At 38.4% G+C, this 70,451-nt stretch overlaps 7 protein-coding genes across 20 annotated transcripts; 6 read left to right on the forward strand and 1 right to left on the reverse strand.

Moving 5' to 3' along the window:
* Positions 1–1,031: 1,031 nt before the first annotated feature.
* Positions 1,032–4,569, forward strand: LOC131011380 (nucleolar protein 56-like). The gene is made up of 8 exons (XM_057939179.1): positions 1,032–1,423; positions 2,098–2,312; positions 2,413–2,570; positions 2,772–2,959; positions 3,034–3,286; positions 3,401–3,549; positions 3,634–3,768; positions 4,103–4,569. Exons 1-8 carry the CDS (start codon positions 1,219–1,221, stop codon positions 4,342–4,344), a joined length of 1,545 nt encoding a protein of 514 aa, XP_057795162.1. The 5' UTR covers positions 1,032–1,218; the 3' UTR covers positions 4,345–4,569.
* A 15,829-nt stretch (positions 4,570–20,398) lies between these two features.
* LOC131011381 (CASP-like protein 2B1) lies at positions 20,399–22,048 on the forward strand. Its single transcript, XM_057939180.1, has 3 exons — positions 20,399–20,636; positions 20,731–20,863; positions 21,806–22,048. The coding sequence occupies exons 1-3, from the start codon at positions 20,419–20,421 to the stop codon at positions 22,043–22,045; spliced, it is 591 nt and encodes a 196-aa protein (XP_057795163.1). The 5' UTR covers positions 20,399–20,418; the 3' UTR covers positions 22,046–22,048.
* A 604-nt stretch (positions 22,049–22,652) lies between these two features.
* On the forward strand, positions 22,653–24,875 carry LOC131011383 (pumilio homolog 4-like). Its single transcript, XM_057939181.1, has 4 exons — positions 22,653–23,207; positions 23,949–24,122; positions 24,220–24,394; positions 24,491–24,875. Exons 2-4 carry the CDS (start codon positions 24,000–24,002, stop codon positions 24,532–24,534), a joined length of 342 nt encoding a protein of 113 aa, XP_057795164.1. The 5' UTR covers positions 22,653–23,207; positions 23,949–23,999; the 3' UTR covers positions 24,535–24,875.
* Positions 24,876–31,678: 6,803 nt separating this feature from the next.
* LOC131011384 (transcriptional adapter ADA2b) lies at positions 31,679–37,225 on the forward strand. Of its 8 annotated transcripts, none has more exons than XM_057939182.1 (14): positions 31,679–31,842; positions 32,024–32,078; positions 32,462–32,517; positions 32,907–33,085; positions 33,540–33,605; positions 33,721–33,846; positions 33,931–34,006; positions 34,655–34,703; positions 34,791–34,849; positions 35,355–35,426; positions 35,517–35,739; positions 35,946–36,153; positions 36,533–36,778; positions 36,850–37,225. In XM_057939182.1, exons 2-14 carry the CDS (start codon positions 32,029–32,031, stop codon positions 37,039–37,041), a joined length of 1,602 nt encoding a protein of 533 aa, XP_057795165.1. In that variant the 5' UTR covers positions 31,679–31,842; positions 32,024–32,028; the 3' UTR covers positions 37,042–37,225. The 8 variants fall into 8 exon arrangements, with proteins under 8 accessions (XP_057795165.1, XP_057795168.1, XP_057795170.1 ...); XM_057939185.1 differs by having other exon boundaries at positions 31,687–31,842; positions 35,529–35,739; XM_057939187.1 differs by having other exon boundaries at positions 31,687–31,842; positions 35,355–35,405.
* Positions 37,226–37,892: 667 nt separating this feature from the next.
* LOC131011385 (uncharacterized) lies at positions 37,893–41,428 on the reverse strand. Of its 2 annotated transcripts, none has more exons than XM_057939192.1 (5): positions 41,208–41,428; positions 40,543–40,835; positions 38,968–39,386; positions 38,646–38,862; positions 37,893–38,511 (listed from the first exon to the last, which is right to left on the reverse strand). In XM_057939192.1, the coding sequence occupies exons 2-5, from the start codon at positions 40,832–40,834 to the stop codon at positions 38,189–38,191; spliced, it is 1,251 nt and encodes a 416-aa protein (XP_057795175.1). In that variant the 5' UTR covers position 40,835; positions 41,208–41,428; the 3' UTR covers positions 37,893–38,188. The 2 variants fall into 2 exon arrangements, with proteins under 2 accessions (XP_057795175.1, XP_057795174.1); XM_057939191.1 differs by having other exon boundaries at positions 41,063–41,401.
* A 1,348-nt stretch (positions 41,429–42,776) lies between these two features.
* LOC131011386 (uncharacterized) lies at positions 42,777–53,601 on the forward strand. 6 transcript variants are annotated; one of them, XR_009096882.1, is made up of 6 exons: positions 42,777–43,634; positions 51,428–51,473; positions 51,742–52,269; positions 52,376–52,601; positions 52,754–53,196; positions 53,339–53,601. XR_009096882.1 is itself a non-coding variant. In XM_057939195.1 (5 exons), the coding sequence occupies exons 1-5, from the start codon at positions 43,566–43,568 to the stop codon at positions 53,392–53,394; spliced, it is 486 nt and encodes a 161-aa protein (XP_057795178.1). In that variant the 5' UTR covers positions 42,777–43,565; the 3' UTR covers positions 53,395–53,601. The 6 variants fall into 6 exon arrangements, 3 of the variants coding, with proteins under 3 accessions (XP_057795178.1, XP_057795177.1, XP_057795176.1); XR_009096881.1 differs by having other exon boundaries at positions 51,428–52,269; XR_009096880.1 differs by lacking the exon at positions 52,754–53,196.
* Positions 53,602–55,827: 2,226 nt separating this feature from the next.
* On the forward strand, positions 55,828–56,756 carry LOC131011388 (nonsense-mediated mRNA decay protein 2-like). Its single transcript, XM_057939196.1, has one exon. The coding sequence runs from the start codon at positions 56,022–56,024 to the stop codon at positions 56,619–56,621; it is 600 nt and encodes a 199-aa protein (XP_057795179.1). The 5' UTR covers positions 55,828–56,021; the 3' UTR covers positions 56,622–56,756.
* Positions 56,757–70,451: the final 13,695 nt, after the last annotated feature.

Here is a 70,451-nt window from a genome sequence, read left to right on the forward strand (position 1 = left end):
GTCAAAAAAGTGAGAAAAATGTTAAATGAAGAAAGAAACTACATACTTAAAAGAAAGAAACTACAAGTATTAGAAAAAAGAAAAACACTACATACTTAAAAGAAAGAAACTACAAGTATTAAAAGATAAAAAAACTACATACTTAAAAGAAAGAAACTATAGAAACTTATAAAAGAAAGAAACTATATACTCCCTCCGTCCGCCAAAAGTGGACCACTTTGGCTGGGCACGAGATTTAATAAAATTGGTGATGATTTTTGATGTAGTGGAGAAAGGGGCCCACTACTTTATGAAATGTGTGGTTGAGATTGAATTTGGGGTGGTTTTTTTTGTAAATAAAGAGTGTTTGTAAGGATAAAAGATTAAAGTGGATGGTGGGACCATTTCTATAAAAGGAAAGTGGTACACTCATTGCGGACACCCGATATAGTAAAAGTGGTCCACTTTTGGCGGACGGAGGGAGTACTTAAAAGAAAGAAACTATAGAAATAAAATAAAAAAATAATAATTAAAAAATTGAAACGAAAAAGAAAAAAGAAGAAGACACTATATTTATATCTAAAGGACACTTTTAATATATCTAAATGATACTATTTTTCTTGGTAAATGACACCATTAATATGTAAAAAATACTTTAAACACAAAGAATAAAAATATTAAAAATCATGTTTGTCGAAAAGAAATTACACTATAACATTGACACTATTTTTGTTAATAAAAAACACTTTAAAAATACTATAACATTGACACTATTTTTATTAGTAAAAAACACTTCAAAACAAAGAATGAAAATATTAAAAATAATGTGTAGGGAGCTGGGATTCAAACCCACAACCCATGGGTACACATAGGCCCAGCCGCCCAAACCACTGCGCTACCTCTTCAATTGTTAATAATTTCATTCACATTTTATAAAATTAGTAATAAAGTCATTGCAATTTTTTTTTTAAAATATAAATTGGAGCCGGATCTCGGGTCCGACCCGACCCAGACCCGCGCTGCGCGCAGAAATAATCATGTAAGTGCTTCTCTTTTTTGAAAGGAATGTGGAGTAATAAATAATGAAAGAGTGAGGCCCGGCCCGGTCCCATGTCACATTCTGTCTTCTAAAACGAAAAACCCTAAACCTAAACTCCACACATAAACCTCTCCGCCCCATTCCTCTTGTCTCACACACACAGAGAGGCGAAAAAATCCCTTAACCTAAAATTCACAGCGATGACGCTGTACGTGCTATACGAGTCCGCGTCGGGATACGGTCTCTTCTCAGCCGACGGAATTGATGAAATCGGCCAGAACACGGAGGCCGTCCGGAGCTCCGTCGTCGACCTGAACCGCTTCGGTAAGGTGGTCAAGCTCGCCGCCTTTACTCCGTATGACTCCGCGCTTGATGCGCTCAACCAGTGCAACGCCATCTCTGAAGGTATAAACCACACGAGTCGAACAGAAACTAGCAGGAGACATGTATTAATTGTTTGTTTTTAACTTCTGGAGGTTGAATGATAATATTGATTTGCGGCATTGAAATAGATGAAAATGGATTTTCAAATGATAGTTTTATTCATTCCTGTTTCCAAGGAATATTGATATATGTGTAGCTGTTATTTTTGGGTCTGTTTCGAAGGAGTTTTGTTTATTCGTTTTTCGCATGGTTTTGAATGTGCTATTCGAGCATGTGGGTTATTGGTATGACTGGAGAGGGAAATGAAGTGAGAGGAGTTTGCTGTCTATGCAGTTACATGAATTTATCCCATCCTTGGCGTTGTGAAAAACTGTGGTTTTTTTTTTCTGTTCTTTTCTATTTTTTGCACTCTCAGCTTGAATAAATGTAAAAATACTTAGTTTGTGTGAAGAGACTGTTTGACATGTAACTGAAGGAGCTGGAGACCGGATAACTCAAAATATACATACCTTGATGATTTTTTATTTGATTTTTTCCCCTTGTTGTTTTGGCCAGAGTAACTTAAAACCAAATCAGCCGACCATTTTACAAAATATTCTGTTTGCTGATATTTGTTTTGAATTTTGATTTAACTTATCTAATGTGCTTTTGGAATATCTGTTAACTTTTTTGCCGGTGTCCATTGTTGAATGAAGGTCAAATGACTGATGAGCTGAGGAACTTTTTGGAGCTAACTTTACCCAAGGTCAAAGAGGGTAAGAAGCCAAAGTTTAGTTTGGGAGTGGGAGAGCCAAAACTGGGATCACATATTTTTGAAGTAACTAAGATTCCCTGCCAAAGTAATGAGTTTGTTCTTGAGCTCATTCGTGGCATCCGTTTGCATTTCGTTAGGTTCATTGAAAACCTAAAGGTTGGCAATTTTCTCATCCTCATTCCTTCTGATAATGTGCTGTATGAAGATGATAAATGATGTGTGTAAATTTCTCATTTGTCAATCTATATTTGAACAGCCTGGAGATTTGGAAAAAGCTCAACTTGGTCTGGGTCACAGTTACAGCAGAGCCAAGGTGAAGTTCAATGTGAACCGTGTGGACAACATGGTTATTCAAGCCATCTTTCTCCTGGATACCCTTGATAAAGATGTCAATTCCTTTTCCATGAGAGTGAGGTAGTATATTCCTTCCATTTAGTTTAGTCCCTGTCACTACTGCTTTCCAATGCTATTTGCAGCTGTTTACTCCAGTCCTAATTATATATTACCTTTGAATGTTTGCTTACTAGTATTAATAGTTCACATATGTTTTCCAGAAGGTGAAGTTACACTCATACCCTGAGCATATATTTTATATTTCAATCATGTTTGATGCAGAGAATGGTACTCATGGCATTTCCCCGAATTGGTGAAGATTGTTAATGACAACTATCTGTATGCTAAAGTTGCAAAATACATAGAAGACAAAGCACAGTTATCTGAGGACAAATTATCTGGCCTTACTGACATAGTAGGAGATGAAGATAAAGCAAAGGAGATTATCGAGGCTGCCAAAGCATCTATGGGTAGGATTTCTAGCATTCATTTGTGTGTGAGCATTCTTAATCCTTTATTAATGTACGGTTCTTGAATTTTACAGGTCAGGATTTGTCACCAATAGATTTAATTAATGTCAAGCAATTTGCACAAAGAGTTATGGACCTTGCTGAGTACAGGAAGAAGCTCTATGATTATCTTGTTGCCAAAATGAATGACATTGCGCCTAATTTGGCTGCATTGATTGGTGAGGTTGTTGGAGCACGTTTGATTTCCCATGCTGGCAGTCTTACGAACTTGGCAAAGTGTCCTTCTTCTACTCTTCAGATCCTTGGTGCTGAAAAGGCTCTATTCAGGTACTAATAGTAAAGCTATGTGCATCTATTTGAAGCACTATTAACATGCCTCAACTGATTTTCTTATGTAACCACTTGACATGCTCTCTGATTTTGCTTATACTATGTCATCAGGGCATTGAAAACCCATGGAAACACTCCAAAGTATGGTCTTATATTTCATTCCTCATTCATCGGCCGTGCGTCTGCTAGAAATAAAGGCCGTATGGCTCGCTATCTTGCTAACAAGTGTTCAATTGCCTCTCGCCTTGATTGTTTCTTAGGTAACTTCTTGGTTTTTTGCTATTGGTTCACCTCATCTTTTGGATAATTATTTATGGGTGAATCATGCTATCCTTTTGGCGCAGAGACAAGTACTTCTGCATTCGGGGAGAAACTTCGTGAACAGGTTGAAGAACGGCTAGACTTTTATGATAAGGGTGTTGCTCCTCGTAAAAACATCGATGTCATGAAGTCTGTCATTGACACAGTTGAAAGCAAAGGTTTGGTCCCTCCCATTTTGTTTTCTAAATTATTAAAAATAAATAAACAGTCCATTTAGAACCCGATCTATGAGTATGGAAGATAGGTCTTTTGCCTGGTTGTCACATGATTCTTATTCAGCATGGCATGAGCTTTGGTGCTTCGCGTACTTCATTTGCAAATCCCTTTTGTTAGTTGCACTTGGAAATAGGTCATGTTAAATTAATAGTCACTGCATGTTAAATGCTAAATTATTGTCACATAGCTTTTATTGAACCAAATGATGTCTCTTTTTGATATGTTGTCTTTATTGTTTTCTAGTTCATATATTTGATGTTTACGACTCCTTTGTAGAGGATGAGCCTATGGCAACAGAAAATGGAGATTCGCACGAGGTGCCTAAATCAGAAAAGAAGAAGAAGAAGAAAGAAAAGCGGAAACAACAAGAGGATGAAGACCAGGAGATGCCCGATGTGAATGGAGGTGATGTAGAAGATGGAACTGCGAAAAAGAAGAAAAAGAAGAGCAAAGATAAGGACTCGGAGGATACCCCAGTGGCTACAGATGGGAAAAAGAAGAAGAAGTCTAGAGCTTGAAAGGTAAAGAGCAATTTTGGAACAAGAGATGGCTATTTGTTGTCTCTAGCCTCGAGCAGGAATAGATTCAAAGATCTATTAAGCATTTTAGTTATCTGTAATGATATGTTTTGCTATTACGGTGTGACTTTATCCTCGTTAGAAAAATGTTAAAAACTCTGAAACCATGTACGATGCTAGTTTTGAATATTTTATTAGCAAAGTAATTTAGTTCTACTGTTTAAAGGGTTTGGCCGTATTCTAGGCTTTAATTTTAGTTCTAGTCAAAATAATTTGAATATATTAGAAACGTGGGCTAAGCTATTCAAAGGTTCGGGTGGTTGCCTGTTATCCAAGAGGTCATAGGTTCGAGTACTCTCGGCCATAATAATCACTAGGTGGGGTGTGTGTGTGGTTTGTATTATTTATAATGTAATTTCATCAAAAAAAAAAGATAGACATAAATCATAATATAGGGCTATTATCGCAACATTTTTTCATTTACAAATGTAATGGTATCAGTTCAATGTATGACGCATTTTAGTAAATATCAATATGATTCATATGTAAAGCTATTACTATCCTACTGTAATCCTTGGAAGTGGGAAAGGTATAAGTTTCATTTACCACCTCATATTTTTATTAATTTTGATGTAAGTAAATTTGAGTAGATCGTATAAAATTATTCATAATACTTTTTTTTCTTGAGAAATGTATAATTTTATAGTTATACCATTTACGCTATTTGGTCAAGGCTAATAAGCCTAATATGATATGATCCATGCTTATACAGTTATACTGTAATTCAAGCATAAACTTAATGTTATTAAATATACTAGTGCTACCCCTGTGCTAGGGATGTTTTAACTGCCTCGGATCCGGTATCCTACCTGAATTTTGCGGGTCCCAATTCCAATTTTTCCACAATTGTTCTACTCGATACCCGACCTGACGGCAATGTTGGGTACCCTAATACCGGACGTGGGTATTAGGGTATCCGGCTATCTGCATAACCGCATTTTAGTGAATTTTTTTCCCTCTTTTATTTATTTATTTTCCTTTTAATTCTGCGACCGACGCATTTGGTTGAGAGTGTCCACCTACTGTCCTTTTTATCTTCAGCATGATACTCTACATCAAAAATCACATACAGCTGACACCGAAAATTGGAGAACACAAATTTTCCCAAAGCACCACAAAACCACATTGACAGTATGTTACTGTAAATCTGTACGAATACAAAAATCCATCCCAGTCAGACTACCAGTTACACATTATTTCAACAAGTAATAGAAAGTGGTAATATACAATACTACACAACTCTCTCAACCTATATTCACACTATACCCACTTTTTTCAAACAATTCACCTCATATCTATTTCAATATTTAACTATTTCTTTTGGTACTTGCATATGAAGTTACTTTTGACCGAATTTAATTGTAAAAGGGGTGGGTAACTAGCTTTGTCTTGTTTATGTTTTATTTTGAATTTGTCCCACCTTTCTCTCCACAAAACTTCCGCAAAGTTCCTCTCTGCGTGAATTCTCCTAATTCGCCATCTCTGCGTACACATATTTTCTCCAGATCTAGCTCGCCGCCGGAGAAGATGGACCCACCGAGAGAGGTTTGGTTTTTACGGTTTTTATTAACTAATTTTTTTCAAAATTTTTATAAATTTAGCCTATTTTTTTAGGCGTGTTTCCTGTATTTTTGTATTCTGTAATTTTGTGGTTCTGTAATTTTTTTAGGCTTTGCGCACTAAATTTATTAACTAATTTTTTTTAGGCTTTGCGCACTTTAGGCTTTGTGGTTCTCTAATTTGATTAACTAAATTGTATTCTTTAAATTTAACCAATTAAAATTGTATTGCGCATTTTAAATTGAATTTGAAGGATAAATCTAGGATATTTTAAACAATGCGCACTTTATTAAAATTGAATTTAAAGGATAAATATTTGAATAAAAATGCGCATAGTTGTTGAATTGATTTGTGCATATAATTACATTAATAATTTCATTTGCATTGTAGAACTATGCGCACTTTATTAATTTAAATTGCGCATATTAATTTGATTTCAGCATACATTATTAATATGCGCATAATAGAATTATGCGCCAATAATATGCGCATAGTTCTACTACTATGCGTATATTAATTGATTTCAGCATACATTATTAATTTGATTTCAGCATATATTATATTTTATTTATTTGTATTGACTTTATTTTGATTTAATTTATTTATTGCGCATATATTATTTCTTCTATATTTGCATTTTTTTGGACGAATATTTGCATTGTTTTAGTTTTTTTTCTTTTAATTTTATGTTCTGACTTTCTTAATTAATTATTTACCTGTTGTAACAGGGTGCTCCTATTCTATTGAGACCGGAGACAATTAATTCTACCTGGGACGTTGGCACTTATTACAAAATTAAGTATCTAAGCATGGTAAAGAGAATATTAAAGGAAAAATGTGGGCAACAATTGTTGGATAGATTTTTAGGCGGTTGTTTTGGACATTTTTTGGATTGGAATCCTGGTCCAAAATGTGCAATGGCCGTGCATCATGTAGTATCCCACCAAATAGAATCAGATCATAATGATCTATGTTTTTTTATTGAATAATACTAAGGTTCATTTTTCGAAGAGAGATTATGCTCTAGTGACCGGTCTTCAATTTGGTGATTTTAATTTTGATATGTCACGTAATCATAATTTGAGTGAAGTGGTAGTGTTTCAGAGATTTAGTGGTGGTCAGTCTCATGTGAAAGTGTCGTTTCTCGTTGATCTTTTTGATAATTTTAGAATTAATGATGAGGATGGAAGTTTGTACTTGAAGATTGCCTACATTATAGTCCTGTACGGAATGCTCGTAGGCTATGAGACTGATAAAACTGTTGAGCATTGGGTTTGGGCATTAGTGGATGATCTCGATGCATTTAACCGATTTTCGTGGGGGAAGTATACTTATAATGTGTTATGTCATCATGCCAGAAAAATTTTCACATCTAAGAAACAGTATAAATTTTATGGACCTGTTTGGACATTGCATGTGTGGTCGCTTGAGATCATGCCCGATTTTGGGCAGGTGGTCGGTAATTGTGTTGCCGAGTATGCGCACTCCCGATGTTTAATGTGGAAGTTTCGGAGTAGACCTGCTACCAAGGATTTTTGCCCCTTCTTCGAAAAAGAGGTACTTATATTATTGTGTGAATAGAAATTACGATTTTAATTGAAATTATTTGTACATCTGAATTAGTAGTACACTAATTTGTTTGACTTTCTTAATTAATTATGCGCAAATTCAATACTATGCGCATAGATTAATTTAAATTGTGAAATTATTGAATTGCTAGTACACCTAATGCACATTTTGTCCAAATTTATATGTAATTTGTGGATTTCTTTTGGTGTAATTTAGGTGAAGTAATTGTAATTTAATTTTGGTGTAATTTGGGTAAAATAATTGTAATTTAATGTAATTAGCATGTCATTGTTTTAAATAATGTTACAATGATCTTTTAATTTTATTTATTTTTAGGAGCAACAAATATTGGAACTTGTCCCAGATGAATTTGAACTCACGACCATGTACTACTTATCTACAATTGGATTTGATATGGACCGACAATATGAAGAAGGTCATAACCAGGAAGAAGAGCCTCATCCATCTGGCTCTTTAAATGACATCTATATTCGTTGGTCTAGGCTGCAGTATAGATGGAAATAGTTTGTCTTGACTACTTGTCTATTTAGGTACGTCATAACGTATTGATAGGATCACAATGAGATGTATTCTTTTATCTGACATAAGTGAAGAATCAAGATCTCGGTGACTTAATAAAATCTTAATATTAATAAGATTTCAGATATATATGTTGATTCGTGTATCACTTTGATTTACTATGGGTGAGAGTTATATATTAACTTGAGTACTCTGTATCTTGGGTGATAGCGGTCAATATATGATATTTGGTTATCTGTATTAGTACCCGTATCCGGTATAGGATAATGACATCCCCTTAAGGAGCTCAATAAGGTTTATTGCGTTAAACCCTGCAGGTTGATTAAGTTCAGGCGCAATAATAAGGTTTGAGGGGTACTGCTTAAGGATTACAAAGAGATTAATTAATTTAAGCTGTCAGAGCTTTAATTAATTAATGGGTGTCGGATATTTTAAATACGAAGATTTAATAAGTCTAAATACAAGCCCCGACTCATCATCGGCAATAAAGGGGTAAGTCAGTATTGATTCTCTAGTGGAATGAATTAATACTTATGAATTAATTATGATCTGGGCTGATCATAAGAATTAATTCATTAGAGGCCCATCTTTATTCCTTGTATCTGATCCCTGGACTGGCCCAAAGTCTCCTAAGTCCAGTAATGAGTAAGGGACGTCTATTACAGTTGTTGGAGCCCTAGGACTGTGTTTTGTCTATAAATACAGCTATCTGCTCTCAGAATATGAGACACATAAAATTAGGGTTTTAGAGAGAGCAGGGGGCGCCGATTTCAAGGTGGTCGAATTTTGTGTGGGAGTTCTCATAGTTCGTTGTCCATTCAACATTGAGAATTGAGCGGGATACAGTTCAGAAGGTTAGAACTGGAGTCATTCGATTCAGCCGTTAACAATCTCTGCATCCAATGCACAAGTAAGTGATTCTAACTCCAATGTGCAACGCTTAAATTCATAGGAGCATGTTAGAAATTAATCGTTGTATGGTGAATTATGATATCTAAGAAACGATCCACGTGGGGATACATCCTTCACCTTCGCTCTTGTAACTCCTATATAAATCTCATGTAATCCTCTTTAGAAAGGGGGTCAGATAATTCAATAGAAAGACCTAATACTCTCCAAGTGTTCTGGAGTTCAAGTTCATATTAGGAATTCTCGAGCGCACAGGTCGATTCTTTACTTCATTCTTACATGTTTAGCTTAGGTGTTGGTTTCGTGCTTTACCAACTGGCGCCGTCAGTGGTAAATTCTGTGCTAAGGCGTGAGTTTAGATAGAGTTCTTTGTTTCGTTCTTCTTATTATTGACTGGGAATTTGTGATGTTTAAACATGTCTATGGGGTGGGTTTCTTGATATATGTCCAGATTCATGTTTTTAGGGTTTTTTACGTTTTAGTTCACACACGTCGTGCTGGGATCTTTTTACCTGCTTGGTTCATAAGATGGTGGGTTCGTGAGATATGGGATGTTTAACATGTTTTTGGGGTGGATTTTGTGATATGCATTTTGTCCATGCTTTCTGGGTTCTATGTTTGAGTTTGTGCATACTCTGTTAAGATTTTCCTACATACTCTGTTTCCGAAATCATGTGTTCATGGGATGTGTTGAAAATGAAGGTAATATATGTGCTTCATGCTTTTTTTTGGAGAAAATATAAGAGTAATGATACGATTTGTGGTGTGTATTTAGTTGAAAGTGTTGATGCGCAGAATCTTTGATGATCTTTTTACTAATGTTTGTTCTTTTTGGAGGATGATTTGTTCATGCATAATATGTAATTATGGTTATGATCACTTGGTTGGATTGAGAAAATTGGTTAATCTTCATAAATGGTGCGGGCATTTTCGGAGGTTACGGGTGACTTTGTTGTGGAATCGCAAGGTTTTTCTGGGTTTATTTCCCAGAAAGACCCACTGTTTCTCATGAACATTCATAAAAATGGATTTCTACATATCTTTTCTTATTGGCAAATCCATACTATTGATTCGAAATCTTATTATGTTATGGGCCGGAGTTCGTGGGTTTTCTGTGGGGCCTTATTATTCTGAGGATTCTATATGGGTTTGGTGGGCTTCGAGATCGCGGAGATTAAATATTAGAGAAGACAAAGCATTTCAGCGCAAGAATGCTGCGCATACTTCCTTCTTAGCCCGGTTAACGTTATTTTTCTGTTTATTGTTTCTGCACAGGTACTAAGCATGGGGACTAATGATCCTCATCGAGATCTTACCAAAAATTTTGAGGCAGTTGCAGATAATCTAGGCAGTAAGAAAGCATGGATCTCTTCAACCAAATGATTTGATTTTTATGAACTAACACCACCAGGTTTTGCCACGACCAACAACCTCGTCCCAGGAACAGCACAGTCTCTTATTAGATCGACAGCCCAGACTAATATGGTAACTATGCCTACACCAGAACTTCTCAACGTTACTATAAAGAGCAAGTGATGGCAATGTTGAACTATGCCGCCATGCGTCAATTCATGGGAACGCCACCCACCCCCATCACACCAACAACTCCACCGGAAGAAGGATCGATCGCCCATAAAAAGACCACCATCACGCCGGCGCAGGAAAAAGGGGTTGAAGATCCCAATATTTCAAAACTAGTCACTGAAAGAGGGGCAGAAAATACCAAGGAAGGGAAGGGAAAAAGTAAGAGAAAATTCGTTGCTGGCAGTGTTCAACTAGAGGATGTGGGCGACTCTACCAGCCGAACCACTCCACAGTGTGGTTTGGGAACTCAAAAGGAGAACTCTAAGTTGAAAGAGAAAGCATAATTTCTCAATAGCCAGTTGAAAACCATGGAAACTGAATTAAAGGGGCATGATCAAGAGACTGAATTAAATGAATATTCCGACCAAGAGAAAGGGACGTTTGAGGAATGAAGACGGGAACCCTGCAAGAAAATCCGGCGCAGACCGAAAAAGACCTTCACTGTAAGGGGAAGTGAAGGATGTAAGGACACCCATCGCATGATACCACAGCTTAATGCCAGCCCCTTTTCTGATGAGATTTTACTGGAACCTCTGCCCATCAACTATAGGCCGATCACATTGGATTACGATGGAACTACAGATCCTGAAGTACACATGGCACGCTTTGAAGGCTTAGCCACTCTACACCAATACGGAGAGAGAATTAAGTGCAGAATCTTCGCATCCACCTTGTCAGGAATGACTCAAAGATGGTTTCATAACCTCAAAAGTGATTCTATCCACTCGTTTGGTGATCTCTACCTCATTTTTATTAGACAATTTGTCAGTTCAAGGCAAGTAGGAAAGACAACTATATCTCTGATAGATATCAAGCAAGAGCCACAAGAAACACTGAGAGAATATGTCGCCAGGTTTAACATGGCCGCGCTGGACATACCGGAGGTGGAGTCGCAAATCAAATGGTATGCGTTCGTTCGGGGATTGAAATAGGAGCCTCTTTTCGAGGCATTACAGATAAAACCACCAAGGGATTTTGACGACATTATGGCAATACTACCTGGATACTTACAGTTAAAGAAAGCGAAAGCTGCAAGAAGAGCAGAATCAGAAAAACATAAGTCGAAGAAAAATGAGGGCAACATAGACCGCAGTGACAAATATCCACAGAAGACACTATACAGGGGGTTACCACCAAGAATACCGTCCATGGCTGTGGAGACGAGAACACCCTCACCAATTTCCGCAAGAGGGGAGAAACAAGGGGACCAAGAAAATGATCATTGGCACCGTACTCCTTTGAATAGGCCTGTGGAGAAGATATTCCACCGTATTAAGAACGAGGGATGGTTCTGAGCCCCAAGGGATTATGTGAAGGGTGATCCTAAACCAGGGAAAAATAACTTGTTGTGTGAATATCACAACGTCTTCGGACACCTGACAGAGCAATGTGGACATCTGAAACACCAGTTGGAAATCTTAGCGAGAAAAGGATTCCTAGATAAATTCATTGACAAGCCTCGTGGGGAGGAACCCAGGGACCAACGTAATGACAACAATCGCCACGATCGCAATGACCGTGATGAGCGAGAACGCCGGGAAAGATAAGGTTTGTGGCGCGAAGGGGTGGCACAGGCGATTGGCAGGGAGAAGAACAAAGACAGGAACCTCCACATCGACCCCCAGTTAACAGAGAAGTCCATATGATAATAGAGGAGAATAACATGCCCATATCCAATAGGGCGAAGAAACAAATAACGAGAGCGGTGAAGACAGGATACTATGATCAGACCTTGATGGCGGTCAACACTGCACCTGATGAACCTATCATAACTTTTGATCCAAAGGATGCTAGACCTCTTTTGTACCCGCACGATGATGCACTGGTATTTTCAGCGGAGGTGGCGAGCTGCTTGATTCATCAGATTTTTGTGGATTCTGGCAACGCAGTCAATATTCTATACCTGGAATGCTAGCGGGCTATGGGACTCGAAGCTACCTTGGAACCAGTGTTTCCTCCTCTGTATGGTTTTGCAGGAGAGTCAGTAATGCCAGTGGGCACAATAGAGCTTCCGATGACGATGGGGCGCACGGGTGAAATTAAAATGAGGATGGTCAGATTTCTTATTATTGATGCCCCAAAGCCTTCGTACAATATTATCTTTGGGCGCCCCGTGTTGAATACGTTCAAAGCGGTCATCTCAACTCTATATTTGAAAGTGAAATTTCCTTTGGAGGGTGAGCGAATTGGAGAGATATGGGGTGACCAAGCTATTTCCAAGAAATGCCACGTCCAAGTCTTGACTCAACATACAGGACAGAAAAAGGGAAGAGCTGCGCAGCCGAGCAACATGAAGAAAAAATGAAAGACATGAGCAGTTACAGCGACAGAACCAAAAAGAAGAGAAATATTAGTCTTACGACAGGGAACGGAAAAACAACCATTGGTTACCACCAATGATGCTTGCATTATCATTGAACTGCTTACGGATAAAGAAGGGTATACCACGAAAATCAGGGCTGGGATGGAGCCTGCGTTGCAAAAGGAGGTAATTGCATGCCTGCGCAGAAACGCTGATGTTTTCGCATTCAGCACTGCTGATTTAAAAGGGATTGATCGACAATTAGCTGAGCATCGTTTGAATGTGGACCCCGTGGCTAAACCAGTCAGGCAGAAAATAAGACACTTTGGCGCTGAAAAAGATGCGGCCATTTGAGAACAAGTTCAAGGGTTGTTAGATGCAAGACACATCACAATGGTACAATACCCAGAGTGGGTATCTAATGCAGTGATGGTGGAAAAAAAATTAGGATATGGAAGATGTGCTTGGATTATAGAGATCTCAATGCAGCTTGCCCAAAGGATTGCTACCCTCTCCCACGAATAGACCAACTTGTGGATGCTACGTCGGGTCGTGAACTATTGTCTATCATGGATGCCTACCAAGGGTATCATCAATTAAAGATGCATCCGAGTGACGTTATTAAAACAGCCTTTGCGGTATGTGCAGGAGTTTTCACTTGGTTAAGCATGCATTTTGGTCTAAAAAATGTCGGAGCCACGTATCAAAGAATGATGGATCGAATTTTTAAGGACCAACTGAAAAAGAACGTCTCAGTTTACGTGGATGACATGCTAGTGCGCAGCATCAAGGCTGACACACATGTAGCCGATTTGGAAAAAATCTTTTCAATTGTTCGAAAAAACAGGCTCAAACTCAACCCGGCAAAATGCGCCTTCAGGGTGCAATCAGGAAAATTTCTGGGATACAAAGTCACACCAGAAGGGATTGAAGTTAATGCAAACAAAGTTAGAGCCATCTTAGACATGACCGCGCCGTGAAACATCAAGGAAATCCAGACGCTAAATAGGCGGATAACAGCACTGAGCCGGTTCATCTCGCGATCGGTAGAAAGAAGTCTCAATTTGTTCAGGATCTTGAGAAAATGAAGCCATTTTGAGTGGACTAACGAGTGCCAATGAGGCTTCGAAGATCTTAAGGCTTATTTAACGGAGCTACCGACCTTGACAAAGCCAATAGTGAGGGAGCCACTGTACTTATATATCTCCGTGGGAGTGGAGTCTCTGAGTTCTGTGCTGGTGAGAGAGGATAATGGGCACCAGAAACCGGTATATTTTGTAAGCAAGATAATTCAAGGAGCAGAGCTGAGATACACGGTTACGGAGAAGATGGCATATGCCATCATGATCACAGCGCGGAAGCTACAGCCTTATTTTTTGTCACACAAGATTGTGGTACGAACTATGTTGCCTTTCAAGCAGATTTTGGGAAGGCCGGACTTGGATGGGAAAATGGTAAAGTGGGCAATCAAACTGGGAGAATACGAAGTAGAATTTGAGCCACGCACAACAATTAAAGCACAAGCCTTAGCAGACTTCATTCAGGAAACAACCCGATGGCCTTTAAGAGGCCCTTGGACAGCGCAGGTGGATGGTTCGGTAACAAAGGAAGGGTGTGGAGTGGGCATATATATCAATTCGCCTAAGGATGGAATATACCAGTTTGCCATTAAGTTCGAAGACAAGTTATCAAACAATGAAGCCGAGTATGAGGCGGTATTGAGGGCAACTCACATCTTGAGTGAACTCAGAGTTGACCGAGCGATAATTCAGACCGACTCCCAACTAGTGGCACAACAACTCAGGGGAGAATGTGGAGTAAGAGATGAAAAAATGAGATCATACTATGAAAAGGTGCAGGAGATAAGGAAAAAATTTGAGGAGTTAGAAATACAACAAGTACCAAGGGGAGTCAATCAGAAAGCCGACCTTCTTGCAAGAGTCGCTAGCGCAGTCGAACAAACATGGAGCGAGGATATAACACTGGTCTTCGAACCAAAGAGGAAAAACAGAGCGCATGTCTATACGATTGAAGGTCGGGATGACTGGAGAACTCTGATAATTTTTTACCTAAAGTCAGAGGAACGCATAAGGAGGATACATCTCGATATGCTAAGTATGTGAATTATTGCCTTGTCGTTAATCAGTTGTACAGAAGGTCATTCACACACCCTTTGCTGAAATGTTTATCACGCGAAGAAGCTCAGTTTGCATTAACAGAAGTACATCAAGGATGTTGTGGAAATCACGCAGGGTATCGGGACCTTATAAGAAAAATCATTAGAGCTGGGTTTTACTGGCCAGGGCTCAACAAAGACGCTAAGGCATTCGTACAAAAATGCGAGGCTTGTCAGAGACATGCCCCGAAGATCAATTTACCGGGAGAAGATATGGGAATCATGTACGCAGCACATCCCTTCGACAAGTGGGGAATCGATATAGTAGGGAAACTACCGACTGCACCGGGCGAAAAGTGCTATATCATTATGGCCGTTGATTATTTTTCCAAATGGGTGGAAGCCGAGGCCGTTGCAAAGATTGACGACTGCGCAGTTGAACGATTCATTTGGAAAAATATATGTTGCAGATATGGGGTGCCCAGAATTATTATTTCCGATAATGGGACTCAATTTACAAGTAAGAGAATAGAGGACTTCTGCTCCTGGATGGATATTACTCAGAAATTTGTATCAGTTGCGCATCCCCAAGCCAACGGACAGGTCGAACTGGCGAATCAGACAATATGTGATGGGATCAAGAAGAGATTGGAAAGAAGCAAAGGACGCTGGGCAGAGGAGTTGGATACGGTATTATGGGCTCTTCGAACAAGTTCGAAGACAGCTACTGGGGAAGCCCTTTTTACACTAGTATATAGGTCAGACGCAGTCATCCCCACAGAAATCAGATTGGAATCGCATCGGATCACAGCTTATGACCCTGCGCAGAATGAGGGGTTACACCGCTTAGATTTGGATTTGGCTGAATTGCAGAGGGAAGAAGCCCGAGTAATAACCGCTAAGTACAAGAGTATAATTAAAGCAAGGTACGATAAGAAGGTCAAGCAGCGCAGGTTTCAGAAGGGAGAGTTGGTGCTAAAGAAAGCTGATGCCCTGAAGCCAACGGGAAAGTTCGAGGCCAACTGGGAAGGACCTTATATCATAACAGAAGTGTTGGGAGGTGGAGCTTATCATTTGTTGGTTTAAGAAGGGAGGCCTCTCACTAGGCCATGGAATATCAATCATCTGAAGAAATTCTATGTATAAGCTATCAGCGCAGGTAACACTCCCATTGGGTTTTAACGAGGTCTGAGACCATGGTCATTTTAATAAAAGATCTATGGTTTTAGGGAAGCTCACCTTGTCTGTTTATTTACTCTGAATGCACACTCATGCATATTTGAGCCTTAAGTGACAACTCAGCCGCTCTACGAATATTTGAGCCTTAAGTGCAACTCAGCCGCGCTGCGGATATTTGTGCCTTAAGTGGCAACTCAGCCGCGCTATGGATATTTGAGCCATAAGTGGCAACTCAGCCGCAATGCGGATATTTGAGCCATAATTGGGAACTCAGCCACGATGCAGATATTTGAGCCTTAAATGGCAACTCAGCCGCGCTACAAATATTTGAGCCTTAAGTGGCAACTCAGCCGCAATGTGGATATTTGAGCCTTAAGTGGCAACTCAGCCGCAGGGCGGATATTTGAACAAGACATGAAACTATTTTAGACACTAAAAATCAGCGCAAATTGACCAAGCCATTCTCAGCATAGAACCTTGCCCAAGCAAAAACCTTTTTCAAAGAAAACGTAAGTATTCAGAAGTTTCAACGACGTTAGATAGATGAAATAATTTAGGCATATTGTTCACAAACAAATCGGAGAATTATTAAGAGCATGGTGATCCCGAATTAAACGAAGCGAGAAAGGAAAAAGAGAAGGGAATCTCAAAAACATCACAAGTCAAATTAACTCATACTAGAGGCTTTCAATAGATACTTATTATAATTTCATAAACTATTACATAGAAATTTCAATAGACACATAGATAAGCACCATTCATAGTACGAAGAAAAACATCCAAAAAACGCCCATTACAAAACCACTTAAAATTCCAACAACACTTGATCGAAATACAAATTTTCATTTTAAGAGGGAAATGAAGAGGGATCCTCCAGAGGCGTCTCCTCATTGGCAGGAGCAGAGACCGGCACCGCTTGAGTAGGAGCAGCGGAAGGCTGCACAACCTCAGAGGAGTCACCAGGGAGCACGGGAGGCTGAGGCGGAGGATAAAAGATACTCCCCCCAGGGTAGTTTCCCTTAGGAGAGCGGATAGCAGTCTGGCGAATACGATCTAGGAAAGGAGTGCGGAACAAGGGGCCGCACATGCTTGGGGTCATCGCACACGCCGTCTATGAACAAACAGAGGGCTTTGTCTAGCACCGGCACCCACCATACATGCGTTTTTAGGGCCTCGAAATTGATGCCGAGCAACTGGTCAAGTTCCTTGTCGTTGATTTGGTCAACAACCATTTGGGGAGTATACCGGCTGCGCTGTTAAGGGGAAGCGTCAATAAGATCTAGCAAAATGAAACAAACATCCCCCCACCAAGAACTGCATACTCGGGCCCAGCACCCAAAGCACCTCGGGGGTCTTACAGAAAGCCTCCAACGTTTGAATCAAGACAATTTGCAGAAATCTTGCAATGGTTTTACAAATTCTAGGAGATGATGGCGGTGGGGGGTGGGCGGTGAAAGGGATTTTACATTTTTTTTAAAATTATAGAAGATTAATAAAATTGGATTAATTCAGTAATATTCTTAAGGATATTTTAGACATTTTATTATTATTTCATGAAGATAACCTGTGTTATCAAACAACTTTACTACCTTTTTGTGCTTATAACATGATGTTATCAAACACGGAGCCTATTTAGCTTTGCTGGCCAAACCCAGCAACCTTTCCTTGAGTTTGGGAAAATGTCATTAACTCAACCAGGTTTTCAAACGTACCCTTAGACGGTAAACTAACTTATCCTACTAAAAATGACAAAGTGTTTTTTTGTGATTCTCTATCCACCATATATCTCCAATATAGAATATTGGATACAATTTGCAATATAATTTAACAAATAAATTAAATATGCAAAATATATATAACAAAATAATAATTCTCATAAATGAATAAGATTTTGCAATATTAAAGAACTCTAAAACAACTTTGCAGTACAAATTGAACAATATTCCAGTTATACTCTGATCATGTTTTTGTGTTTATCTAATCTAACGGTTCACGAACTTTAGCCTTTAGGGATTTTTTGTGTGGGGTTTATTATTATGCTTTGGCTTTATTTAATTTTTTGGGAATTATTTTTCAAAAACTCGAATATTATCCGTCTTTAATGGCAATGTAAGGTCCAACATTCATGCAAGTGATGATCATATCCCCCTCGCTCGCAACACTTTGGTAGTTCTTGAGCAGCGAATCCATCCACAACAAGGACGTCCGGCGACTGACGAAAGAGAGGGGAGGGAGGTTGAGGAAAATTAGAGAATTTTATTTTTTAATGATGGACATTTATATTAAAATAATTTTAAAAAATCTTAATACACCATGGTAATCTAATCTAGCAAATCACTTCCAACTTTTTCGAATCTAAAAACATGCGGGCACAATTGATACAAAATTTATAATTTAAAGTCTAAAAAATATTTTTAATAGTTCAAGATAAAATTAATAATAGTACGAAATAATTTAGGGTCTAAAGTGATATTTACCTATATAGTAATGATCATTTAAATTCAAATCGAGATTCTTTATCTGAATTTTAGTTTTGGCATGAATTTTACAATATACTCCATCCGTCCCACTTCAAATGATCCAATTTCTATTTTAGATTGCCCCACTTCAAATGATCCAACCCGAATTTAGAAATAATAATACTACTACTTTTTGGGTTGTCTTACCACCACTTTACACCTTTATTACACACTTCTTAATTTGCGTACTCAATTTTTTTGGATCATTTAAAGTGGGGCGGAGGGAGTACTTTGGATCTGAAAAAATATAGATAACAACAATTGTTCAATCGGACAAGCTCAAGTGTTCATATTTCTATTGGATTCAAATATTATATATCGAAACCATTGTTATCTCTACACTTCTACTTGATTTTCTTGAAAGCAGAAACCATTGCTCCTTCCCAGAAAAGCAGTCATGAATCTAATTAGGCATTCGATTTATAAATGCTATTCCAGATATCCGAAAATGACTCTTCCTTGGATATCATATTGGGCTCCATTAATGTCTCCAAAGATTGTCTGCCCTAGCCTACATGCACACCATCATTATATAATCATATACTATTTGATTGCCTAAAATAATTAATAACAATGTTTTTCTCCATTCTTTAATATGACGAGCAAACTCCATCATCATCTAAAATTCAAAATTCGTGGCAAGAAAATTAAATAATACTACTATATATTTTTATACATTTAAGAATTATAGCCCGAATTCCAATCATGATGATTCTTCGTTCAAATTTATATATATATATATATATATATATATATATATATATATATATATATATAGAAAGGTTAAACGGAGAATGCTAAATATTTAGAGAATAGAGAAATCAGAAACAAAAACGAACAGATCTACAAATTTAACGAACAGATCAATGTACCGCATGAACAGCAATTTGCCCAGGGTTCGAATCCTGTTGGTGGCGAGATTTTCTTTTTTTTTACTAAATACGTCTGTTCAAATTGCTGTTCATGCGGTACATTGATCTGTTCGTTAAATTTGTAGATCTGTTCGTTTTTGTTTCACGATTTCTCTATTCTCTAAATATTTAACATTCTCTGTTTAACTTGACCCTATATATATATATATATATATATATATATATATATATATATATTATAAATATGACATATACTTATCTTTATCGTTTACTTAATAATTCGAATCACAATTTTCGAACAACTAAATTAAGAGAGTTTATTGTTGGTTTTTCAACATCCAAGAAAGCAGTTTAAATTATTTATAGACGTATCATTGGTTGTGATGCGTATTTTTTAAATACACATCAACTTAATTTGATCGAAAATTTTGATTTAGACAGTCAAATAAACAAGTACAAATTATAGAGGTGGTCTCATGTACACTCGGGTGTACCGTACACTCGAGTGTAAAGGACACTAAGACTAACACTATTTTGTTTTACAAATGACACTATCATGTTATATAAATAACACTATCTCGAAATGACACTATAACTATATTGAAATGACACTATCACTATATCGAAATGACAACTAATACCCCATATGTGTACAGTACACTCGGGTGTACAGGAGATTTTGTGCAAATTATATTTGTAATATTTTTATGTTTGAGGTAAAAGATTATCATGGGTCAAAATTTTGGGGTATAATTTAATAAGACTTATTTAAAATAAGGGGTTGTTGAAGGTCTATATAAGGTGGTAGAAAGTAGGTGTAGTTGACACAGGAGTTAGTGTGTGTTGTGTGTGAAATTAATTAAGATGAGCTATGTTGGCGTGGGTGTGAGTCCTGGCAACGTGCCAGTATACAGCAATTTGAAGGTGATTGAGAAAAGAGTGAGGTTTGGTGAATTAGTATTGAGGTTTATGATCTGTGCTTTCGCCACTGTTTCCGCTCTTCTTGTTGGCACCGACTCCCAAGTTAAGGAGATCTTCACAATTAGGAAGGAGGCTAAGTTTACAGACATGAAAGCCCTTGTGTAACTTCATCTTAATTACATTTTAAATTATTAATCTTGTGATTTTCGCAAATTTAATTATATTTTAATTGATTTTTGTGAATTTGTTTTGCAGTTTTATGGTGATAGTTAATGGGATAGCTGCAGCCTACTCAGTGGCTCAAGTTGTTAGATGTGTTTTGAGTGTGGTGAGAGGGAATGTGCTGCTCAACAAGCCCTTGGCTTGGGCCATTTTCTCCGGTGACCAAGTGTGCAATTCTCCTAATCAATAAATTTAATATGCATGCTTTAAAATTTTGTCAATCATCTTTTCCCTATCCATTAGAATGATTTTCTAATATTCTAGAGTTGAAAAGAAATACTCCCTTCGTCCATGAAATAAGTTCATATTTGGGAACGGCACATGTTTTAATGAAAAATTGTAAAGTGTATTGATAATGGAGAAAAATGTGTTATAATTAGAATTGAAAGTGGTGAAAAGGTGAAAAAGTGTTATAATTAGTATTGAGAGTGGTGAAAAATAAAAAAGTAAGAATAAATAAAGTATTATTAGTGGTGGAGTAGTTGTCCAAAAATGAAAAGAAAGAAAGATGAACTTATTTGGAGGACGTCCCAAAAAGGAAAAAGATGAACTTATTTCAGGGACGGAGGAAGTAAATCATATTGTATGTGACTAAGTCGACGTTGATCGAGTGCTTTCAACGTTTCTAATTCAAACGAACATGAGGTGCATTTTAATGGTTGATAAATTTATTGTGAAAAAATGAAGGATAACGAAAGATTCTTTCTTTGAATTTCTTTTCTTCCCCTCATTTTTAAGCACTAATATTATCAATTCTTACAATGAAAAGAAGGAATAAGAAATTGTTATTAATTTTTATATATATATAAAATGAAAGAAAAGAAAGAAGATATTTAAAGAGAGATGTTTTTATTATCTCTCATTTTCCCCAAAAAAAAACACCCTTATATTTCAAGAGGTGAACAAAACAAGCAAAAGAGTAATAACCATAACACCTACATGATCAACTTTTTTATTAAATGAAGACAAATCGTTCTCTATTTCTATTTGAGAGGATCATGTAAGTTTGTACTTTGTTGCAATGAATTTTATCATATATACTCATGCAAATGCGAACAAGAAAGTAGAAATTAATTATTTAGAGTTAACATATGGTGGTTTTGTGCAGGTGATGGCTTATTTGAGTGTGGCTGCGGTGGCGGCAGCTGCAGAGTCGGCGGCGCTGGCAAAGTTAGGGCAAGCGGAGGTGCAATGGATGAAAGTTTGCAACATGTATGCCAAATATTGCAACCAAATCGGTGAGGGGATTGCTGCTGCTGTGCTACTCACCATCTCCACGATGCTCCTCTCGGCTATTTCTGCTTTTACTCTCTTCCGTTTGTACGGACATAATAAAACAAACAAATAGGACTACTTTAATTTTTTCTATTATTAATCATCAACCTTAGATGTTAATTTCATTTATCACTTTGGTTTTGTGGTATAATAAAAAGCGAATTTTATTATGGAAAAAGGTTCGAATACCCTTCTCACGTTATATTACGTACGAAAAGTAAATAGTTCTCTAAACTTTGACTTGAAACAATTACGATAATCTTTTTGTTTCTAATTTCGGGAATTAAGCTCATTGATTTACTGAATACATTCGTTAAGAAATTTGGACAAACAAAAGGTTTTTTTTTTTTTTAATTTGATTGAATATCTTAAAGGGATATTTATAAATGAAAAATTATTATAGCTATTGAATTAGAAAAAAAAGAGGTTCGGAAAAATGGGCTAAAAAAGATCTTATTAAGTCATCGAAATCTTGATCCTTCACATATATCAGATAGAAGAATACATCTCCACTACAACAAAATAGCACTATGAGGATGTTTATGTTGGGACTATTATGTGATAAGAGTCCTATTACTATTTTAATGGGACTCTCAGTGAAAAAAAAAATCGCACTTGACATTCAATTAAAACTTAAAGTCTCAACAACTACAGTCAGTGGTGTGTAGTCTAAATTACAAATATTAAAAAAGCAATTATGCATTCACTTATATCATTAAATAATTAACGAAAAATAGAAAAAAAATAAAGGGCACAAAAATTAACTTCAGAGAATGAATGAAATCAAATCACCAATTTCTCATTTGCTTTGGTGATTGAAATTCATGATCTTCTCGAAATTGCAAAAATAATGTGATTCACTGTCTTTGCGAGATCAAGTTCAAGTGGAATGAAATCAAATCACCAATTTCTCATTTAACAAATTGCGGGATTCACTTCATCGGCCTTCCCCCACTGCGTCTTCGACCTCGCAGCACCGGTGGCGCCGCTGGAGCTAGCGGAAGGCAAGGCCACGCTGAAGCCACAGCAGCAGCGAGCGGCGCTGAAGACGACGAAGAGGAAGCCTGCTTCAGCAGCGACCAGAGGTAGCTCGAGTAGAAGCCGCGGAATCCGCCGAGGGCCGAGACGACCAGCACGACGCCCTCACTCTCTCTCTCTTTCGTTCCCAACGATCACCGATCTCTCTCTCTCACTACTCCTCTCCGGCGATCTCAATATCGGCGCTGCTGCCCTAGGTAGTCATCTCTTTTTCTATTTCAGAATTGATGTTCCAAAATTTGAATGCTTAGACCGAAAATTTGGTTATACTTTTGGATCTATGTTAATTATGGTTACCTTCATCAGCGAGCTCTGCTGCTAACAAGTGTGGATGAACAAATTAGTGAGATAAACCCTAAATTGAGATTTCGATTGTAGAATTGGGGAAAGAGTGAGGGGATTGGGAGTATATTGTTATACTTTTAAACAAGAGTGAGGAGATTGGGAGTACATTTGTGATTACAATCAAAACAGATTTCTGGCGCTATTTACAGATTTTCTATATGTCTTATCCTACTGCACTTGAAAGCTAGAGAACTATAACGCACAAATGTGTATGTTGCTGAATTAATTTCTAGAGCAGGCCAACTGTGTATTGAAGTACACCTGCAAAGTCTTATCCTCACTGCCTTTGTGCCTCATGTGATGTGCCTCTCATTTCATTTCATATTATGTCTGCTGAAAATTGATTTAGATGATTGAGTAATTGAGTTTTTGTATTCATTGTGCAATCATTTATGGGAGGAAGAATGTGAAGAAAATCTGTTGTTGTTTTGGAGTTTTATGTTTTTTGGTGATGATATGTAATGTGAGTGAAGGTGGTGGGTAGTTAGAAGAATGGTTTTAAAGAGTAAAGTGAATGAAAGGCCCAATCGCATATATAAAGTGTGGTACAGATTGCCTCCACACTTTAAATATGTATAAATGAATTATTGTAGCCCCAAGAACGGGCTACAATAATCAGCAAGCTGGCCGGACAAATCGTGAAGATGAGTCAGCAGAAATTCGCCTCTAACATCGTTGAGAAATGCTTGACTTTTGGTGGCCCGGAGGAGCGGAAGCTCTTGGTGAACGAGATACTCGGTTCAACAGAAGAGAACGAGCTGTTGCAGGTAGCCATGCTTTCTTTAACTAGCCTAAGTTCCTCATATGGAGGCAATATTTGGTTGTTGAATTTGTCTAATCTTCTTTGAAACTACAAATTTTCAGGCTATGATGAAAGATCCCTTCGGAAACTACGTCGTGCAGAAGGTGCTTGAGACATGTGATGACAAGAGTCGCGAACTCATCCTCTCCCGCATCAAGGTCCACTTGAGTGCACTCAAGAGGTACACTTACGGCAAGCACATTGTATCACGCGTAGAAAAGCTTGTTGCAGCCGGAGGTAAACCTAAACATAACCCTTTCGCCGCATCACCTCTCCATCTCAAAATCATTCAAACTCCAACAACAGTTTTAAAAAAAATGTCATTTACTGCAGAAAGGCACATTGGGCAGTCCTCATCATCCAAGCAGAACATCTGAGCTTTGTACATACGAGGACCGGGTTTGAGCACGGTCCGAACGAGGCTTTCTAGTCGGGAGGAACGAGGTAGTGTAACGTAAGTTTCTGCTATACGTGGAGCTCCATAATAAGCCTGCATTTTTGTTTCTTGATTGTGTATAGGTTTGTTTTGCTCATGATCGAGCCGATAATAAGCTGTTTTTGATTGTGTACATTTTGTTGATAATTTTATGTGTAGTGTGATAGAGTCACATTATTTATGTGATATTGTGAGGAACAAAGGGTGTTACAGAAAGTAAGATAGAAAGTTTAGAGAGAGGCACTTTTTCTTATGAGGAATTTTTGCAGTCTTCTTCAGTAAATATGTTTTTCACCACCTTTTCTTTTGCTGTTTGACTAGTTTAATAGAATTATATTTTCCCCGATCATTCACAGGGACGTGAAATCCGCCAACATCTTGCTCGATGAGTACTTCACTGCTAAGATCTCCGATTTCGGGGCCTCCAGGCTCATTTCCCTCGACCAGACAGTGGTGACAACCTTGGTCCAGGGAACTTTAGGTTACTTGGATCCCGAGTATTTCCACTCGAGCCTGTTAACAGAGAAGAGCGACGTCTACAGCTTTGTCGTCTTAGCCGAGCTGATGACGGGGAAGCGGCCCATCGACATGTGGCTAAAGGTTGGGTTCGAAGTGTAGATCCCAATCACGATGTTGGAGGAAAACGACTAGGATTAAATTGGTGTGAAGTTCAAGTTTCAGTTCCTATAGAATGGGAAGAAGATTTGATTAGGCCATATTCAAACTTGTCCACAATTGGAGATGCAATTGGAGCATGCATTGCATGGCCTCGACACTTGGTAATCATCTATTCTTAAATTCTTTTTCTATTCTTAAAAACCATGATTCTTATTTCTCATTAGATCAATAGATTCAAATTAGATTTGATTTGAACTCATAATCCTGATGTTCTTTTCATTTTAGGTGACCAACGACGATGATGATTGAAGAAGATTGATCGTGCTGGCTGCTGTTTTCTTTTTTTGCTGTCTCTTTTTTGGTCTTTGTCACGACAAAATGAATGAAAGAAACTTAGTTATGGTTATTTCCTCAAAAATCTTGTGAGTTTTATTAAGTTTTAACATGGTTATAGCTTTGGTGACATACAAGAGTTGTGGAGCAGATGTATTTCATAAGATCTTAAAGTTTGTTGTTTTGCAACGAGTTCAGGTGGAAAATATAAATGAATTTAGCAATATTTCTATGGTTCCAATTAATCTTTCTTATATACGTATTATTAGTAGCAATTTGTAATTTTAGAATGTTACATGAATCTAGGTCAAACTACAAATTTTAGAACAATACAATATATATTGTAACAGGACACTAATTATTAGGACACTCCTAAGTGTCACAAAAATGGGTTTTCAAGCATACTCTAATAGGACTTTCTTGAGCATCCTATTACAATGAGTGTCCTATTACCTATATAGTGACTAGCGCAAATAGGACTCTCCTAAGGAAAGTCCTATAGTAGTGAAAGTCCTATTATACCATATAATAGGACTCTCATGAAAGTCCTAATAGGTGAATTTTGTTGTAGTGCTCACTGTGATCCTATCAATACGTTACGACGTACCAGCATAGACAAGTAGTCAAGACAAACTCCTTCCATCTATACTGCAGCCTAAACCAACGACTCGTCCTAGAGTCATCTCGGTTGTGATCAGTTTATATCTCTTAATATCATTCCAATTATATGGTCTTCTGTGATCTACAACACACTATATAATCTACTTATATATAGACAAATGACATACATATGCAATCATGAACACAATCAGATAGGAGATTAAATAGTGAACTTAGGAAACATTGTATACAAGCATAAAACGTTCTTGTTTTCAGTATACAAATCTAACAAATAGAAACAAGCATATTCCCCCGGAGATATCATCTGATCAGAGAAATAATAGAGAGAGGCGATGTGAAATTAGAAAGAATACCCACTGATGATAACTTAGCTGATCCTTTCACCAAGCTGTTGTGTATAGCAAAACACAACAAACACTTTGAGAGCTTGGGTGTTAGACATGTTGGAAGTTGGCTTTGATTTAGTGGGAGTTTTGTTTGAATGTCTTAGAAACAATTTGTAATGAGACATCCTTACTTGATCACATTTATATATATGTTATTTGATTTCATGGGCTTGTGCTTTTATTGGAATAATTTGTTTTATTGTTTGACTTTATTCTTTTATCTGTTCTCGTGATGGACACATGGATACTTTGGAGAGTATTGGTATACCCTGCTATTAAATCATTTGTTCTAGTGTCTATAATTTAATAGAGTGTGGAGTATGTAATAGTCATTTGAATTGAAGTCAATACTTATTTTGTTAATTTGTTGAGTGGTGTGCTTTGACCAAGTACAATGCTTGCACTCCATCTAAGGATAGATACAACTTGTGTTGGGTACATCATGAAGCAAATAGAAATGGTAGTTGAGCCAAGAATATGATTCATTCCTCAATTTGAATTTCGAGAGAACACTTCAAATTCTCTATATTATTTGACCATTAGTCATTGGCCGATGCAAAGATATATTCAATTAGAAGTAATTAAATATAATCGAATGGGTCATATAATAAAGATGAGATAAAGTGATTGAACTATTTTGATAGACACATGGCAGATCATAGGCTCAATCGAGTGGTTCGTGAATGAAAGGATATTACATAAACTTCATATAAAAGTTTGTTTACATAATCCACGTAAACGTTCTTCATATATCGAGTTCGCTACACAACGCCGTCTAGGAGTTTTGATTATCGACGATAATGGAGGCCTATTAGGTCACACTTTATGTGTATTGTTGATTCGCTCAAGGGTGCAAAGTTAGTGCTTGGTGTTTAATCTAATACTAGTCCAAGTGGGAGATTGAAAGATATTTTATGGACTAGATTATGATATATTTGATATATTCTAATAACCTTAATTAATTAGTAAATAGTTGGACTATTGGATTAATTTATTGGAGACAAAAGAAAAGCTCGGCCTATTAACCTAGGGTTAGAGGCGGCGATTCTATTCTTATAAGATTAGGAATATACTCCCTCCGTCCCTAAAATAACTTCCTCTTTTTCCATTTTGGGACGTCCCCCAAATAACTTCCTCTTTCTTTCTTTCCATTTTTGGACACCTACCCCACCACTAATAATACTTTATTTATTCTTACTTTTCACTTTTCACCACTCCCAATACTAATTATAACACTTTTCACAATTTTCAATAATAATTATATCACTTTTTCTCCACTATCAATACACTTTACAACTTTTCATTAAAACCCGTGCCGTCCCCAAAGAGGAAGCCATTTCAGGGACGAAGGGAGTATTTCTTTTGTCAGACACGTGAAAACAAGAGAGAAAACACACACAGAGCACTATAGTATTCAATCAGGATTTCCTAGCTTTCCGTGCTTGAAACTTGCACTTGGAATTGTTCCTGCATCGAGTCTGCATACACATGGATACCTCTAGCTAGTAGTGGATTCAACTGCAGGAAACGTAACGATCGTTCTACTACACAACAAGTAAGTTATTCTAACTGTTGTGTGTTTTATCTATACACATGAATATAATTATAAATCTAGATCTTATCCTTGATTGTATTTCCGCTGTGTATCATTAGACGATGTCAAGGATTTGTAACACTTTATGCATGGTCATGTAATCGGTTATGTGGTAATTGTGTGAGTGTTTAAAAAATATGGAGGTATTGAGATATAAATGGTTCAATCTCATGTATTAATTTATTGTCCGGGCCTTTATTACTTTTTCTATTGAGATCATGCACAAACATCCAAAGAATCTTTCTTTTCTCTCACTCTTTTGAACTGCTTCCATGTTATCATCTTTAATGACTTTTCCTGTTTCATACCATATAGCCTAATATCTTTACCTTCCTTATTGAACTTATTTATTTGTTCATCAAAGTTGAAAGTGGCAGGCCCTAACTGTCAGGGTGTGTTTGCTTTTTATCCCTCTAAATAGAGGGATAACAAAAATTTATGCCTTTAAATGTCTCATTTCTTATTTCACATTTTACATAAAAGAGAAGTTCACTATTTTTCCTTCCTTATTTTCACTTCAAGGAGAGATAATATTATCACACCAAAATGGAGGGATAATAATATCCCTCCTTGAAGAAAAAATGGTGAACTTCTCTTTTGTGTAAAATGTGGGATAAGAAATGAGACATTTAAAGACATAAATTTTAGTTATCCCTCATTTTCCCATCCATCAAAGTGAATGCACCATCATAGAATATTAACCTCGACCACCAAATCACACCCACTTAGTTTGAGAATTCTCATAAATGCACTAGAGTTACAATTCCTCATTTCCCACTCAAGGTTGGGGCACATGGTGATGCATTCTAACTTTCCACCATAAACTACAATAACCTGAAAAGGGTTAGTGAATTTGAGTTCACAACCGAGCTTCATTGTCGCTATCTGATCGAGGAAGCTATGGGTACTTCCAGTATTCATTAGTACAATCACTTTAGTTTACCTTCCATCTTATGGTGTCTGGTTCCAACTGTCCCGTTAAAACATGTACTAAAATTTTGAAAACCATCTCTTTTTGTTTCCATTTCTTGCAAAATTATCCTAGTTTCTTCATGAACTCCTTTACAGATAATCACAAATAATTTCTTACATTTATACCTAATTTGATACGGCTCATCATAATCAAAGCACAACTTCTTCTTGCTCCAAATCCCTATCTCCTTAGGTATAAATCTCTTCAAAATAGCAGGCTTAGTGTTAGCTAAGAAAAGCCGTGCAAGCAATTTTGGCCGCCAAATCTTTGTGTCATTGCTTCCAACTTCCTTCTACATTTTTGCTGAACAATTTAGAGCCCCTTCTCATTAAAACTAGAACTTTTTTTTTTGGCTAGATGGATAGCAAGACTCAGGCCATACATGATAGGAAAATGAGATGGGCTTCGACCGGGCTATTCATCTAAGCAGGCTTAATTGCACTTTTATTAACACTCAAGTATGACCCACTCTAGACTCATTTGGAGCTTGGTATAAGCTCAAAATCGGCTCAAGCTCCAACCCAACCCGAAATTGGCCCTGATCAAAACTGACTCACTTAAAGGACCTAATTAAATAACCTTAAGGCATTGAATTTCCCCCAAAATATGCATGAGGCCATACATGAATCATTTCCGTGCATATACGAGCCATAATTATGAGGTACTCCCTCCGTCCACCAATTCGTGTTCTAGGGGAAGGGGCACGGATTTTTAAAAAAAGTACTTCATCCGTCTCAACGAAAGCGGTGCGTATTTCTTTTTGAGCCGTCCCAACGAAAGTGGTGCATTTCCTTTTTTGGTAATAATTTTACACTATAAACAATGGGCCCCACACACCTTTACACACTTTTACACTACAATCTTATTTTTCTTAAATCTCGTGCCGAAAAGAAGCGCATCGCTTTCGTTGGGATGGATGGAGTACATTATTTATTTGTTGAGTGAAGAAAAAGGCACGACTTTTAAGAAAAATGATTTATTTGTTAATAGTTAATAAAAATGGGTAGTAAACGAATTGGTGGACGAACCAAAATAGAAATTAGAACACGAATTGGTAGGGGTGGGAATCGGGTCGGGTTCGGGTACCCTACCCGAAAAAATCGGGTACCCGAACCCGAAATTTCCCTAAATCTCCTACCCGACCCCGACCCCGAGTAGAAAATCGGGTACCCTAATACCCGACTCGGGTACCCGAATCGGGTATTAGGGTACCCTAAATCACCCGATTTAGAAGTGCCTCCAAGTTTCTTCAACAAATTCGATTTGCTCAGCATTATGGATCCAAAAAGTAAAGGCCAACAAATTGTATTAAATTCCTATTGGGTTTACAAAGCTATTCTATTGATACTCTGAAAACATTTGCAAATGCCTTTTACAATTTTTGGAACCTTCAAAATCACTTAAAATCAAAGGGGACGACGATGGTTGTCTTCAAACTTTGAATAGAAATCACCTGAAAATTGCACCGATGATGTCTTCAATAGGAAGTCCGGTGATGGGGCGGCGAGCTGCGAGCCTGCGGGGTGGCGTGGTGACGCCGGTGAGGCTCACTGCTTCGGCCTGAATCGATTCTCATTCTGCTCGGTAGCGGGGCGGGGCGGCGAGGGCTCACGTTATGCTCGTAGTTGGAGAAGGCTCGCGGCGGTCCGGCGGGTAGGTGGAGAAGGCTCGCGGCGACTCCAGAGGGACCGAGGGATTGAAAGAGAGAGAATTGAGAATCTGAATTTGAGTCGGTGGACTCAATACAGATGTTAGAGAATAGAGAGAGAGAGAGTTGAATAATTAATTAACTTTAAATAATATAATTGATTAAATAATATATATATATAATAATAAAAAATTCGGGTATTCGGGTATACCCGATACCCGATTTTTAGACCACCCTAATACCCGAACCCGACCCGATACCCTAATTTTTCGGGTATCGGGTACCCTATACCCGATTTTTTCGGGTCGGATAGTCGGGTACCTGATACCCGATACCCTATCTTCCCACCCCTACGAATTGGTGAACGGATGGAATATAATTTATCTATTATTTAAATTGTGTTCGAAAAAATTAATTTGTGTACGTATAACATTTAAAGAATACAAAAATATAACAAAATATATTGGGGAAAATATTTATTATCGTATTAAAATTAGTATGAATGATTGTCACTTAATTAGATGTATTTAGTCAGGTAAAAGAAAATTATACTCCCTCCGTCCCTAAAATAAGTTCTTCTTTTTCCTTTTTGGGACGTCCCCAAATAAGTTTCTCTTTTTTTCTTTCCATTTTTGGACACTACCCCACCACTAATAATACTTTATTTATTCATATTTTTCACTTTTTCACCACTCTCAATACTAATTATAACACTTTTTCTCCTTTTCACCACTCTCAATACTAATTACTCCACCATCAATACACTTTACCATTTTTCCTTAAAACCCGTGCCGTCCCCAAAGAGGAACTTATTTTGGGGACGGAGGGAGTATATGTATTTAGTTGAATAAAAATATAAGCATATATAGTTATATACAGTACCCATTTTTCCAACTGGAATAAAGGTCAATAGATTTTCTTAAAACATTAAAAGTCAATAGATGATAAATTCATGGACAAATGGATTCCAGAAAAGCAAACGGGAAAAACTGAAACCAAGCTTTAGTAAAACAAAAATAAGGAAACAACTAAATTTCTTGCATCTTTACAACGTTTCTCGACAGATACCCAAATTAGTAAGTAATTTGGGGTTTTATGTACCCATGTTTTCTTAATTAGGGTTCTTGCAAGCATACATTTACCTCAACTCAATTGTTTACTACTTTCCTTTAGAATTTTAGTGTTCACGAGCAATTAATTTACAAAATCGATGTACATCATATGTAATTGTGCAACGAAATTCTTTTTGCTTGGCAGATGTAATGGGTCGCTCGCGTGGGAATTTTCACGCTGAGGAAGATCCTAGTCAAAGGTTTGATTTCTGTTTTCCTTTTTATCGTCTTTATCCTGCATTTTACACGAGTTGCAATGGCAGTTTATTTTGTAAAAATGTTTAGCTGGACGATTTGTTTATGTTTCCGACTTCATGTTTTGCGTGGTTACTGGTTGTTTCTGAGTATGTTGAAGTATGAAAACATTGAATGCGAAGTTGGAGGTTGTCGATATAAAATCTTTTCGACATTCATCTTCTAATTTCTGTTGCTTCCTGCATTTCTGAGCTGGGGTGATGTGGGAATTGTATATTTATTTTTTGTTGCAATGATATTAATCAACAACTATGTCTGTTTGTGTGTGTGATTTGTTTTTCTACTGCAATTCTTCATGCTCTCTTTAAATACTAAGCATTTTTGGCAGATCAAGGAGAAAGAAGAATGCTCCAAGTGGAGAAAATTTAGAATCTGTTACTGCAGGTGATAATGTCTTCTCCTATAACATAGAAGTTTCCAATGTAATTCGCAGCTATGTCTCAGTGGATAATCTTGGAATATCTTTAAGTTTCAATCAGTTTAGTAAACAATGGATTATCTCTTACTACTGATATCTGTATCCAATCAATGTCATAATTTTCTGTTGTTTGTAAATATTTCAACAAGTGATCACATAACTGCTATTAGTATCCGACTCAGTCCTTCACTAGTGATGAGGTTTTGGTTGACGGCAAGACTATTATTTTAGTATACCTAACTAATATAGATGTAGGGTTGATGTATTATGTTAACTTTTCACAACATCTCATAAGAATATTGATATCATGAGTTCCTATTCATTAATGTGTTTTTCCTATGTTCTTGGTTCTTAGGTCAAGGAAGCAGTGATGGAAAAAGGGCATTATATCATTGTAACTATTGCAACAAAGACATTACTGGAAGAATTCGTATAAAATGTGCTGTATGTTCTGATTTTGACCTGTGCATAGAGTGTTTCTCAGTAGGTGCTGAGGTTCATCCTCATAAAAGTGGCCACCCCTATCGGGTTATGGTCAGTGCGTCATCTTAAGACTTTTGTTCAATAAACTTTCTCTCTTATATGTTCAACTCCACACACACAAACACACATGCATATATACATATTTCCCTTTCTTTGTTTAGACAAAGACTAAAAACTTGGAAGCCTGTTGATTACTATGTGTAAATATTTATACTTTATATAATAATTCTATTGTGCATGCCCGGATGCTTTCTATGTTTAATACATATATACACAGGAGTTTAATGTTTTTGTATTTTACTATTTTTACTGGAAGTTATATATGTCATAAGAAGACTACCTTGAAGGAGGAATTATAATCTCTTATATTTATGGATAAAATTGTATATATTTCTTGTACTGGAATGATTATTTTACCAAACATAATTAGGCGGCAGTTATAACTGAAATGCTGAGGATTTCTTCGTACATTAGGTTTATGGTATTTGAAATGTCATCTTTTCAGGATATCCTTTCGTTTCCTCTCATCTGTCCAGAGTGGAAGGCTGATGAGGAAATGTTACTTCTGGAGGTGATCTATTTTCTGATTGAGTGATTTGAGTCTTGATTAGATCAATACTCCGTAGCTCGTAAATCATTCTGAGGTCTTATCTTACTGTGTGCTTTCATGAATGCTACTATATCAGGGAATTGAAATGTATGGCATGGGAAACTGGGCAGAAGTTGCTGAGCATGTTGGGACCAAGACAAAAGAAGCATGCATTGAACATTACAGGAGTGCTTACCTTAACTCTCCTTACTTCCCTCTACCTGTATGGCTCCTGCTAGGAATGCATTACTTTTAAGCTTGTATTTCCCTTACGGCCTTACCTCATTAGATACATTTCTTTTCTCAGGATATGACACATGTTATGGGTAAAAATAGAAAGGAACTCCTCGCGATGGCCAAAGGGCATCTTGAGGACAAAAAAGGTTGGTGCCATTGGTTGAACTCTGCTTTTCAGGTTTTAATATCGAATCTGCAGCTCTAGAGTTGATTTGAATTGCTCGCAAATGAGCATCTTAAATTTCAGGTATACTGTTTGATTAAGAATTTGATTGAGTTGCCTTCAAAAAAATAATTTGATTGAATTCTGTATTGGCTTCTTAAACATCATCGTGACTCTGTTTAGTAATAGGTTAATGTTCACCGGGCGTTTGATTTTAATTGCTTATGATACATGCTGGTGTATCTGTTTGAATGAGTTGTGGTGCTAAGTACTGTGTGATAGGGATGTGTTATTTGGATCACAACTTTTTCGATTTTCGAGTCCTGCAATTTTTAATATATATTTTTTAATAATGTAAAGTTCCGCGTGCAGGTTGTTAATGATTAAATGGTGTTGGTTTTCTCCTGTTTTTGATAATTGTTTACTGTATTGCTAGCCTGTAGTGAACTGAAGGACACTTTTTTACCATTTCGAAGAAATATTATGTGCACAATTATCGTACGTGCATGTAATCTACCAGTTCAGCTTTTCCTGTGCTATTGTCTAGTTTAAAATTTGGGCATGATGCAGTATGAAATTATGCTTTAAATACCATCCAAGTAATTTGGTTGTGCTTGGCTTTGTTTGCCAGGAGAACTTCAGCTCAAGGAGGAATCAACATTTTCTCCCTCAAGAGTCAAGTATAACAAAGGCTTCTTTGCAAATTATGCATATAAGATCTTTAACATTTTCTGAAAATTTCCTGCTTTTTTTCACCCTTTTTTAAGGATTGAAGATCAGTACAAAAGTGGTCCTCCTGGTCGTTTGCCTTCCAATTCCACAACAGGTCATTTGAATTACAACTGAATATACTCTTCAATATCTTTGTTACTATATTCAACTCTATGTGATCTGCTATCCATATATTAAGTAGTCCTACATAAGAGAACACCTGTGCGCGCCCTGAGATAAAACCCTCCCTGAGACACATCTTTAAATGATTCAGTTGAGATGCATCTCCTGTAGCTTTCAGACATCTTGATACAAAGTAGATATTGTGTGATGGTCGGATATTAAGTTGATGAAAGGATGATTTAGGAAAAATATTATTGTAGAAAGAGTTATTTTAATTAATAGCTTTTTAATACGAATGGATATATGGACTTGAAGTTCAACCAAGAGGCAGATGAGCACATTATTGAAAAATTATGATTAACTTGTAAGCACTCCCTTCATATTTGACTAAGAACCATGCAAAAGATGTAGTCAATCTGACATGAGAAGAACTCATCTGTGTGTGTATGTTGCCTAAATGTGCTTTGCTGACAATTCTAATGCAAATAATTTTGCAGGAGCAAAAGTTAATAAAAAGCTCTCCAATACTGTCCCTGCCAAGGATCAAGGTGATGTTCTAGAGATGGAGGGTGCGTGATGTTTAGTTCTTCTGGATGCTTGTTGCCACACAGTGTGTTTGTTTTATTTGGTTTGTATTATACTCATAGATTACTTGGCAGATAATATTTCAGGTCGTAGTTTTGGTGGAAACAAACCTAAATCTGCGAAGGTTGAAGGCCCATCTTTGCTGGATTCAAGTGGTTACAATCCTAAAAGACAAGAGTTTGATCCTGAATATGATAATGATGCTGAACAGCTGTTGGCTGATATGGAATTCAAGGAAACTGATACAGAGGAGGAGCATCAGTTGAAACTGAGGGTTCTTCGTATATATTCAAAAAGGTATATCTTCAGTAAAATGTCTGTATTTGGTAGCTTAAATTTGTTAAATAATTGAGAGAAGATTATAGTTAATTCATGTTCCTATGGCTAATCGTATTATAAGGTTACATAGGTTCAATTCCCTTAGGTTGATAATGCAACCCAAGTTATCATGTCTATCAATTACTTAAACAACAAGGGAATTTAACAAACAGTTATCTTGACAGGCTTGATGAGAGAAAACGTAGAAAGGATTTTATTCTGGAAAGGAACTTGCTCCATCCTAGTCCATTTGACGACTTTTCTCATGAAGAGAAGGAATTATGCCGGCGTTATGATGTTTTCATGCGTTTCCATTCCAAGGATGAGCATGAAGAACTACTAAAAACTGTTGTCTCAGAACATAGAATTCTAAAACGAATTCGAGAACTTAAGGTATCCTCAATTAAACTTCATTGGCTTTTTTTGTTACTTTCTTTTCTTTCTTTTTGCTGAGGATTAAACTTCATTGGCTTCTTTTATGATGGAAATGCTATGAAAAACCTAAATTTTGTTCCCTGCTTTTAAGGCCTTCGTTTAGCAACTGGTTTTATTAACAAGTTTCTTGAGTTGTCATTTCTATATTTGATTTACATATCACTTTAGTACTTCAACGTCTCTTTCTAGAGGTAAAATCATGTCACCCTAGGCAAATGTTTATCCATTAGATGAGTTGAGAAATATTTTTCATTAATCAACTGGAAGCAATTAGGTCCAGGAACACATAAGTTTTTTCTCTCCTCTTAGTAACATCCAAACATGAATGTCTATCCAGGAAGCACGAGCTGCTGGGTGTCGTTCATCAGCTGAGGCCGATAGATATCTTGAGCAGAAGAGGCGGGAAGGTGATGATGGTGTTAACCGAAAGGAAAATTCTCAGGCGGGCCCAAGCAGCCAGGAAAGTCTGAGTGTTTCAGATTCATTTGGTACCTACTCGACCACGACATCAGCAGGCCAAGCCAACTCATGGACAGATTTGGATTTCGTGCCCATTTCCGGGGCCAATCTACTCTCTGAATCTGTAAGTGCAAATGACGTGGTGTGTATGTTTAACTATCCAAACTCCAATGCCTTATGTCATTCTGTTGGTAGGAGAAACAACTTTGCCGCGACATCCGGTTATCCCCACAGCATTACCTGAAAATTCAGGAGGATATGACGACCCAAATTTTGTGTGGCAATATCACTAAGAAATCCGACGTGCATTCCTTATTCCAAATCGAACCCACGAAAATCGACAAGGTCTACGATGTCCTTCTCAAGAAGGGGATTGCTCATCTATGACTCATCATCAATCAGTGGATAGCTGCAGTAGCATTATGTTGTATATTTTGATGACTCATTCTTAACATGATGAGGCTAAAATGCTGTAATTATGAATACATTCACCATTGTTAACTGTTGTAATGTAACTTCAACTTCTCTTGACACCTAACCAGTGAAATCTCTGCGATCACTCTTACTTGTATGGATGCCATTCAGCAATTCTAATATATCAGTATTTGTTAATATCCGAAAAATCGAGATTAGTCTGTTCGATTATATATATTTTTAAGAAAATTCGATATTTATGTAACATTTTGAGTGATAGAACTTAACAAATTCTATGAGAATGATGAAGTTTGATGCGAGAACAATAATATTAAAAAACAACCAATCCTAAAAATTGTTCAAGTGATCCTTTAAATAGACACACATAGAGCACTAAAGAAAATCCTAATATAATAAAAAAACTAAATAAAAGATGCCATCTATTCTAAATTATCAAATTTAAGAAATAGTAACATAATAAAAGGATAAACTTATCGAGAGAAATAGTTGCGCAAACTCATCGGCATCACATTTTTAGATGTAAAAGTACAAAAAATCAAAAACCGAGTTGACTTATAAGATGAAAAGATTGCCCTGTTCGAGAATCCGGACATTCCAAGTTCGCGAAGCATTCTTGTAGATATAATCTAAACTAAATATACAATTTGTATATTTTATAGCTCTATAGTATGTAAATTAAAAATTAACAAATTTATAACTGTAACGATGTTTTTTTTTTTTTTTTGTTATATTATGTTAAGTTCAGTGTTTAGATTGTATGGTTCAATTTGAGTTAAGTATGATAAGAATTTCAGTTATAATAATTCGGTTACCGAAGAGAGTGATGCTCATTCTCAACCAAAATGATTTTAGTATGGCTGGTTAGAAGTAATGATATAAAACAAGTTGGCTACATACATAGATACACACTCTGCAGCCAAATAGGAACATAGCAGAAGAGAATGCAACCAAAATGTGCACAATCCATGCTCTATTTTCTCTAAATAGAATCACTCACCCTTCATAAAGGTTGAGAAAATCTCCCTCTTGCTGTAAGCATTCACGGTGGCGACGATATTTACAAATTCACTTAGTCAAAAAATTGTTGGTCATGGCACTCTTAGAGCATGCCAAACTTGATCATCTCTTCATTGTATCTGCTTATAAGTCGTTTCTTTAAATTAGGCATCTCCGCAGCAGTCGAACTCGGTATCTTCCACTTGTCGACCTCAGGTTTCCGATGGATGGTAACTGTGCTGTTTGTTGCAGAGCTATTGGCCTCAGGGAACGTGGCTCGTGGTGTGAGCTTCAGGCCAGGGCTGAAAATCGAAGATAAGAAGGATAGTATATCATGTCTTGCTTTTATGTTCACCCATTTGCTGTCAATCCAGTCTCTTGAAACTCTTATGTGTTTCCTTGCAACAGTTGAGAACCTATTCTCACCTGCCAGATTAAGATTAACTGAATCAAATCCCCCATCGTTGGCATCAGCTGTCGAAACTAGTACAGAAACATGGTCGATTTCTTGAAATATGGAAACACTTAGGATAGTGGTATGACTAGGTCGAAAACCTTACCGGGGAAGTAAACTTGAAGGTTAGTATTCGTCAGTGACTCGTATCCAATCACAACGCCTTCCCACCAGCTGTTGCACCACCATGCATCGACTGCAGCTCCAACCACAAATGTAGTGTCTGAAGAATCCATACATGGCCGAGGCCTGATTGTAAGGCGGCCTACGCATCTGTTTCCCAGTTTATCAGGATCTGCTACTCTCGATGCTGGAACCCATTCCTATATTTTAGTGCAAAGAGATCAATGAAGGTATCAGTAGATTTCGAGTGTTATTAAATTGAAGTGCAACTCGACAATGGGAAGGGAAATAATGTGTATAATTACCTCCAGTTTTCGAGCCCCATCAGCTTGCATAACATCCTTGTATTGAACCTTAAGGCGACTTTTTGATGAAAGCAATATCTTACACCTGAACCAGCAGCCTCGCATGCCACTGTCCCGACTAAGAAGCTCGATACTGTCACTGAGCTTGGGAAATACTTTACACAATGGCTCAGATGCAGGAAGAGCAACACCAACCGTTCTCTTGATTGGAAATTTGATTCTTACTCTGTTACACGTAGGTTCCCATTTAACTGCACGGTTGTCTGAAATTAAACCTGTGTTGCCAGTGCAGCTGCTGTCGAGGATCTCACTCAACCTGCATCTTTTCACTCTCTTGGAAGCTTGCAGTGGAGGTGTGTCAGGAGCAGAACGTTTGATTCTTTCAGCTGTAGCTTGCGCGTTGTTGCTTTGGCAGGAGACTAGACATACAGATTAAGGATAGGACAGGTCAGTCACTTATAAATACATTGCACCAAAAATTTCTGAGACATGCAACATGATAAAGTTATAACTATTGGTATAGTTCTTCCATTGGGTAAGATTTATTTCGATTTAGAGACATAATCTTCTCAATGTGCTGTCAAATATCAAGATCTAAAGTGACATCGGAGCAAAGTTACGTTAAAATAACTTCTTGTTATTACCTTGTGACCTTAATGTTAGCAGTCAGAAGAGAACAACTTGTAAATCATTATTAGTCTATAGATGTTGACAACATGATGGCGAGAAGAAATTTAACTTGCTAAATAAGAAGAAACATGATGGTAAGTAAGGATTAGACATGTGATAGATGATTCCATATCTGGAATGATGAAGATGAAGAAAGAGGCATACTGGAGAAGTTTCGCGACAAAAGAATGTAAGTAAAGCAAAATAGTTCGAAACTCTAAATAGATAAGTTATCCTATCTAAATGGCACAGGGAATGTACGACACAATGGCAAATGCCGTTTCAAAGGTCTCAACAAAGAGAAGAAACATTTAAGAGCTAGAGAAGAAACAACATTGTATGATTTTGAAAGTGCTCGACTAGTTCTAGCATACATCCTGAATAACAGTGAAACTGAAAAGTGCAAAGAGAATTATCATTTCACCTATGGAGACCTTTTATCCATTAGCGGTATATTTATCATTAAAGAAGATGATAAATGTTTACACAACCACATTCACAAGAAATAATGCATGAAAACTAAATAAAACAAATATGATTCGAGAAAGTAATGAAGAGAGTAGAACAGCTCTAGCTCTTCCCTGCTTATTCCTTCTTTCTTCTCTCAAATTATTTAGTTGTTGGATATAAATTCATGGATATACCATCACTCTCAATTACAACAGTAAGTCTTATTGTTGTTCTCTACAAGCGGTATAAGATCCATGTTTAGCAAACAGCTCTTACCAGCACGAACTAGGACCTTTTACTATGAGCTAACAACTCGGAACTAGATTCCAAAACGTTCATTTAATAAAGTAACTTGAAAGGAAATAAGCATGGTGAAGAATGAACACAATTTTCTGAAATATCTCTACATGATCATGACTCAACTTCAAGTATCAAGGTTCAATGAGCAAGACATACTTGAGCTAGCCGTGATTGGTCCACCTCTTGCCACAACTGAGATGAGCCACTCAACAACCTCTCGTCTCGCATGCCACTTCTTCCCTGCACCAACACCCGTCGTGGACCCAAAAACACGCAAGAAGTCATCTGAAATTGTATACACCATGTGATTGATGCACCTCTCTCTCCCAACCGCAGCAACGACAGAATTCCCAATGTTATCTTTCAGTATATAATGAACAATGCGGCTGCCTCTCTCTGGCACCACAACACACTCTTCCCACGCCCTTAACACTCCACTATCACACATCCTGATCAACCAAAACACAAGAACCATGAACAAGATGCATTTCAACAAAATGTGATTCAAAGAAAACCTTGTCATGTCACAAATATCGACTAAATGAAAATTCGTAAAACATCCAAGACAAAAGCGATATAGAAACAACGAAATGGAGAGTGAAAAGCAGATAAACATCAGAGTAGGCAAAAGAGAAAAGGGCAATCAATGAAACAACCTCAACAAATGAAATCACACCTTGTTTGCCTAGTTCTTGAAACAAGATCAACACCGTGAAAAATCAAGCGTCAGTGTGATCAAAGTGAGCAAGCTACCCCCCACTAACATTAAAGGCTAGCAGCATAACTGAAACACAATACGATAAAAACAATTTAGAGTTCACCTGAGATATGAAAAGACGCAGGCAGGTTGTTCAGTTCGGCAGAGGGAAAGAGACGAAAAGGTTGGTGGGTTTAAGGGTTTATGGAAAGAGTTGATTGATGTTTAAGAGAGAGAAGGAGAGAGAGAAGCAAAGGCCTTACTGCCGGGAATGAAAACCGTAAAGGCCAAGTGCCGTGTGTACTGCATTCCTTTTTTTGCAGTGATTTTGTTTGTTAATGTTTTGACAGAGGCTCTACTTTTTGAATAAAAAAATTCTCAATAGAGTTGTATATTTTAAATTTTAAGTTTTTAGAAAACAAATTTTCTATTATTCAATTTAACAATAGAGGCTCCCATCCAAAATGAAACTGATAATTTAACAAATTTAATTAAAAAAAATAGAAATTATTTGTTCGGTGGGGGCTTAAGCCCCCTACCTCTTGCCTCTTACTTGTGAGCTACTTAAATTTGGATTTATGTGTTCTTTTGAACTCGCTTAGTGAAATTTGTTAATTAGCCATTAATCAATGATAATAGTTGTGAGTGGGGATGTTAATTCAACTTGAAATTCGTGAGTTGGCTCGATTAGTCCGTTAATTCAAAAGGGTTAGGGCTGGCAATTTTCAACTCGATAAAATTACAGCCCGAATGGTATGTAACCGAATAGCCTAACACTTGATAGGGTTAACCCGAAATCTTATAGAGCTGATCTGAAAATAATGTGCGCGCTTATGAAAATTTTTCTCGTTATTTAATTTTCAATTTCATTACTTAATTATGAAAATTCAATATTGTATCACACCCTTTAGGTCAGTATGCGACACCATGAGCAACTGACACATCCCAACCCCATTCTGTAAAACATTTGAACCCTTGAGGGAACAACTTCCTTCAAAGACATGAAGTGCTTTCTCAATAGGGAAGATAATCCAATTTACCATGACGCACCACAACAGAAGACAAAGGAACTCTTTTGGAAGATTGAGGGTGTGAAATTGCTCAAACTTATTCTTAATAAATGCATGAACATCATGAAGAATCTTAGGATGCACCTAGTGATGGGTCCCACATTGAAAGTAGATGAATCTCCTTGACTAAACATAAGGTTGGGTCCAAATCCACACACTTTAGCTAGCTTTTGAGAGTAGTTAGATGTTCGACTCTGATCGTTTGAGAGTATTATATTACATTATATTTGCAGGCTTTAAGTTTTACTCCCTCCGTTCCACGAATCTTGACACGTTTGGTTTCGGCACGGGAATTAAGGAGTTGTGGATTAGTGTTTTAAGTGTGTAGGTAATAAAGTATAAAAGTGATAAAGTAAGAGAGAAAGAAGATAATAAAGTGATAAAGTAGGAGAGCGAATATAATTAAGACCCCTTATTTTTGGACTAATTATTACCTTATTTGAAAATGTGTCAAGATTCGTGGGACGATCCAAAAATGAATACGTGTCAAGATTCGTGGGACGAAAGGAATATTATGTTAGGTTTTTATTTTAATTGTTCAATTAAATCTTTTTAATTTCTACTTAAGTTAGGATTAGGTTTAATTTTGCCTATAAATAGGTTTTTTGTGTCATGGACGAAAATCATTATTTTATTCAATAAAAAAAATTGAGAGTTTTATTCTCTCTTTGGCTTGTCTTTGAATTCTTGCAAATTCAATGTGAGATTCAATAATGACTTATCAAATGGAATCACCAACCCCATTTGTAGCTTCTGTCACGAATATGGACTCAGTGGAGCTTGAAGACAAGCCTGGTTTCGATGCTATGACTGATTTGGGGAAGAAAGGGGATTTGGAGGAGAAAGGCTTGGTGGAGAATAAACAAACACATGGCTAAAGTGGTTGTTGATAAAAGTAGAAGTTGCACTTCTTTAAATAGCATTATCCCTTTTACTTGATATTGCTTTTGTTACTTTAGTTTATTTTTCAGATTATGCTCGTTGTTGCTTGGGACCACTAGTATAAGTATTTCCTTGTTTTTCCAGAAAGCCATGAATGGGAATTAACAATTTCTTCATCCTTATTTCTCTCTCTTCCCTATTCCTATCTTCTATTTCACGATCTGCACTTCCAATTCAATATACATATATCTGGGCCCACTACAATTGGTATCTAGAGTCAGTTTTTGCATCTTTAGCAAATTCTGGGCGAGTCATGGCGGAAGCAACTCGATTTAAGGACCTGCAAGAAGCAAAAAAGAAATTAGATCAAATTCTACAAACTGAAACCATGAAAAGGGTGGCAGCTGAGGAGAAAATTCATGAGCAAATGTCAGCAATAGATCAGAAGGTGGAACACAAGATAAGGGGTATTGATCATAAGTGTGATCATCTAGCTAAACTTATGGCTGATATTCAATTGCAATTGATGAATGTGGGCAAAGACGTGGGCAAATCAGATTCCTCAATTCTGGGTAAAGATCCACTACACCTACAGTCTGGTAAGGCTTCTAAGACATCTCCACCTTACTCATCTAGGTTTAAATTTGATTCTAAGTCTGCGCAGTCATAAAATGGCCAAGGAAATTCATATCATAGGGTGGATTTTCCAAAGTTTGATGGATCTAACCCTAGATCTTGGATCATCAAGTGTAACACATATTTTAAGCTCACTTCTGCTATTAGTGATGAACATACGATTCAGTTGGTTGTTCATAACTTTGAAGGGAAAGCTCTACAATGGTTTCAAAACTTTGGCTATGAAAATATTTTGGATTTAAGCTGGGAGCAATTTCTAGAGGTTGTTATTGCTAGGTTTGATGACATAAGTGAGGTGAAGATTATTATGGAATTCAAAAATCTGAAACAAATTGGTTCATATGATCAATATGTTGAGAAGTTCGAGGAGTTGAGGATCTTGTTTGTTGTTGAGTAATCATATGGCCTACTCTGAAGAGTACTTTGTGGCTAGCTTTATGAGTGGGTTGACTGATGAGATGCAAAGCTTTCTAATGTTGTTTAAACCACAGACCTTACAAGATGCTATATATTTGGGTCAGAAGCAGGTCCTAACCTTAGATGCTTTGGCGAAAAGGGGGAAGCCTGTTCAAAGAGTGTATAATAACCCTGTTCAATCCTATAAGAAGCCAGATGGGGTTGCCACCCATAAACCTACCACAACCAATTTTCTCAGGGTTCCAGTCAAACTTCTTACTAGTGTAGAGATGGCTGCTAAAAGGGTGAAAGGGCTTTGTTACAATTGTGATGATCCTTATGTTTATGGTCACAAATGTAAACCTAAGGTTTTTTATACGGAGATGTCAGAGGAGCAGGAGCTATCCCAAATACAACATGAACCAGAATTTGTGGCATTAATTACAACTGAGAGTGATCCTATGGAAGAATCTGAATTATCAATTAATGCTATCACATGGAACACTGGATCTAAATCCATGAGAATCTTGGGAGAGGTGAATGGCCACGAACTTCAAATTCTACTGGATACTGGTAGATCTCTCAGTTTCATTAGAAAGAGCACAACTAGCTTGTCGGGTTGTGTTGTTACTGCAGATACACCATTGCTAGTTAAGGTAGATAATGGGCAGTAGCTAATGAGTACAGAATTGGTGACGAATTTTTCTTGGAAAGTACAGGAGCATGAATTCAGTTATTCACTGAGAATACTTGAACATAGGTATGACATTAATTTGGGCAGTGATTGGCTGGAACACTGCACTCCTATCCTCTTAGACTACAAGAGAATGTCATGCACAGTTCATGTGGGGGGCAGAAAGGTCAAGATGCAAGCAATTACTACCTCTACAGAGTGCCAATTTATTTCTGGACCTATGTTGCATTGTATGATACACAAACATACATAGGAAATTGAAGAGATGTACCTGGTCACTCCTACTACTGACCAAAGCATTGAGAATGCACAATTATCTTCATTACTGAAGGAGTATGCAGATGTGTTTTCTGAGCCACAAGGATTACAACCTGTAAGGGGGATAGAACATGACATCAGGTTGAAACAGGGTAGTGAGCCCAAACATCAAAACCCTTACAGAACATCACACAACCATAAAAATGAAATTGAAAGGATTGTTGGAGAATTATTAAAAGATGGTGTCATACAACACAGTAGGAGTTCATTTGCTGCACCTGTTATTTTGTTTAATAAAAATGACAACACATGGAGGATGTGTGTGGATTACAGGTATTTATACTCTTTGACTATTAAACATGACTTCCCCATCCCCATTATAAATGAGCTATTGGATGAATTACATGGTGCTAAGTACTTCTCTAAGCTGGACTTAAGATCTGGGTATTTCTAGATACTTGTTCACCCCTCATATAGATATCTCACAACTTTCACTACCCATTAAGGACACTATGAGTTTCTTGTTATGCCCTTTGGCTTGTGTAATGCTCCTGCCACCTTCCAATCTTTAATGAACAGCATCTTTGAGCAACAGTTATGGAAAACGGTGTTGGTTTTCTTTGATGACATTATGGTATATAGTAAGATCTGGAGGGAACACCTGCTGCATTTGAGAGAGGTGTTAGAATTATTGAGGAAGCACTCTCTATATGCTAAGAGAAGTAAATGCCATTTTGGGCAAGAGAAGGTGGAGTACCTAAGGCATATCATCACTTCTTGGGGAGTTTCCACTGATGCAGAAAAGATCTCCAGCATGGTCAATTGGCCAGTTCCCAAGATTCTCAAGCAACTAAGAGGGTTCCTAGGCTTGATAGGGTACTATAGAAAGTTCGTACAAGGGTATGGACAAATTAGCAGCCCTCTTACCCAATTACTGAAGAAGGATGGGTTCAAGTGGAACAAAGAGGTTGATATTTCCTTTAATCAGTTAAATGAGGCTATGTCCACTGCTCCAGTTTTGGCTTTACCAAATTTCAAGGAACCCTTTACCTTGGAAACAGATGCAAGTGGAACAGGCTTGGGAGCTGTACTTATGCAACACAACAGGCCTATTGCCTACATGAGTAAGGTCTTATGTCCAATAAACCAAGCTCTTTCTATCTATGAAAGAGAATTCTTAGCTGTGGTTATGGCAGTACAGAAATGGAGGACTCATATTCAGGGGCAACAATTCATTATTAACACAGATCAGCAAGCACTAAAACACCTCCTGGACCAGAAATCTATCAATCCAGTTCAGCAAAGATGGCTTACTAAATTATTGGGGCTCAACTATGTTATTCACTATAAGAAGGGAGCTGAGAACAAGGTGGCTAATGCGCTGTCAAGATGCCATACTAATACTGAGGAATGTGGAGCCCTTACTACTGTCATTCCTGTTTGTATTCAAGAAGTAATACATAGCTACAAGACAGATTCCTTCCTATCTCAGCTCATAGTTGCCAAATATGTGGATAAGGCATCTTATCCAGAATATGAACTAGTTGGAGAGTTGTTAAGGCATAAGGGTTGGGTGGTGATTGGTGCTGGTTCTAAGCTTAAGCTCAAGCTTATTGAGGAAATGCATAATACCTCATATGGCGGCCATTCTGGAATACAGGGAACCTATATGAGATTGAGAGGCTATTTTTATTGGCCTAAGATGAAGGGGGATGTTCATAATTTTTTCCAAAGTTGTGATATATGTCAGAGGCACAAGTCAGATTCTGGTGTCTACCCAGGGCTCTTGCAACCCCTCCCTGTTCCCACTCAGGCTTGGTCTGATGTTTCTATGGATTTTCTCGAAGGTCTTCCTAACTCTTTTGCTAAAAATGTCATTTTTGTGGTAATTGACAGGCTCACGAAGTATGGCCACTTTATTGCGCTATCTCATCCTTACACCGCTCAGTCGGTAGCTAAACTTTTCTTGGACAATGTTTACAAATTACACGGTCCTCCAACAGTTATTCTCTCTGATAGAGACAAGGTTTTTACAAGTTCTTTTTGGAAAGAACTCTTCAAACTCATGGGCACTAAATTGGCTTTGTCTACAGCCTACCATCCGCAAACAGATGGGCAAATTGAAAGGCTAAATCAGTGTTTGGAACACTATCTACGCTGTATGGTAAGCTCTTGCCCTAAACAGTGGGTACGATGGCTATCCTTAGCTGAATACTGGTACAACACCAATTTCCATACTAGTTTGAAGTACACGCCTTTTTAGGCTCTATATAGGAACCCTCCTAATCAGTTGGGTTTGAGCTCTCCCACGGATTCGCATAATGCGGAACTTAAAGGGGTTATGGAAGAGAGAAGGCAGTTTACTCAACTTCTTAAGGACAACCTGGTTCACGCTCAGAGCTAAATGAAGTTCTTTCCCGATAAACATCTCCAACATCGTAATTTTCAGGTGGGAGATAAGGTATATCTTAAACTTCTGCCCTATAAACAGAATTCACTTTCTCTCAAGAAGAATTTGAAGTTATCAGCTCGTTACTATGGTCCCTATACTGTTATGGAGAAGGTTGGAACGGTTGCTTATAAACTAGATCTGCCAAAATCATCAAAGATACACCCTGTCTTTCACGTTTCTTTGCTCAAAAGGTGTATAGGGCGAGAAGTGGTACCTGTCTCAATGCTCCCCGATCTGGATGATGAAGGGTGCTGCAAAGTGGCACCTTTATCAGTTCTTGATACTCGCACTGTATCTCGCCAGGGTTCGTCAGTTTCCCAAGTTCTGGTGCAATGGGTGAATCAGGATCCGACTCTCGCTACATGGGAAGATCTGTCCCTCATTCGCCGGGCGTTTCCTCTTTTTGATCCTTGCAGACAAGGATGTCTTTCGCCGGGGGGTATTGTCACAAATATGGTCTCAGTGGAGCTTGAAGGCAAGCCCAGTTTCGATGCTATACTGCCTTATTCATTATTCTCACTTCTCACAACCTAACTATATATTTAAATGGTTGAGTTCTTGTAGTATCTAATATGCATGTAGTATATAAATTCAAATTTGGACCACACATATTGTTAATATGGCACACTAAAAACCCGACACGTGGTAGAACCTTCTAGTACCAAAAAATACAGAGGGGTAAAGTAGGAATAGCAATTTTAGGAAAAAAGATATGTATGTGTATCATTAAATTTACGCAAACTTTACATTTTGTGTATAACTGTATGAAGGAATATTAAATTGAATTAACGTTCCGCTTTGCCCGATGATCGTTTCTTGGTTATTATTAATTTATCATACAACGATTAATCCCTAACATGCTCCTATGAATCTAAGTGTTGCACGTTGGAGTTCAGAAATACCTGAAGAATTCAGAAGAATTCGTCAAATCGCAGCTGAACAGACCAGTCATCTTCAAGACTTCGTTTGAAGCCTCAAACGTCCTCAAATTGTATTCTGCCCAGAAATACTACTTCTTCGTCTTCGAGAGAGCTTTCCGTGGCCGCCTGTTTCGCTTGAATCGGAGTTCTGTGGAGGAAGTTATGGCCGTTTTCCCGAAACTGCCAGAACTTAATTTCCTACGAAAAATTTGACTCCAGCTCTGATCTTCTGAACTGTATCCCGCTCAGCTTTCACCGTTGGATGGACAACGTTCTATGAAAGTCCCAAGAGAGAATGCTCCACATGATTTCCTGCGCCCCACACAGCTCTCAAAACCCTAATTTTATCAGTGTGTATTTCCTGAGAGCTGACAACTGTATTTATAATAAAATAAATACGTAGAAGGCGTGTTTTCTCTCTTCTTGGGCAAGGAGACATTGGGCCAGTCCAGGGACCAGATACAAGGAATAAAGATGGGCCTCAAATAAATTAATTTATCTATGGTCAGCCCAGACCATAATTAATTTATAAATATTAGTTCATTCCACTAGAGAACCAATATTGACTTACCCCTTTATTGCCGGTGTTGAGTCGTGGCTTGTATTTAGACTTATTAAATCCTCGTATTTAAAATATCCGACATCCATTAATTAATTAGAGCTCTGACAGCTTAAATTAATTAATCTCTTTATAATCCTTAAGCAGTACCACTCAAACCTTATTATTGCGCGTGAACTTAATCAACCTGCAGGGTTTAGCGCAATAAACATTATTGAGCTCCTTAAGGGGATGTCATTATCCTATACGGATACGAGTACTAATACAGATAATCAAATATCATATATTAATCGCTATCACCCAAGATACAGAGTACTCAAGTTACTATATAAGTCTCACTCATAGTAAATCAAAGTGATAAACGAATCAACATATATATCTGAAATCTTATTAGTATTAAGATTATATAAGTTACCGAGATCTTGATTCTTCACTTAAGTCAGATAGAAGAATACATCTCACGGTGGTCCTATCAATACGTTATGACGTACCAGTATAGACAAGTAGTCAAGACAAACTATTTCCATCTATACCGTAGCCTAAACCGATGACTCGTCCTAAAGTCATCTCGGCTGTGATTATATTATATCTCTTAAGGTTAATCCAATTATATGGTCTTTTGTGATCTACAACACACCATATAATCTACTTGTATAGAGATAGAGAACATACATATGCAATCATGAACACAATCAGATAGGAGATTGGAACAGTGAACTTAGAAAACATTGTATACAAGCATAAAACGTTCTTGCTTTCAGTATACAAATCCAACACTGTATGCATATTGTATTAAAAGAACTTTAGGTAAGATATTTTTTTATTTTTGGGATGGCCATAGTGCACAGCGCGCGAGTCAGGTGCACCCACCACAAGCGCGACTAGCACCACCTGTTCATCGTCTCCATTCTCCGATGAATAGCACACATCAACGACTGACTTAGTTGCTGCTGTCTGACATCTCTGCTCCGGCCACCTCCAACTCACAACCCAACAACAACCTAACGTTGTAGTCGTCATCATCACTGCCCCAAGTCCTCGCTTCAGCCAACATCAGCAGCACGGTACCACGCGGCCACTGTCATCACCTTATAGACTATACACTTAGATGCAACAACAACATCACTCACATCAAGTGAATTGATCGCAAGAGAAAGATAGAAGATGAACAACAAATCAATGAATTATAGATTAAGAATTATCCATGTATATTTGTATGTAATATCAAGCATATTTATTTTTAAAATTATGCATATTAAAAATGCATTAAAAATGCTTAAAATATAAATGCCCTAAATCATCAGATTTTAAGGGACGATAATACCTCGCCGCGTTTTTTGTCTTAAAGGGTCTTAGCCACATGTCGCATTTTTATGTGTCCATATGATCTCTTTCCTAATTCATTTTATTATATATATATATATATAATAACATACATAGGCTACAACAACTAATTTGTTTTGATAGTAAGGGCCCGTTTGATAGGGGGTTTGGTGGGTGGATAGCTTCCTATTCCAGGCTTATATGGGTGTTTGATTCGTTGGATCAGTATTCAGCTCGGCCCTGAGAAAACGCAAAGCCCGGAGTAAATACACTGTAGAAGCTTGTTTACCCAGCCCCTCCCCCCCTCTCGGATACCTTTTCCAAGTTCCAAAATTTCCCACTTCATCCCATAATTGCCCCCACTTTTTGAAATTCATCTACATCTTTTCAAATTCGCAGCCCCCATTTCTTCTCTTCCAAAATCGCCGATTGACGCTGGGAGCTCATCGCAATTTGAAAGGCCCTATTTTGTTATTCGAAGCTCTCAACTGAATCAAATTTTAAGGTGGGAATCTTCGAAAATCACTACAAAATTTCGCAATTTGAAATGGTTCTAGATTTCGCAATGCTAATAGGTCATTGTTAAATTGATTTGGATTGAAGATGAAAATCAAGAATCAATGTCTCGAACATCTATTGCTAAATAGAGTAGGTCGGTAGAAACTACATTATCCAGAGTACAACAACATATTTGATTTGGGTCGAAGACCAACTGCTTCATGAAATGCTTGCCGTCGATGTGTTTGTGAATATGCCGCGTCAATTAGACAAATATTTGTTTCTTCATATTCCTATTATGCGCCCGCGTGACTTTGGATGAAAATACATAATTAACTCAATAGAGCAAAATCCATGCTGAATAAGCTCCAACAAATTTGTTGTATCAGTTTATGTTTGATAAAAATTAAATCCCGACTTATGCTACGGAATTTTTCGATTTTGGGGGTTTTATAATTTCTGTGAGTTATTTGGGTGAAGTATCTTTGCAGATTGATCCCCACAGCGTGAATTGGGTCAAACATAGGGTTGAGAATTTGGGTTTTTTGAATTTTTTTTAACAACAAAAATAAATTCTGAGCCTTTTTTTCCTTTATCTTGATGCATAACTGTGAAGCTTGAATTTTTGATAGTTTTTGTCATTTTTTTGGTTTCAGCTATTTCTGCAGCAGAAAAAGCATTTGTTTCATACCCAAAAACACGGTATGTGTCTTCTTCAATGGGTTATGTAATGCTTTATACAGAACCAGTTCTTATTTGGTGACTATTGTGCTAGCACTTGTATTTGCTAATTGTTTGCGTTGTTGCTTATCTGATTGTTGAAAAGTTTTTTGTCTCTTTCTTCTTGTTGAATACTGACATCCTATAGTTGCGCTAGTTTTTGTGATTGGCATAGGTATTCTCCTATTTTTAATTTTTTTGGGACTGATTTGCATATTTGGATTTATTTGTTATGTCTTTTGGGTCGTAGATGCCGGGTGAGGGTATTCGCGACTCCAAGATTGTGTTATTGTTAGTGCAAGAAGTTTTGCGACAACAATTGATGCAAATAGCAATTGTTCTTGCGTTTGTTGATACTTTGTGTTCAAGAAGAAGAACTAATGAGGGGATAGCAGCTAGGTTCAGTATGATACGTCGTATGCCTGATCAAGAAAGGCATTTAGAACGTGTAACTGGTGGTAGTGATGTAGACTGTATCAATAACCTTCTAATGGACCGTAATACATTTGGGCGATTGTGTCAGCTATTGAGGGAAAGAGGGGAATTAGTTGATGGGCGATATGTTTATGTGGAGTAACAAGTTGCTGTGTTCGTCTCAGTCCTTGCCCATCACAAAAAAAACCGAATAGTAGGGTTTGATTTTTTGCGATCCGGACAAACTATATCACATTATGTCCATGCCGTTTTAGGGGCTGTTATACGATTGCATGCAACATTCTTAGCAAAACCAGAGGCTGTCACGGATGATTGCACAGACGAAAGGTGGAAATGGTTCAAGGTACCTCTTCTTGATTAATATAACTATGAATTAAGTTGCTATACATCACTAAACTACTTGGTCAGTTGTCACTTGGATTAAAAGTTATTTTTGATTTGTTATGTAGGGCTGCTTAGGTGCATTAGATGGAACCTATGTGAATGTATTGGTTAGCAATACCGACACACCGAGATATAGAACAAGGAAAGGTGAAATTTCAACGAATGTTTTAGCTGTTTGCGATCGCAATGGTCTATTTATCTATGCACTATCCGGATGGGAAGGATCGGCATCGGATAGTAGGATTTTAAGAGATGCCTTGAGCCGCCCACACGGCTTAAAGGTGCCACGGGGTATATAACTCACTACCTATCTGCTCCTTATGTCTACACATATATATATATATATATATATATATATATATGCCATTATATATATATATATGCCATTGGCCATCTAGATAATCCTACTAATACTTGTTGTCATTTGTTTGGGTTATATCTAGGGAGATATTACTTGTGTGACAATGGATTTTTGTCTCCGTTCAAAGGTGTACGATATCATTTGAAGGAATGGGGTCCAATGGGTTCACGGCCTCAAAATAAAGAAGAACTATTTAACCTACGTCATAGGAAAGCGAGGAATATCATAGAAAGAGCATTTGGAATAATAAAGATGCGATGGGGAATTCTGAGATCTACCACTTTCTATCCAATAAAGACTCAGAATAGGCTAATTATGGCATGTTTCTTACTGCATAACTTCATCCGTAGGGAGATGTCTGTTGATCCGGTAGAGCTAGAATATGATGGGGAAAATGAGGGACATGGTGGTTTAGAAGGAGAGGTTGATGATTTTGTTGACACTATTGAATCTTCACCTCAATGGACTGCCATGAGGGATGCATTAGCAGAGGAAATGTGGATACAATACCTAAATACTAATTAGGTAAAACTAGCTACAACAAAACATCTTAGGTTATATTTATGTCATTATAGTCGAATTTTTGTCATTTTTTTGTTGATTGTTCACATTTGGTATCTGATATTCTGCGACTGTTTCAGTAACTTAACTATTTGGTCTTGCACAGGATTGCGTCTAGCTCAGAAGTTTCATCAAACAACCCAATTTGCAGCTGCCGCTTAACTATGATTGTTTTTTGTTGTTAGCTTTCCCCCTTAGGGGCTCCCACTTGCATATTTTGTTGATCGCAAATGGTTAAGGGAGTTCCCCTTTTGTCATTTCTGTAAGGGGGTCTGTTTAGTTTGTTTCCTTCATCTGGTAGAATATGTATATAAAGTATGAAGTATGAAGCTTGTTTATTCTGTGAAGGTTTGTCTAAATGGCGCAAAACTAGAATGCAAACAGTGATGGAATCTACTGATACATAGCTAAGATTAATATGGAATTACCTGCAGAATTAGGAAGATGTCAATTTTGACCAACCAATAAATACCAACAAAGTTAGCTATGCAAATAAAATTTAGGCAAAATAACATTATCTTAATGCGTCAGCAGTTAGACAATTCATACATATGAATCTAAATACAAATATAGACAAGAAGGTTAATAACAACGTTCATCAACCTTGAGTAAAAAACATAACCATCAATCCTCACACCAGGGAATTCACAAAATGGGCGATCATCTCTAAATAGTTTCATACGTCAATCGCCTCAAAAGCTCCTGCCACTTCATATTCACTTTTTGTAAATATCTTCAAGTAAGTGCATCATGTAATCATTTTTCGCAGCGTCCGGTAGAGAAGTGAATATATCCATTTGCTCCACTTCCTTTGCGAGCAAATCACAGACTTCGAATTTAACTTTCTGAGTTAATCCCGGGATGGCACTAAGCTGCTCATATACATGCTTCCTAGCCTCTGCGACGTCGGTGTCGTGTCCAACTCTCCTTCGTGCCCCGACTTATCTCAACCAAAGTATCACACACAAGGGTCAATGAATCAGATGTCTTGCGCTTCTTGCTCATTGGACGCTTCACCACTTCAGGTACCTTGGTCGCTCCGGAAGCTTGTTCATGAGTCGCGCTTTCATTCGGGCTTTCTTTCTCTGCTACATTCTCGAATATATCATCCATTTGAACATGATAATCCCCGACGCCTCTTCATCGAGATCAATATTGCGGTACATTTGGTAGGCTGCGTCCATCATGTCCTCGGCGGTATCGCCATTAGCTCTGTCCTTACCGAAAATTTCTCTCCAAGCATCCAGGTATGGCCAGCTTTTATAACGCATAAGCCTAGCGTTTGGATCCTTCTATAACACATGAAGCTCATATTTGAGTATCTACACATCAATTTCTACATATATAACACAAAGTGCATAAGGTAAATAAAATTCACACCTTCACTATAGCTTCCCACTGCTCGTTGTTGCAATCCACCATGTGCTTGCCGTCTACATTGAATCCCACACCAATATTCTTAAACATCAAATCAAGCGAGTAATAATTCTTCTTCCAAGTAGTCGTCTTTGAGTTGATATGTGGCATTGCCTTCAAGTCAGTTGTAGGAAATGACTTCCTCATCGCTTCCTCTAGTTTGGATAGATATCCGGGGCGAAAGCCGTTATCGGATTTCCACCCTTGCACAACTAATTCTCTCAATGCTGCCAACAACACTTCTTCTTCTCGTGCCGACCAGCTCCGACGTGTTTTGTCGGACTTATTACGCACAGCCTCATCACACCCTGCAAGAAACGATACAACACCAACAAAAATCTCACATCGGCTAGAAGATGCATATGTACAGGGAGTTTGAGTTTCAACTATGAGAAACCTTACATACTGTTGTTTATTCTATGAGTTTGAGTTTCAGAGAAGGCCTCAATCAAACGAAATTCAAGCATTTCTCCATCAAAAAAATCCAAACGATCAAAGTTTCATAATATACAATGAAATTCTAAGTTCAGTTGCAGAAACATAACACATGCCTTGCGATGAAGAACAAAAACAAACAAGAAAACATAAGAAAAAAAACTAAGAATCAACTCGCAAGGACAAAATCAAAACAGAGCAAAGCTCGCATTCGAATGCAATGTTATATCACAAACCTTGACTTGCCGAACCCATGTTACCGGCGACGCCGAACGTGAGATCTAAAACAAACGACCGGTGGATCCCTTCTTCTCCAGGCAACGAGTCGCAGATATGCTCTCGATGATAATGGCGCGAATTGGCTGGGTGAAACGATCCACGTTCTTTATATTTCACAGCGACTAAGTAGTGGGCGACTCTTGGAATTTTCATCTAAGTTGAGGGTAGTATTGGAAAAACACAAGATAATCTAGTTGGAAGTGTTATCAATCAAACACCTGATAGATTAGGTGCCAAACCTATCAAACACGCATAAGCACTACTAAACTCATGTAATATAGCATATGGAACTGAAATGAGTGTATATGGACATATCCATTGCTCCCAATCAAACGGGCCCTAACTAAAGTAAAAGCTTTTACTTTAATTTTTTAGCTAATTTTAATTTTGGGCTTTCCTTATCAACCATGGAAGAAAAGCTACTAGTCTGAGGGTCACGCTTAATTTCTAAGCCCGCACATGCATGCCACAATCAATCAATCAATCAAAGTGATCCATGGAAAAATCCAGTCCCAAATAATTATGGTGACTCCTGTGCTATATAAAGGCGCCACCTTTCCTCCCTTGCCTCCACGCACCACCAATTATTGAACAACCCCAATTTCTTTCTCTCAACTTTCCCCACCACTTAAAACAAATTTCTAGAAAGAGAGAGAGAAATGGACCAGAAGGATGCAGAATACTACTATATCAACCAAACTCACAATTTCTATCTTAAAAAAACACTTCAGTTCCTGCTCCCAATTTCCATCATCTCTTTCTTAGTTTCCTATTTCTCAGTTTTCTCCTTATTATTCCATTCACTTGACAGAAAATGCATGTTCCTTCTCTGCAACGGCATCCTCGCGTTTCTGGCCAAAAGCCTCACCTCGCCTCTCACCCATGGAGAGAAGAATTTCGACGACGAAGATGCTCTTTTTTTCCGTGAAAATGCAGCCTACGTCGAATATGTGGATCATACTTCGTCGGCGGTTCCAGAAGAGATAGAGATAAAGGTGCAAGACGACAGCGTTTCACAGAATATTAATGCAGCGGAGGAGATAGAGACTGAAATGGTGACTAGTGAAGAATGGGAAGGAGACGAAGACGAAGACGAAGACGATGACAATGACGATGATGATGGAGAACAAGTCCAAGGCGTAGTGAGCGATATGAGGGTTAGCACGGAAGAGTTAAACAAGAAGTTTGATGAGTTTATTAGGAAAATGAAGGAAGAAATTAGGATTGAAGCCCGCCAGCAATATTTGATAGCAGTCTAGAACCAGATCTCTTTGTGTAGAGGAAAAAATAAAAATTTTGTAGAGCTTCTCCTTTTAATATTAATCTTCTTCTTATTTCACTCTCACCATCACCAACATGATATATAATATCTACCATTTCGAAGAAAAACAAAAGCCCTCTCTTTTTTTTTTTTTGAGGAAAAAAAAAGCCCTCTCTTTTAATGTATATGTAAGAGGTTATTGGCGATAGAATACATCAACTTTGGAGCTAATTGTTAAAACAAGATCATAACTTTTATTTTTTAAAAAAATAGGACTATATGTTACGGAATTTGAAAATGAGGACTATATATTACGGAATTTGAAAATGAAGACTATATAAAAGTTTTATTTTTATATTTACAGTACTATATGTGATATGTCCTCATTTATAGGAGTGTAAATGTAATAAATGTAAGTTATAATCATCGTTTTCAAATTCCGTAACATATACTCCCTCCGTCCACAATTTAAAGCCCCACTTTGATGTGGGCACGGAGACTAAGAAAGCTGAAAATGGTGATGTGGATGAAATAAAAGGGTAGTTGACTAAAGTGATAAAGTAGTTGACTAAAGTGTTAAAGGTGTTGTGTGGTGGGTCCACTAATGATAAAGTGTAATAAATATACAATATAAAAATAATAAAGGTGTTGTATGGTGGGTCCATTAGTGGCAAATGGTAGTAATTTTAAATAAAGAGGGAGGGTAAAAAGGTACAAAAAGCAGAATAGGGCTTTAAATTGTGGACAAAAATTTAAGGGGAAGTAGGGCTTTAAATTGTGGACGGAGGGAGTAATTTTTATTTTTTAATTTCGTAATATAGTCATATTTTAAAAAATACTGACAGTTACGGTCATATTTTAACAATTAGCTCATCATGCTTTGCTCATTTTTTTATTTGATCACATGCCAATTTTAAAATAGGCACACAACAATATATTATAACTTAATAATTATTGTGATTTTATCATAATTAGGGGTGGTAAACCGGTGTCGGTTTTTCGATTAAAACCGTAACCGAACCGGAAAAACTGGTTATCGGGGTTCGGTTCGGTTATCGGTTAGCACTTTCCCAGTAAACCGGTTAATCGGTTTAACCGGTCGGTTAACCGGTTAAACCGATTAACCGGTTTTTTTTAAATTAATTAATTTAGGGTAATAGGGTTTATTGAGGCCCAACTGGATTTAGGGTTTGAATTAAAATTGGCCCAAATGAGTGAAGCCCAACTCCAACCCTTGTTTCCCTTTTCTCCCTCAATCAACCACTCCCCTCGGTTCTGTCTCTCTCCCTCTCTCAATTCACGCCGCCCACCGTCCCTCTCTCAGAATCCGCCGCTGCCATGGAGCAGCTGTTGGATTTGTATACTGAAAGCAAGAACGTTTTATGCTTGTATACAATGTTTCCTAAGTTCACTATCTAATCTCCTATCTGATTGTGTTCATGATTGCATATGTATGTTCTTTATCTCTATATAAGTAGATTATATGGTGTGTTGTAGATCACAGAAGACCATATAATTGGAATAACCTTAAGAGATATAATATGATCACAACCGAAATAACTCTAGGACAAGTAATTGGTTTAGGCTGCAGTATAGATGGAAGTAGTTTGTCTTGGCTACTTGTCTATACTGGTACGTCATTACGTATTGATAGGACCACAGTTTGAGATGTATTCTTCTATCTGACTTAAGTAAAGAATCAAGATCTCGGTGACTTATAAATCTTAATACTAATAAGTATTCAGATATATATTAATTCGTATATCACTTTGACTTACTATGGGTGAAAGTTATATACTAACTCGAGTACTCTGTATCTTGGGTGATAGCGGTTAATATATGATATTTGATTATCTGTATTAGTACCCGTATCCGGTATAGGATAATGACATCCCCTTAAGGAGCTCAATAAGGTTTATTGCGCTAAACCCTGCAGGTTGATTAAGTTCAGGCGCAATAATAAAGTTTGAGTGGTACTGCTTAAGGATTTATAAAGAGATTAATTAATTTAAGCTGTCAGAGCTCTAATTAATTAATGAATGTCGGATATTTTAAATACGGAGATTTAATAAGTCTAAATACAAGCCCCGACTCATCACCGGCAATAAAGGGGTAAGTCAGTATCGGTTCTCTAGTGGAATGAACTGATATTTATAAATTAATTATGGTCTGGGCTGACCATAGATAAATTAATTTATTTGAGGCTATCTTTATTCCTTGTATCTGGTCCCTGGGCTGGCCCAATGTCTCCTAGCCCAAGTAGGGCAGATTTTCGGCCCTCACATAGAAACTGGCGCCCCCTCTCAGTTTTCTGTATTATTAAATACAGCTGTCAGCTCTCAGGAAAATACACTGATAAAATTAGAGTTTTTTTGAGAGCAGAGAGAGGCGCAGGAAAACGTGAGGTGATTTCTGTCTTGGGAATTTCCATAGCTCGTTGTCCATCCAACGTTGGGAATTGAGCGGGATACAGTCGAGAGATCAGAGCTGGAGTCAGATTTTCGCAGGAAACCAAGTTCTGGCAGTCTCCGTAAAACGGCCATAACTTCCTCCACAGAACTCCGATTCAGACGAATCAGGAGGCCACGGAAAGCTCTCTCGAAGACGAAGAAGTCGTATTTCTGGGCGAAATACGATTTGAGGACGTTTGAGGCTTCAAACGAAGGCTTGAAGCTGACTGACCTGTTCAGCGACAGATTGACGAATTCTTAGGAATTCTTCAGGTATTTTCTAACTCCAACGTGCAGTTGTTAAATTCATAGGAGCATGTTAGGATTAATCGTTGTATGATAAATTAATAATAATCCAAGAAACGATCATCGGGCAAACGGAGCATTAATTCAGTTTAATATTCCTTCAGCAGCGGCGACAAGCACGCTCGGCTCTCTCTTCTCTCTCTAATCACTCTCTCGACTGGAACACAGAAGCACAGATGCACGTCTGCGCCACCACCTCCGCCGCTTCCCTCATTCTCCCTCTCAAAGCTCGACCGCCGCAGCCTCCCTTCCGGCGACCACACGGCCAGAAGACCGCCGCCCTCGCCTCTCCCCTGTGACACTCTCTCTCTCTTAAACCCTATCTCTCTAAAACTCTAGATCCCCAATTCTAGACTGCCCTCTCCGACCTCCGATATCAACAGCAACTCCTCGCTGCCGCTATGCCGGGGCTCCCTCGATCCTGAGTCAGACGGCAGTGAATCACCACCAGTCGCCCGACTTACCTCAGTCACGACTCAACTCCGACCTCTCCCTTATCTCCGGCGACACCACAACAGTCAACATCCCAATACCCATTTTCCGCCTGGTTCCTCCCTCCGGCAGCAGCAGCACTTTGCCGGCGTCGCTCAGTTCGCCAGACTCGCCTCTTCCCTCGTTTTTCCCTCCGTCAGCAGTAGCTCCTCCATTATTAATCGGTTTTGACCGGTTAACCGATTAACCGGTCCGATTAACCGGACCGGTTAATCGGTTAATCGGTCAAAAAACCGGTTCGGTTTTCGGTTAGAGAAATTCCTCTTAATCGGTTCCGGTTAACCGGTAAACCGGTTCGGTTTTAACCGAACCGACCGGTTTACCAGCCCTAATCATAATTGTAATATTTTTCGTCCAAAATAAAACTGGTATACAGTCTGGTGGAATAAATCGCATGAATTGGCTTCCACATTCATCTGCTTCAATCAAAACGACACGCAATTTTGGTCATGAAAATCTGTGTCACCCATTGGCAACATCAACTTTAATTTTTGCAAAAAATCTCAATCGTAATAAAATTATAGTATTAGCATTTATTTTTATATGACAATTGTGGATTATACATAAATCAAAAGTCAAACTAACTTTTAGTTTTTTTTTTCACTTTTGGGGGAGAGAGAGCGGTGAGGTTTGATCCCTGGACCTCACTGTTCGTAGACAGAAGTTCGCACCGCTTGGTGTCCCCTTGGAGACAAACTAACTTTTAGTTAGTATAGTAAGAGAAGTTTTATTTCGCGTTCTCCATATGCATATCTATAAGATGAGCCAAACATGTTTGTAGAGGATTTTTTGTGGCAACCTTAAAACATATAGGGACGTCAATCGTGCCAGTTCATTCGGTTTCGGGTTATTTTTGATTCAGAATAGTCAGTTTTTTTTATTTTTTGGGCTAAATTTTTTTGATCCTAACCCTAACCCACTCGGTTTCAGGCTAGCTTGTTCGGAGCAACAAGTTTACATTTTTTTTATAGATAATCATACTCTTGTAATAGAAATATGTCGTGTTTTTTAAATCAAGACAGTTTGCCTTGGTTTAGATACAAAAATTAGTGTTATTTTAACGTAAATTTACACAATATCTAACTTTAACTTTGTTTCCGATAAAAATTGTATATAGATTTAACATAAATGACTATGTTTCTTTGATTTTTATATCATAGATGTTTGTTATTAATCATGGGAAAAAATCAAAACATATTCTACAAGCTTCAAAATATTATAATTGAATTAAAAAGTAAAGTACTCTCCGTCCCAGCTTTTTGTATCCACTACTAAAAGTGGATACAAAAAGCTGGGACGGAGGGAGTATTAAAGTTTAAAAATCAATCATTAAGAAAGAGTTCGGTTAATCGGTCCAACCCACTCGATTTTCGGGCCAACCCTATCGGGCTTGGGCTATTTTAGGTTCGGGCCATTCGGGCTAAATTTTTTTCGATCTAAAAATTTTCAGCCTTAACTCTCCTTTAATTTTTATCGGTCTATTCAGGTTGACCTGTCGATTTCATGCTTTTTTGACATCCCTAAAAACATATCTCAACATTTTCAATTCTATATATATATATATATATATATATAGGAGGATTAGGATCCTCTGCTGTGCACAACACCATGTTGTGCACAAAAACAAGGTAAGTTAGTATTTTTGTATTTTCTTTTCCTTTTTTTAATTCTTCCTATTTAAATGCACATCACCTTGTTTTTGTGCATAGCAGAGGATCCTAATCCATATAGAGGATGTTTTTGTTAAAGGATTTAGAAAACCAATTCCCACGTTCCAGTCATGATTTTACATTTGATGAAATAAAGGCTGCATTAAAAGAAAAAGAACCTAAATCCTTGAAAGCACAACGAAAAGCAAATTAAGAGCCGAGCCTCATTAAAATCTTTTGAAGGAAAACTCAATGAAAAAAACCTTAAAAAGAAAAAAGAGTGCTCGTCTAAAAAACATCCAAGAAAGGAACCAACAAGCCAACCAAAGAAACGACAAGAATGTAAGCTCCGAACTAACCATTGCCCACATTGAGTCATTCCATAAACTCAACAGAACACCGGCACACACGTGTGTATATATATATTTTTTTACATATGTTGTAAAGTTAATGCGTGTATATATATATTTTTTTAGCTCTGAAAAAAAAAATTCTTGTTTTTTTTTTCATTCAAATATTAATATACTATTATAAAATATCCTCTCAACACTTCCCAGAACATGAACTAATTTTCTCCTCAAATTCAAAAAATCAAATGAAAACCATAACAATAATAAAAATTTTGCAAAAGAAAAAAGAAAAAGAAACTATAATAAAATTTTGGAAAACCGCCAAATTCTAAAACTCTCCATTCATACGCCCATTCGTGCGATGCATGACAGACATTGCAATTAAACGATAAATTTAAATTAATTAATTAATTAATTAATAATAATAATAATAATAATAATAAATACAAATATGTTTTAAGAATAAATATTATAATTCACATCAATTACTCAATAAAATTCTGGATTTAAAAATATAAATTTTCAATTTATACAAAGTGAAATGATATTATAGTTATTAAATAAATTTAAAAATTATTCGATAATGAAAATTTGCATTATGCATATTATATTACATATTATTATTAATCATAACAAATATTTTCATACATAAACATAAATAAAAAGTTGTAAATCTATAATGAGGAGATAGAAAATAAAATATTTAAAATTTTTCATAACTATTCATTTTAAATTAATTTTTGATGATTTTTATACTATATTAAATTTAAGATACATATATTGATTTTTTTTTCATGAATCAAATTTGATGATGATTAGAAAATAATTAAATTATAAAAAAATAAAAAGAAAAAATTGTTAAAATTTTGGTGGAAGAAGAGAGAAAGAGAGGGAAAACATGGAGGGAAAAAACTCCTCTTTTATATATTATATAGATATCAAATCACAAATTACACTTTGAAAAAAAACAAAAAAAAAACATATATATATATACTCGTTTTGGTTATTAACATCGAGGATACCAATCGTTCATTTTTGTTATAGCGCCGGTAAGACAATTGTCAGTGGACAAAACAAATTTGCATTATGATATATTTTAGAGAAACAATGTAGTCAAATGGCAATAATGAAGATTGAAAATCAATTTTTGGCCCCTAATCTTAAAACATCAAAATATGGATTTGCCCTTTTTACTCGGCCGATGGGGTGATTGCTCGGCCGCTGGGATGATTGTGTGGCCACTGGAAGCTTATGGGTGAGTTACGCGCTCGCGGGAAAAAGCCAGCGCCCGCTGCGCGTATGGCACTTATGGCACTAATAGTGCCATAAGTGCCATACGCATCATTTTATTACTTGATTTTATTTTGGATTTCCGTTGGCACTTATGGCACTAATAGTGCCATAAGTGCCAAAAAGACCATTTTAAACACTTTCCCATAGGGTTTAGATGTTCCATTTAGGGTTTAGATTATCCATTTAAGGTTTAGATTAGTGCCAACGGAAATCCAAAATAAAACCAAAGTAAACCTAACTCGGCACGCGACCCGCGTGCCTGATCCTATCCGATCCGCCTCATTAAGGGTAAAAACGTCCAAATCAATAAAAATGGCCAAATTTTATGTTTTTTCAATGTGTGTGACCATAAATTGTGTTTTATGCTTCATTTTGGCTACTTCAAAATTTTACTATATTTTAGATTATTCATACTGTAATGGATAAAATCCGACTGACCAGAGGTCAGCGAAATCCTCGCCAGAGGAATCAACGAATTCTCTGCTCGGGGTGACTTCCCTGCTCGCCGCGATTCCTCTGGCGCCTCCAGTGGTACACTAACCTTCCAAATTATTCTATTTCAAGTTTTGCTCAACTAACAGATATATTTGTGCAGCAATACGCTAGTAGCAGGAAACTTGAATAGATATCGGAGGATCTCTACGCCGTGGTGCAACAGCGTGGCGAGCCTCTTCGAGACTACATCAGCCGATTCAACAAAGAGAAGGTGTCCATCACCAGTTGCAACACCCAAACGGCGGTCACCGCCTTCCGAAAGGGTCTTCTGCCCGACTCAGACCTCTACAAAGATCTCACCAAATACCCTTGTAGAACAATGGAGGACGTCCTTGCCAAGGCATGGGCACAAATCAAATGGGAGGAAGATCAATACAGCCACCACCGATCTTCACCAAGCGGAAACACTAGAAGAAACTCCAGGGTAGATAGAAGGACAAATGATAGGCGGTCTGAGCCTTACCCATCTTCACGACACGAATACAGAAGGAGACAGTATGACCAACCTTACGAGACGCGACCACGTGAAAGGGCCAAGATCCCAGAGTACAACTTATCTATCTCGCCAGCCGAGGCGGTCTTAGCTCTCAAGAATCTAGGCAACAAAGTCAAATGGCCAGAAAGGATGAGGGCCCCAGCTGACCAGAGGGACAGATCCAAATGGTGTGAGTTCCATGCAGATCATGGGCATCGGACAGAGGATTGCATCGCCCTCAGACTAGAAGTGGCCCACCTACTAAATCAAGGCCACCTCACCGATTACCTGACCGAAAAGGGCAAGCTTACCCTACAACAAGGAAGGGATAAGCAAGAGAAACACAGAGACGACAGCCCGCCAGACCCACCACATCATGAGAGAACTGTGAACGTGATATCCGGAGGCTCCGAAGTCAGCGGAATCACCCACTCAGCCGCCAAGAGACACGCCAGACATGCTAGATCAAGCAAAACAGGGGCTCTGCCTTCTGTCAAAGCTGGACCAACGGATCCAACCCTGACAATCAGCTTTGCAACATCCGAATCAGACAAGCTTCTACACCATCATCATGATGCTTTAGTTATTTCCATTTACAAAGCGCGTGCTAATAGACAATGGTAGCTCTGCCAATATTTTGTTTTTCAGTGCATACAGGGAGATGGGTTTGGACGAGTCCAAACTAATCAAGAAAGCGGCCGTACTCGTTGGCTTCAGTGGCGAGAGTACGACTACTGTAGGGGAGATCGATCTTCCCGTTTACGCAGAGGGAGTCAACCTTTCCACTAGGTTTCTCGTGGTAGACGCCCCATCAGCATACAACGTCATCCTAGGCCGTCCATGGATCCACGAAATGGAAGCAGTGCCATCTACCTATCATCAAGTCATACGATTCCCAACCAAGTGGGGAGTTAAGGAGATCAAGGGAGAGCAGAAGGACTCCAGGGCGTGCTACCAAACCACTATGAAGGCGAAAAACCCATCCTTATAGCAATTACAACAAGAAGCCCCGCCCCATTCAAAGCACATGGGAGAACAGGAACACCCACATCATACCTCGCGGTGCACTCAAGACATAAGTCAGCACACGAAGCTGTAGAGAAGTCGAAGCTACCAGAGCAGCGAAGTCGACAACGGCCAGAGCAGCGAAGTCGGCGAGCTGCCAGAGCAAAGGAGTCGAAGCTGCCAGAGCAGCGAAATCGACAAAGGCCAGAGCAGCGAAGTCGACAACGGCCAGAGCAGCGAAGTCAGCGAGCTGCCAGAGCAGAGGAGTCGAAGCTGCCAGAGCGGCGAAATCAACAAAGGCCAGCGCAGCGAAGTCACCGAGGTGCCAGAGAGAAAGTCTAAATCGCTGAGGTGCCAGAGCAGAGAAGTCGAAATCTGCAGAGCAGAGAAGTCAGAGTCTGCAGAGCAGAGAAATCAAACGAAGAGACCACGCAGCCTGATCGAGGAGAAGATGGTGGAGATAGATGAAATTCAAATTAATGCGAGCTTTCCAGACCACAAAGTTCGGATTGGAGCACAACTCGAACCAGAGCTCAGAGAGAAACTTATCAATTTCCTATCTGATTACTACGATTGTTTCGCTTGGTCCCATGAGGACATGACAGGGATTGACCCTAATATTATTGTTCACAGGTTACAGGTCACCCCGGGCTACCAACCGAGGAAACAGAAACGTAGAAAGTTTGCACCGGAGAGAAACCAAGTAGTAAATGATGAAGTCGCGAAGCTCCTCAAGAATGGACTCATTCGAGAGGTCCACTATCCCGAATGGCTCGGAAACGTGGTGGTGGTCAAGAAAAAGAACGACAAATGGCGAGTCTGCATCGACTTCACGGACCTCAATAAGGCATGCCCGAAAGATTCGTTCCCACTTCCACACATCGACATGCTAGTGGACGCAACAGCAGGCCATGAATTGATGAGTTTCATGGACGCATACTCGGGATACCATCAAATCCGGATGCACCCTGATGACGAGGAGAAAACGGCCTTCATGACCAGCGTAGCGTTATTCTGCTACAAGTATATGCCATTCGGATTGAAGAACGCAGGAGCCACATATCAACGCCTGGTCAATCGGATGTTTGCAAGCTTGCTGGGCCAAACAATGGAAGTCTACATCGACGACATGTTGGTCAAATCTATCCGCGTGAGGGATCACATTGATCATTTGAGGGAGACATTTGAGATTCTTAGAAAATACAATATGAAGCTAAATCCTACTAAATGTTCTTTTGGTGTCAGTGCAGGGAAATTCTTAGGTTATATGGTCACCCAAAGGGGCATAGAGGCCAACCCGGCCCAAATCGACTCCATCATGAAGATCCAATCCCCAACATGCGTCAAGGACGTACAAAAATTAACAGGGAGGATAGCCGCGTTGGGCCGATTCATCTCAAAATCCTCAGAGCGGTATCATCCATTCTTCAACACTCTTAGGAAATAAAAAAACCTTTGAGTGGACAAAGGAGTGTGAGGAGGCATTACAACAACTCAAGCAATACCTGACCAACCCGCCCCTTCTGGCCAAACCAAAAGACCATGAAGTCCTATTGGTTTATTTGGTCGTGTTCGAGACAGCTGTCAGTGCCGTGTTGGTCAGGGAAGACGAAGGGAGGCAAGCACCGATATACTATGTGAGCAAGTCCCTCCTAGATGCGGAGACCCGATACAGCCAACTGGAGAAACTAGCTCTCGCATTGGTCCACGCAGCAAGAAAACTTCGACCTACTTCCAATGTCACCCGATCTCAGTGATGACCACATACCCCCTCAAAGCCATACTCCACAAGCCGGAACTATCCGGTCGATTGACAAAGTGGGCAGTGGAGTTGAGTGAATACGACATCACATATAGACCACGGACCGCACTTAAATCCTAGGTATTAGCCTATTTTGTTGTCGACTTTGCACCTAACCTTACTATACAGGCCGACAAAGAGTTATGCTGTCTGGCGGAAGAACCAGACCAGAATGGAACTTGGAAACTATATGTCGATGGATCCAGCAACGTACGAGGGAGCGGACTTGGAATCGTCCTTTCATCACCACGAGGAGACAACATCGAGCGGTCAATCCGATGTGATTTCAAAACCACCAACAATGAGGCTGAATATGAAGCCATGATAGCTGGACTCGGACTAGCTAAAGAAATTGGGGTAAAACGCATTAACGTATTTAGTGATTCTCAACTTGTAGTTAACCAGATGCAGGGTACATTTCAAGCCAAAGATACGAAAATGACGGCTTACTTGGGCAAGACGAAAGAACTCCAATCGGGCTTTGAAGAGTTTACCATCAATCAAGTGCCGAGGGTGGAAAATGGCCACGCTGATGCCTTGGCCAATCTGGGGTCAGCAATTCAGATCGCACAACCTAAAACAATAACGATCACTTGCCTTCAATATCCAGCAATACAAAGAGACGAGGCCGAGGAACACGTGACTGCAATATCAGTCGGACAAACATGGATGACCCCAATAATGGAATATCTCGAAAGAGAAATACTCCCAGATGATCGAAATGACGCACGTCGATTTAAAGCTCAGGCCGCACGGTTCTGCATCATCCAAGGTAAACTGTATAAACGTTCATTTACCGGTCCATACTTGAAATGCATTAACCCTGCAGAAGCAAGATACGTCTTGTTCGAGCTACATGAAGGTGAATGTGGCAATCACTCAGGAGGAAAAAGCCTCGCACACCGCGCTTTAACCAGCGGTTACTATTGGCCCACCATGAAAACTGACGCAGTTGATTATGCTAGAAAGTGCGACAAATGTCAACGATTCGCCCAAGTATCACACCTGCCCCCGGAGCCCCTGACCGCTATCACTTCACCATGGCCATTCATGAAATGGGGGATGGATATTGTAGGCAAACTACCCACCGCACCCGGGCAGAAGGTATACATGTTGGCAGTGACCGATTATTTCAGCAAATGGATAGAAGCATAATCTTTCCACCAAGTTCGTGACAAAGAAGTCAAGGGGTTCATATGGAAGAACGTGATCTGCCGGTATGGGGTGCCCAAGGAGATCGTCACGGACAACGGGTCCCAATTCATAAGCGCAGACTTTCAAGATTTTTGCAAGTTTTGGAACATCAAGCTAAGCTTCTCAACGCCAAGGTACCCCCAAGCCAACGGGCAAGCGGAATCCTCCAACAAAACCATCATGAACACCTTGAAGAAACGACTAGAGAAGGCCAAGGGAAGGTGGGCAGATGAGTTACCAGGCGTGCTATGGTCCTACCGAACAACTACAAGAACATCAACAGGGGAAACACCATTCTCCCTCGCCTATGGAATGGAGGCAGTAATCCCAACAAAAAGCGAAGTACCCACTGCCAGACATGAGCTCACGATAGACGACGGAAATCAAGAGGCCATGTGCCACGAGTTAGATCTCCTCGACGAGAAACGGAACAAAGCGAATATCAGACTAGCTTCCTACCAACAAAGCATCGCCAAACACTACAACAAACATATCCGCACTCGCACATTTAAGCCGGGCGATTGGGTGCTGCGAAAAGTGTTCCAGAACACCAAGGAAACAAGTGCGGGTAAATTAGCCCCGAATTGGGAAGGACCATATCTGATCACCAAAGTGGTTGGGCGTGGAGCATACAAGCTGCAATCGACAGACGGACGTGAAATCAACAACAGTTGGAACGCCCTACATCTCAAGCAGTACCACGCTTGACCCTAAACTCGACAAATTTCACTTTATTTCAATAAGGTCTTCCGAGACCCATGTCATCTACTACAATTACTGACCTTTACGTGCAGGTCAGAACTACATCCGGGCTTGATCCTTTAAATGGGTATGTAGGCAGCTCTAAGGAGCGCAGCCCCCCCTCCCCCTCACCCTCACCCTCCACTCCCCCTCCGCATCTCACCAGAGAAATGGCCCTCATCAGAGAAATGACGCTCGCCAGAGAAATGGTCTTCGCCAGAAAACTGGCCTTCGCCAGATAAACGACTCTCGACAGAGGAACGGCTCCACGCCCAGGGGGGAAAACTTTAAATGCAAAAGGCGCAAGCCCATTTCACCCCGCATACATTACATTTAGCCTTAAGTTAAACAACTAAGTCTAAATGGGGGGGATAAAATTTTTTTATGACAAAGGCTCACGCCCATCTCGCCCTGAACACCTTCAATTTAGCCTTAAGTTTCAACAACTAAGTCTAAATGGGGGGGATAAAATTTTTTATGTCAAAGGCTCACGCCCATCTTGCCCTGAACACCTTCAATTTAGCCTTAAGTTTCAACAATTAAGTCTAAATGGGGGGAAGAAAACTTCATTTAAAAGACACAAGCCCGTCTCACGCCGAACGTCCTGAATTTAGACTTAAGTTTCAACAACTAAGTCTAAATGGGGGGAAGAACTTACTTATACAAGGCACAAGCCCGTTTTACGAACTTGAGGTAAAGACCCATCGTGTCCATCAGCGCAAAGTGCGCCTCTCCCAAACTGAAAAATTTTCGCTTCGCCAGAGAAATGGCTCTTGCCAGAGAAATGACCTTCGCCAGAGAAATGGCCTTCGTCAGAGAAATGGCCCTCGCCAGAGAAATGGCCCTCGCCAAAGAAATGGCTCTTGCCAGAGAAATCGCACCTTCGCCGGAAAAATCACCAAAAGAACGGGGAAATCTCCCGCCTAGGGGCAAATTTACTCTTATACCTTCGACCACGCGAGGCGCATGTTTTTGCAACGAATTTACTATCTTACCCCCAACATGGGTTTATAAATAGCCATGTACGCGTAATCTGAAACCTACGCTACCTTTGCTTACAACACTACAGTAATTTACTCTCGTGCTCTCAACAATCCAATTACCATCTCTCACCTTTCCAATCAAACACTAGATACAATTCGCGGTTCAAACACCAATTCACCGATTGATTCTATATCTATTCATTTATGACTCATCGCCACCGTAACATCCAACGCCATTGGATACATTTTGGGCCTTTAAAAGTGCCGCGGTTCTAGGATGCCCAGTGTTATGCCACCCCGACCATTTAATACCACGTTTTTCCGGCTCACCTATTTCACGCGAATTGCCGGGAATCAAAGAAAAGGGCAACGCCCTGCTCACTATGCGCACCCTATACAAGTTAAATTGCACTTCATAGTTGAAAAAATTCCAACTATGGAGTGGGGGACAAACTGTAATGGATAAAATCCGACTGACCAGAGGTCAGCAAAATCCTCGCCAGCGGAATCAACGAATTCTCTGCTCGGGGCGACTTCCCTGCTCGCCGCGATTCCTCTGGCGCCTCGCCAGAGGAATCAGCGAAGTCCTCGCCA

This window comes from Salvia miltiorrhiza, chromosome 2, assembly GCF_028751815.1.
Source record: "Salvia miltiorrhiza cultivar Shanhuang (shh) chromosome 2, IMPLAD_Smil_shh, whole genome shotgun sequence".
Classification (NCBI taxonomy): Eukaryota; Viridiplantae; Streptophyta; class Magnoliopsida; order Lamiales; family Lamiaceae; genus Salvia; species Salvia miltiorrhiza.

Bases quoted from the DNA above. Each gene is read 5' to 3' on its own strand.
- LOC131011380 (XM_057939179.1), top strand. From the start codon at position 1,219: ATGACGCTGTACGTGCTATACGAGTCCGCGTCGGGATACGGTCTCTTC. The intron at 1,424-2,097 runs GTATAAACCACA...TGTTGAATGAAG, and splicing joins GTGCAACGCCATCTCTGAAG to GTCAAATGACTGATGAGCTG. The intron at 2,313-2,412 runs GTTGGCAATTTT...ATATTTGAACAG, and splicing joins GGTTCATTGAAAACCTAAAG to CCTGGAGATTTGGAAAAAGC.
- LOC131011381 (XM_057939180.1), top strand. From the start codon at position 20,419: ATGAGCTATGTTGGCGTGGGTGTGAGTCCTGGCAACGTGCCAGTATAC. The intron at 20,637-20,730 runs GTAACTTCATCT...TTTGTTTTGCAG, and splicing joins ACAGACATGAAAGCCCTTGT to TTTTATGGTGATAGTTAATG. The intron at 20,864-21,805 runs GTGTGCAATTCT...GGTTTTGTGCAG, and splicing joins CCATTTTCTCCGGTGACCAA to GTGATGGCTTATTTGAGTGT.
- LOC131011383 (XM_057939181.1), top strand. From the start codon at position 24,000: ATGAGTCAGCAGAAATTCGCCTCTAACATCGTTGAGAAATGCTTGACT. The intron at 24,123-24,219 runs GTAGCCATGCTT...ACAAATTTTCAG, and splicing joins AAGAGAACGAGCTGTTGCAG to GCTATGATGAAAGATCCCTT. The intron at 24,395-24,490 runs GTAAACCTAAAC...CATTTACTGCAG, and splicing joins AAAGCTTGTTGCAGCCGGAG to AAAGGCACATTGGGCAGTCC.
- LOC131011384 (XM_057939182.1), top strand. From the start codon at position 32,029: ATGGGTCGCTCGCGTGGGAATTTTCACGCTGAGGAAGATCCTAGTCAA. The intron at 34,850-35,354 runs GTCATTTGAATT...ATAATTTTGCAG, and splicing joins GCCTTCCAATTCCACAACAG to GAGCAAAAGTTAATAAAAAG. The intron at 35,427-35,516 runs GTGCGTGATGTT...ATTACTTGGCAG, and splicing joins TGATGTTCTAGAGATGGAGG to ATAATATTTCAGGTCGTAGT.
- LOC131011385 (XM_057939192.1), bottom strand. From the start codon at position 40,834: ATGTGTGATAGTGGAGTGTTAAGGGCGTGGGAAGAGTGTGTTGTGGTG. The intron at 38,863-38,967 runs GTAATTATACAC...ACTAAAATATAG, and splicing joins ATGGGGCTCGAAAACTGGAG to GAATGGGTTCCAGCATCGAG. The intron at 38,512-38,645 runs GTAAGGTTTTCG...TTAATCTGGCAG, and splicing joins CCTTCAAGTTTACTTCCCCG to GTGAGAATAGGTTCTCAACT.
- LOC131011386 (XM_057939193.1), top strand. From the start codon at position 43,190: ATGGGAATTAACAATTTCTTCATCCTTATTTCTCTCTCTTCCCTATTC. The intron at 43,635-48,347 runs GTAAGGCTTCTA...TATGAATCTAAG, and splicing joins TCCACTACACCTACAGTCTG to TGTTGCACGTTGGAGTTCAG.
- LOC131011388 (XM_057939196.1), top strand. From the start codon at position 56,022: ATGGACCAGAAGGATGCAGAATACTACTATATCAACCAAACTCACAAT.